This window comes from Dermacentor andersoni, chromosome 4 (genome assembly GCF_023375885.2).
Source record: "Dermacentor andersoni chromosome 4, qqDerAnde1_hic_scaffold, whole genome shotgun sequence".
In the NCBI taxonomy this organism is placed as follows: domain Eukaryota; kingdom Metazoa; phylum Arthropoda; class Arachnida; order Ixodida; family Ixodidae; genus Dermacentor; species Dermacentor andersoni.
In genome coordinates, this window is record NC_092817.1 from 183692647 (window position 1) to 183764735 (window position 72089).

At 47.1% G+C, this 72089-nt stretch overlaps 1 protein-coding gene across 1 annotated transcript; it reads right to left on the minus strand.

Moving 5' to 3' along the window:
- Positions 1-9772: 9772 nt before the first annotated feature.
- Positions 9773-17498, minus strand: LOC126531897 (prolyl 4-hydroxylase subunit alpha-2-like). The gene is made up of 2 exons (XM_050179628.2): positions 16484-17498; positions 9773-10289 (listed from the first exon to the last, which is right to left on the minus strand). Exons 1-2 carry the CDS (start codon positions 17489-17491, stop codon positions 9795-9797), a joined length of 1503 nt encoding a protein of 500 aa, XP_050035585.1. The 5' UTR covers positions 17492-17498; the 3' UTR covers positions 9773-9794.
- Between the last annotated feature and the right edge of the window lie 54591 nt (positions 17499-72089).

Consider the following 72089-nt stretch of genomic DNA (forward strand, 5'->3'; position numbering starts at 1 on the left):
CCTGCTTTCTTCACGCAACATTTTGGTGGAGGTGCGGGGTACAATCACGGAACTTCGCAGCGGACGTCATCTACCTGCCGCCACAATGGCAAATCAACCGACACAAGCGACAATGCCTCAGCAGCCCGTGCCAACGGTCATCCTCACTCACCCGCGGGACCCAGGGATATTTTGTGGCACGGACAACGCCGACGTCGAGGACTGGCTTGCGATGTACGAGCGAGTGTGCGACAACAACAGGTGGGATCCAACAATGATGCTTGCAAACGTGATATTTTATCTAAGAGGAACTGCGAAGCAATGGTACGACACACACGAAGCTGACCTAACGAGCTGGGATGTCTGCAAAGAAAAAATGCGAGACCTGTTTGGCAGACCTGTCGGTCGTCAGCTGGCAGCGAAAAAAGAACTTGCGTGCCGCGCTCAGACGTCCACAGAATCCTATGTCATGTACTACATACAGGATGTGCTGGCCCTCTGTCGCAAGGCTGATGACAACATGACCGAGGCAGACAAGATTGGTCACATACTGAAAGGTATTGCAGACGATGCCTTCAATCTCCTAATGTGTAAGGATTGTGCCACGGTGGATGCAATTATAAAGGAGTGCCGGTGCTTCGAGCAAGCGAAGGGCCGCCGCGTCGCTCGAACTTTCGACCGATTGCCCAATACCGTCGCGACATCTTGCGAAGACCCGCCGCGCTTCGTTCAGCCCACAGGACCGGAAGAAATCACGCGCATCGTTCACCGTGAGCTTGAGGCTATGGCTCCGGCTCCAGTTCGTTCTGACTGACGGGAAAGCGTGCCCGCTATCTACCTTATACAAGCGGTCGTTCGGGAGGAAATAGCAAGTTTGGGCATTCCATCTCTCTGCTCGGTCCGCCATACAAACACCTACCAGATTTCTCCGGCCGCTCGCTCCCAGACACAATGCTTTCCGCCCCCTCGTCGCAACCCAGCTGACTGGCGCACAGCGGATGATAAACCTATCTGTTTTAATTGTTCCGGTATTGGATACATCGCCCGTCATTGCCGCAACCATTGGTCGTCGCCTCCTCGGTGGTCGTCTCCGAGTCACTACCGCCAAGTGCCAGACAACCGTACTTTCTCGCCCTGTAAGCCGACTAGGAACATCAACGCCAACAGAGCTCCACCAAGATCCAGCCGCTCCCCGCCTCCGCAAGGTCGTAGGTCCCGTTCGCCTCTCGTTCACCGCTCTTCGTCCCCTTCTGCAACCGGTCGCTTCGCTTCGGGTAACTGGGCGGTGCAGCTGCCGGAGGTGACGCTGCAACTCCTACCCGGCCCACAAATCCTCTGTTGACCCTGCCTACATGTGGAAACCTACTGGACATTGAAGTTGATGGCGTTCCTGTTAGATCACTCGTCGACACAGGAGCGCAGCTTTCAGTTATGAGCGCTGCTCTCCGCCGAAGGCTCAAAAAGGTACTGACACCCGCCGTACCGCGCACTGTGCGAGTCGTCGATGGGAGTACGTCACCAGTCCTTGGAATGTGCACAGCACGTGTGACCATTCGGGGCCATTATACCGTTGTTCTATTTATCGTCCCTGAACACTGTCCGCACGACCTAATTCTCGGCCTCGACTTCCTTTCGAAACACTCTGCACAAATTCACTGCTCCGCAGGTGTCGTACAGTTGAACCTGCCGCTTCCTGCCGACGCAAGAACTTGTGCTTCACACTGCTTATGTTCTACTGAGTTTTCAAGGCTGTCTCCACAGGCGGCTACAAATGTCCTTCTGACGCCCCGTCCTCCCCTACCTGATGGCGAGTACGTCGTGTCGCCGCTTACTGACGTGGTTTCGTCGCGCAATATTGCCCTACCGAGCACCTTAATCCGGATCCGCGAAAACTGCGCTCGCGTGCCCATCCTCAATTTTGGATTTTCGTCGCATGTGCTGCCACACGGTATCGCCATGGCGCATATCACTCCTTTGGAAGAATTTCAGATTTCTTCTTTGACCTCTGGATCCTTCGTCAGTACCAACGAACCTTTGTCACCCACTCCTCCGTACTCGACGCCTGCGGACGATGTTTCTAAGATGATCGCCCCTGACCTTCCTTCCGAGCAAACAACAGCTCTTAGTCACCTCCTGTCATCTTTTCGGGACATCTTTGATTTGGACGACCGTCCACTTGGCCAGACATTTGTTGTCACGCATCGCGTCAACACCGGTGACGCCAGCCCCATTCATAGGCGGCCATATCGGGTCTGCGCAACAGAAAGGGCCATCATACAGAAAGAAGTAGACAGGATGATGGACAAGGACATCATTGAATCTTCCAGTAGCCCGTGGGCATCACCGGTTGTCTTAGTAAAGAAAAAAGACAACTCGTGGCGCTTCTGCGTTGACTACCGTCACCTCAACAGGATAACAAAGGATGTTTATCCCCTACCGCGCATTGATGATGCTCTTGACTGCCTTCACGGATCCCAATACTTTTCATCAATTGACCTCCGCCCCGGCTATTGGCAGATTAGCGTCGATGAGATGGACCGCGAGAAAACGGCCTTCGTCACACCGGACGGTCTGTACCAATTTAAAGTCATGCCGTTTGGATTATGCAATGCGCCAGCTACGTTCGAGCGCATGATAGACTCTCTCTTGCGCGGCTTGAAGTGGTCTACATGCCTCTGTTTCCTCGACGATGTGATTGTGTTTTCGCCGAACTTTGAGAGCCACCTGCGGCGCCTCACAACCATACTCTCCGTGTTCCGCAGGGCTGGCCTTCAGCTAAACTCCTCCAAGTGCCATTTCGGTCGCCGTGAAATTAACATGCTCGGCCATCTTGTAAACGCCGCCGGAATCCAACCTGATCCACAGAAAGGTCACGCTGTGCGAAATTTTCCTGCACCTTGTTCAACAAACGATGTCCGTAGTTTTCTGGGCTTATGCTCTTATTTCCGGCGATTTGTGAAAAATTTTGCCGATATCGCTCACCCTCTCGCTGACCTTGTTAAGAAAGACGTCTCTTTTGGGGACCACTGCAGGAGAAAGCCTTTTCTACCCTGATTGAGCGGCTTACAACTTCGCCAGTTATGTCACACTTTGACCCTTATGCGCCCACTGAAGTACGAACTGACGCGAGTGGTCATGGCATCGGTGCTGTCCTCGCTCCGCGTCAACAGGGCCAAGACCGTGTCATCGCTTACGCTAGCCACCTTCTTTCCACGCAAGAGCGAAATTACTCCATTACAGATAAAGAATGTCTCGCGCTCGTATGGGCGGTGGCGAAATTCCGGCCGTACCTTTTCGGTCGGAGTTTTTGCGTCGTAACCGATCATCACGCCCTCTGCTGGCTCTCTTCTTTGAAGGACCCAACTGGACGACTTGCGCGTTGGGCATTGCGTCTACAGGAATATACATATTTTATTATGTATAAGTCAGGGCGCCTGCATAAAGACGCTGACTGCCTGTCCCGCAATCCCGTGGATCAACCGGACGATACCGATGCAGACTCGGACATCAGTGTTCTATCCATCTCCGGCTTCCTCCATATTGGCGACGAGCAGCGCAAGGATCCTGTTATTCGAACACTTATGGAACGCCTAAGCTCCTCGCCCAATGACCCGTCCCTCCGGATGTTCACCTTGCACGATGGAACTTTATACCGTCGTAGCGTGCGTCCTGACGGCCCGGAGCTCCTCCTAGTCGTTCCCTAGCACCTTCGACTAGCCGTGCTCCAGCAACTTCACGACGCTCCTACTGCTGGACATCTGGGCATCATTCGTACATACGACCGCTTGCGGCGCCGCTTCTTCTGGCCCGGCATTTATCGCTCTGTGCGCCGTTATGTCGCTTCTTGCGACCTGTGTCCGCGCCGGAAGACGCCTGCTACGTCTCCCGCTGGTTTGCTTCAACCAATTGATATCCCTACAGAGCCTTTCTTCCGCGGGGGCCGAGACCTCCTTGGCCCCTTTCCAATTTCTATCAAAATAAACAAACGGATTGCTGTAGCAACTGATTATGCCACGAGATATGCCATCGCACGAGCGCTACCAACTAGCTGCGCTACAGATGTCGCCGACTTCTTACTATAAGACGTCATCCTGCACCACGGCGCCCCTCGTCAGTTGCTGACGGATCGCGGCCGCTACTTTTTATCGAAGGTCGTCAATGACCTGCTCCGCTCCTGCTCTACAGAACACCAGATTGCTACCGCGTACCACCCTCAAACGAACGGCCTGTACGTTTCGGACGATAAAAGTGACTAGGACGTCGCTTTACCATACATAACTTTCGCATACAACTCGTCCCGTCACGACACTGCCGGATTTTCACCATTTTACCTTTTGTATGGCCGCGACCCCACCTTGCCCTTTGACACGTTGCTACCTTCCGCAGTACAATCACCCAGCACTGGTTACGCTCGCGATGCTATTGACTTAGCCGCCCAGGCCCGACATGTCGCCCGTCATCGCCTCACAGTCTCGCAAGCTTCTCAAAAGTGACGCTACGACCTTCGGCACCGAGACTACCATTTTTCACCTGGTTCCCTTGTCCTTCTCTGGACGCCTTCACGTCGCGTTGGCTTGTCGAAAAAACTACTTTCCCGGTATTCTGGTCCGTACCAGATCTTACGCCAACATACGAGATCGCCCCAGTCAGTCAGCCGTCCCTGCATCGCAACGTCACCAGCGATGTTGTTCACGTCGCCAGGCTTAAGTCCTATATCTCCCCATTAAGTGAGGCTCTATAAGTTGCACCGGGACGGAGCTACTCCACCGGGAGGGTGATGTTACGGTGAAGGGAACGAAGAAGTTGAATTGGACTAGATGAAGACGAAGTCTGGCAGTTGCCTGAACGCCATATACGCCAGTTGTAAATATACGTTATTTGACCCTCGTGGGCCTGCTTTCCTCCTGCAACAATATTATTACAGCCTTCTCTGACCTTGATTCCGTAACTAATTGGTGTACGCAATGGTTCATAGAAATAAACGCTAACCAATGTAAATTTGTGTGCATGTTACATAGTACTTGAGACAGGGATAGTGAAAGATAACAACTTTATTGTTTGCCCGAGATGGGGTGAAGGGAAGGGCAAGAGGTGGAAGAGCCTCTTCTGTCTTCTTCCCCCTTTGGGCGGCAGCCAGGGGCCCTTGGGCCCCGGTAGCGTTTGCAGCCATCCGGACGAGTCGGACTTGCACTTCCGGATCGGAGCTGAGCAGCACGGTCTCCCACTGCTCCACAGACCTGATTTCTAAAGAACAGTAATCTTTCTGTCGGATGTGACTACATTTGAGGGGGCACGAGCAAACTATGTGCTGAAGGTCGGTCCTGCCTTTGCAGATTTTCCATTCGGCTGTGTACAGTCCTGGCTAACAGCAGCTGTAAGCTAGAGGGTTCGGGAAGGTGTTAGTCCGGAGCAAACGCCATGCCACCAATTGCCACTTAGCAATACACCAAACGCCTGCTGGCGCAGACGCCCCTGCGGGGTGCAGTCGTATTTGGCTTGGTCTCAGGGGCAGTGCCAATCTCTGGTTTGGTCACTTATGATTGCGAAGGCTCCAGTGTTTCTGAGAGTGGCCTCCGACGACATGGAGTTATCTGATTCTATCCAAAGTATATATAGGAGCGGGACACTGCTCGCGGTTAGCGTAGAGCCCTTATCCCGTGTCGCCGAATAATTAAATGCCCTAACGGGTTAGTGCGATGATAATGTGACCACATCAAGCCCAGTGCTCTGACACACCACATAGAAGATTCGGCGACACAGGATAAGGGCTCTACGCTTATAAGCCACGTTCTGTGGCCAGCTTTTCCAAAACGCTTCTATCCGTCCACTTCGGGGGTTCCCTCCGAAGTTTCGAAAGAAAACTGCTTGTCCGACAGCGAGTGCTCTCGACACTGTGTCCCTGTTGCAGTTGGTATGGGTTTTGTTCGCTTTTGCTTGGGGCCGAATGCGCGTGAGAGCTGTATCCATCTCATGCCCGAACATGAGTGCAACTGGCGTTTTGCCCGTTGATGTGGAGATGGGGGGTTGTAGCTTTAGCGAGAAGCGGGCCAGCCTACACGCAAATGTTCCGTCCTTGTTTTTGGCTAATGCTTCTTTCGTTTCAAAAACCATCCTTTCTGCTTGGCCATTGGTTGTCGGATGATACAGTGGCACCCTTCCTGTGCTGTAAGCTCTCTCTCCAGTTTACGGTACGATGAAATATGTTGTTTTGGCAGTTTATTAACTTCGCCGTTTGAGACAGCTTCCAGCACTTGGGAAAAAAATGAGTTCTCTTGAGTCATTCGCGAGAGTTGGCGCGCTGAAAGCTCGAAGCTGGTCGTGGTAGCCAATATGAGCACATCTAGGGGGGCATAGGGCTCATTAACTTTTGCCGGTAGCGGAAGTCTGCTGAGAGCATCCGCATTTTGGTGCAGTCGGCCAGGCCTGTGCGCCAACTTGCAATCGTATGTTGCTAGTTTAAGGCAACATTACGTCATCCTAGGTAAAAGGACCCGGTGTACTTGCTTTGTTTCACCCATGATTCCAGTGAACGGCTGGTGACCTGTTATTATGGTCACATGCCGGCCAGCGATGTACTTGTGAAAATGACTGATGCCGTAGACTACTGCTACACATTCTTTGTTGAGCTAGGAGTACCTAGTTCTTTTCGGCGATTCCGAGTGTTCACGAAGCGAATGCAACGGGTGCCTTTCGGCGAGTAGCGTCTTCCTGAGGGAGGACGGCACCGACGCCGTACGGCGATGCGTGTACGTACAAAAGAAGGGGCGTCGCCTCGTCGTAGTAAGCGAACACTGTAGATGCGCAGATCATCTATTTAAGCGCCTCGAAAGCGGCTTGATGCTTGCTCTCCCACTTCCAGGGCGTATTGGTCTTTAGGAGCCTATACAATTCCACTGCGACCGCCGCTCTGTTCTCCAATAAGCAGTCGTCAAATGAAATAAGACCCAGAAGACCCTTAGATATGTCTTGTCAGATGATTTGGGCACTTGAAGCATGGCCTGAACCTTTTTCTCGGTGGTGCCAACACCATTGGCAATAATTACATGTCCCATGACACTCAACTGACGTAATTTCAAACGTACACTTCTCTTTCCCGAGGTGTAGGCCTTTCTTACTTAGCCTTGACAGAACCTGATTCAGACGATATGCAAGCTCATTTGCACCATTCCCGTTGACAATGACTTCGTTAAGGTAAACACTCATCCCTGGAATTCCAGCCAACGTTGTATCTATCATGCACTGGAAGATAGCTGGTGTAGGGGAAATTGAGAATGGGAGGCGTTCCACCTTCAATAGTCGTCTTGCGGTGTTCGCTGTTAACAGTGCTGCTGTTTCTTCGTCAACTTCCAGTTGTTGATATGCTTGATAAATATCTAACATTGAGAAGAGCGTTCCACTATGAAGGTTTTCGAACACTTCATCTGTAGTTGGTTGCAGGTACGATGCCTTCTTCGTTGCTGCATTAACAGCACTCCTTTAGTCGCCATAGACACCGAGTGTACCGTCGTTCTACCGAACAAGTACCAATGGGGCTGCCCATTTGGTATGCTGCGTTGGTTTTAGGATGCCCTGGCGCTGTAGAGCGTGTTAATGGTGCCAATGCATGGAACCGCACGTCTTGCAAAACCTTGCCGTTGCGCCATCTTCAAGCTTTAGGCGAGCTAAAGGACCCGTATAGCAGCCAATGTCTTCCTTGAAGATATGTGGGTGTCATCTCAGGATCTCTGTAATCTCTGGTGCTGGCTCTTCAATGTCGTTGATCCCCTTCACCTGAATGTAAAGTACCGAAAACCAATGTCTTCGTAGGAGGTTGCACCGAGTGCCCTTCATAACCAACAACTGGAGCAGATAGTCATTTGATCTCAACCTCACACGAAATTGTGCGGAGAAAATCGAGTGGCTCGCTTGAAATCCACGGAGTTTTATCTTCCTCGTTCTGTAGTCCGTGTCCTCGCTTATCAAACTGGAGCGGCTTTCCGTCCACTCTCAAGTCCACGAGGAACTTGGGGTAGTGTGTACGTACACTTACTGTGTGCAGCTCGCAGCAGGACTCACTGACAGGTAGTGGGTCAACACTGTGTGCCCGTTGCTGCTTGTTGTCGGAGCATGCTTCCGCGTTTTTCCTTTTCTTCTAGATGCAGGCACGCTCGATGTGACTTTTCTTGGAGCAGAAACGGTATTCGGCTGTCTTGAATTTGCATGTTTTAGGGTCGTGCAAGCTGTCGCATCGATAGCAATGTCGTGCTGACTTAACCTTGGCTCCTGTCTTGGTTTGCGACGTCCTGTTAATTTCCCCTAAGTCTGACACTCCCTTGATTCTTCGCTGATGCCTTGACGCACTTTCCACTGATAGGGATCCAAAGCGCGTTGAAATGTCCGTTTTTTTTTTCTGCAAACAGTCTCTGCTGAAGAAGTTCATCCCAGACGCCACGGACAAACCTGTCTCAGAGCATCACATCTTAGGGCAGGTTAGTTGGGTTCGCTGCTGAAGCGGTCATTTGGGTGTCAGGCGACGTCGTCAGTACTGCAGCCGAAGGCAGCACTCCAAAGTTGCAGTCGGCTGCCAAGTTTCTGAGGGCCGCAGCGTAGCTGCTGACCGACTTGTCTGGCCATTGGTCGCGTCTTTAAACACGTACCGGCTGTAAAGTTCGGATGTCCTGGTGTCGAAGTGCCGCCTAAGAAGTGTCACTAAATCATTGAAGTTGACTCCTCCCGGGATCTTCGGCGCTATCAGCGCGCACGCAGTCTCGAAAGTGTTGGCTCCACAAAGCGTGAGGAGAAGTGCCCGCTTCTTCCCTTCGTTTCTGACGTCGTGGTTTTTGCAGGGCTTTCATTATTCGCACGACTTTCAATAGTCGTGCGATAATAGTCGAAGTGCAGGTTGATATGGGCAGGACAAGTTTTGAAGTGAGGAAAGCTCACATTAAAATTGATTATGAAGAACGACTAAGGAATCTGCAAGAAAGTAAATGGGCTGGTAGAATGTTGAGGTATTTGTACAGGAAAAACATTGATGCACCGTGGAGAAAAAGAACTAGGAAGCTTACCAGCTAGTATGCGGCCTCTGGGTGAGCAACACGGTAACAAAGAACGTCAAGCGGAAAGTCATCTAGGCTGAAATAATCTTATGGGTGGCGGCAATGGAAAAGAAAGCTGCCAAGTAACTACATAATAGGAAAGAAACAAAATCAGGAAAGAAATAATTTATGATAACTCAAAGGGAAGCTCATTACTTTTCGAAACGAGATCGGGATGCCTTAGAACACGCACCTATAAAGCGAGATATAAGAAGGAAGGAGAAGCATGTGCTTGGCTGCGGTAAAGGTAGGGAAACTGTGGAGCATGTTTTATTAGAATGTGAAGACGTCTGCCCAGCGGTCAATTTCGGCACCACTAGCACCCTTAAAACCCTTCGGTTCAGCGAGAGCATTCGTATTTCCATGTGCTCAGCGCTTGTTAATTTAGTTAGTAAGCGAATGTTTGCAGCAGTTTATACAGCTGATAAATCTACTAACCTTATGCGTATAGCTCTCTAATAATTAACTATTTCAATCAATGTTTCGCCTTTCAGGAAACCCAATCACTTTCTTCTCTCCCTTACCGGTTACTCAGTGTGTTGCATCAAGCAAGGAGCGGATCTGCTCGGCTCATTTCTCTCTTTGAGAAAATGAATTGGCACTCTATTCGATTCGGCGAGGCGGGGCTTTTCACGTACGTTGAAATCGTAATTTCGAAAAGTATGAAATGTGTATAATTTGATCGAGTCAGACCCAAAGCGAGGTTCTCGATTTTGTTAGGTGCACGTAACCGTGGCGTCAGCCGGGCGTGCTGTAGTGCACGACGAGGTTGTTTCGCTCGTGCATCCACTTGGTCACGATCCACTTGGAGCCCGACAGAACGGGACAGCCGACGTGCGTCGTGAGCTCGTCCGCCCTCCTTTTCTGGTGCCAGAAAGAAAGCTGAGTGGGAAACTCGCTCCCATCATACGGTTCCACGTCGTACCAGAAGAGGGCGTCGCCGACGCGCGGCTTCACCGCGACGCCCAGCTTGACGAACGCGGTTGCGCCCCCTGCGGCGACGTCTGTGAGGTACATGAGCATGGTGGCCAGTCGGTTGCCGTCCTTACTGTCCACGTGGTCGGCCACCTTGTCGAACCTGTGGGCGTCCATGTGGGGCGTGTAGTGTCCGCCGATGCCGTAGTTTGCCACCTGATACGCCTCGGCAGATTCCAGCGACACACCAGTAGTGACTTCAATGCGCCGAGAGAGGCGCTGCAGAAAGTTGTGCTCGGAGTCCCAGAGCCAGGACACCTGCAGGTGTATAAAATAATGAGGAAGAATGAAATAAAGTGCCAATTATCAGAGTATTATCATTTTTGTTGTGCATCTGTTGACTTGTTCTCAATAAGCCTGTGCGCCAAAGCACATAAAGGATCCATTGAAGAATAATTCGTGTTCCTAGCATAGAATCTTTAGTTCAGTTACTCGTAGTTTCGAGGCCGTGTATATATTTTTTGGCCTGATATATAGGATTTTCTCGATTCTTGTTTAGCCAGGGCACATGTAAGAGGTTCGATTCCGGTTTCATGACAACGGTTATTCATCTCTAATTGTTTTATCTGTTGTACAAATGATGTAGATGAATGTTTACGTTGTTATTGATGTTTTAAATATCGCACTACTAATCTGGAATGTAACTGTAGCTTTCTATATTGGTTCCTTGTTTCAGAGCAGAAACTGAAATAAAACGAGCCATGCTGGCGAGGCTTAAAGAGAATTGCGGCCGAACCCACTTCACCATGACTGTAAACATTAATACGATCAGCATTCAAGCAATGTAGCGACAGTTTGCATTACTGAAGGCGTCTTTATTTGCAATCTGTGGAAGCCAATCTGGGAGTGCCATTGCTTCGGCTGTGCGACACACACTGCCCGGGATCCGCCCACTCTGCTAAGATACTGGCTCGCCAGGGTCGTCCATCACCATGACGGCATCATCACGACCGCATGATGGCAGGGCAGCGACGACGACGGAACCATCAAGGCGGTATGACGACAATGGGACGAAGGACGATTATAAAATGCGTGACGATGGTGCAACTTCGACACGGTGACGGTGACCGCATGAGGACGATTGGATGAAGACGGCTGTGTGACGGTAATGGCGACGGTGTGAGAATAAACAGATCGGAAAGCTGGAAGGATGGAACGACCGCGACGGCATAACAAAGACGATGTGACAACGAGAGTACGAAGAGGAGGGAATGACGCCAATAGCATGATAAAGGCGACATCACCCCATGACGACAGTATGAATCCGAAAAAAAACGGCGCCGCTGAAACGACGAATGCAGTATGACGGCCACGGCATGGCGACAGTGGGATGACGACCATGACCCGACAATGAATAAGGAAGGAACAGCGCCAACTACGACGATCGCGAGAGGGAGAACGACACAGGACAAGCGCCATCCCGGATGTACCATCTAGCCCAAATGAATGTTGTCCTGGACCTGACAATGGCAGCACGATCACGATTGAATGACGGCTGCATAATTACGGCGACGTGATGACGCGGGATGGCACTAGCTAGTAGAAAACTTGGACCATTATGTCGGCGTATGAGACTTCAGGGAAATATCTACTCAAATTGTGTAAGATAGGCAAATAATAAGACAAGAAGGGAAAGTGAGGGAAGTGATTTGTTGTTCCCTACAACGATATAATCCAATAGATAATGAAGCAAAGGAAAGCATTTGTTGCCTTTAGTTGATGTGTAGAAATTATAAACTTAAGGGAATTGAAAGTCGACGATGGAAGAGTTTGCCGCTGGTGGTAGGAGAACTTTCATCGGCGGCAGGTTGTTGCTTGGTTCACGTTGATATTCCTTTGGCTTGTCAATTCCACGAATAACTTAGGTAATTTCCCTCATGTTTTCCTTGGTGTCATTATCTGTTGGCTTCACATGGTTGTGGCTAAAGCTTGATACAGAATGCTGTTCAGATTAAAATTTAAAGCTGCAATGACCATCGATGATTAACTATGAGATCACTTCTTTGTCACGTGTTTGGGCATGTCTGAACCCATTTGTACGAAACCTTTAGCTCCATCTATTGCTTATGGGACAGACGGCTTACAAAGAAAAGTTATAGGATTTCAAAGATAATCAATGTAGAAGAATGGAAATTCAATTTTGTATCACTTATGGCCACATGACAAACTTGGACTGCAGACACTCTTATATTCATTCTTTGTTTTCCTCATGCACGATGCGAAGCAGAGGCAGGTTATATTCAAACTTCCTTTCTTCCCAGCATCTCCTCCTCTTCCCTTTCTATCTGGTTTGCTTTCTGATGACGTCAGTGCCTCTTCAAACCCTTGGATTTCATGTTTTAAATTCTGCACTATCCTGTTCGCACTCGTTCATTTATAGGTGCGAGGCGACGAGATGTTGTCCAGAAGGTATACCCAAAGAAATGCTAGTCGATTTCATGCTGCATGAATTCTAAGAAAAGAAAATACAACGGATGCTAGTTGGAATCTATATACAGCGAAGCTCTGTGGGAGCGCACAAAGAATCGATATGCGATATGCACGTACGCCAGACACGTGCACGCAAGCACGCGCTAACACAAATTTTACCGAGCCTTTTATTCAGCGGTACTGTTGACTACAAGCGAACGCCTTGAACACATCATGTTTTCAGTTTCAGCATGCGCATTCATACGTAGCGTAATTGCAATCCTTTTTATCTGCAAGAAGAGTTTACTTCCTCATTACGTACAGCTGCGGATGCGCGAAGGCGAAGCGTTCAGCTTCATTTTCTCTTCATTTCTCCGCACGACCGGCGCCACGGCTGCGCGAATGCTTACGATGGATGGATGGATGTTATGAGGGTCCCCTTTGGAACGGGGCGGTCGGTTGCGCCACCAAGCTCTTGATATTATGCTGCCTAATGTCCTTCCAAGGTTAAATAAAGAGAAAGAAAAACCGCACAATGAATTCCCATAAGCACATTTTCTGAACCCCTAGTGCGAACTTTGGTTTTGTACGTCTCCGTTTTTTGCCGTTTCCCTAGTTTTTTCCACCAATCTTCCAATCGCCTCTTACTAATCTCTATCGCGGACACGTTATCTTTCCCCCTGTTCTCGCTAAACCCAAGGGAGTCCATTGGGGGCTAAATAAACCGCTGGGCAGATATCTTCACATTCTATTAAAACATGATCCATCGTTGCCCTAGCTTTACCGCAGCAAGCACATGCTTCTTCTTCCTTCTTATATCTCGCTTTCTAGGTTCGTGTTCTGAGGCATCCTGATCTTGCTTTGAAAAATAATGAGCTTCCTTTCGAGTGATCATAAATTGTTTCTTTCCTGATTTCGTTTTTTCCACTTAAGTAGTTACTCCTGGAAGGTTTCTTTTCCATTGCCGCCACCCATGAGCTTATTTCAGCCTCTCCGACTTTCCGGTTGACGTCAATTGTTGCTGTGTTGCTCACGTAGAGGCCGCATACTTGCTGGTGAGCTTCCTAGTTCTTTTCCCCCGCTGTGAATCAATGTTTTTTTCTGTACGAATGGCTCAACACTCCACCAGCCTATTTCCTTTCTTCCAGATTCCTCAATCGTTCTTCATAATCAATTTTAATGTAAGCTGCCCTCACTTCAAAACCTGTCCAGCCCATATGACCCTGCACACCTTCCTTTGTAGTCTTCCCGTGAGCGCCCAATGCGAGGCGTCCCACTGACTTTTGGTTTCCGTCGAGTCCTGATTGTACCCCTGATTTCAAGCAAACAACCACATTTCCAAAAGTAAGTCCTGGAACCATTACACCTTTCCACATACCCCGGATCACCTCATATCTATTGTATCCCAATTGCGTTCCGTGCTTCGTTTCTCTTCCCCTTTAATATTATTGTTTTTTCCTATGTTTACATATACCTATGGCCTTTGTTTATCCATATACCAAGATATCTATATTTTTTTACCCGTGGTATTTCTTGGCCCTGTATTGCCACTGTCTGTTCGCTGTTTTCCTTGAATAACCGAACTGATTATCTAGCGCTAGATTTAACACCTAAATTCTCGCCTTCCTGTCCATTGATATTAGCCAGAGGTTGCAAATCCCTTTGCTTCTTAGCTAGCAACACAATAAAGGGCAATAAAGGGCATAAGGGCAAGGGTATAAAGGCATAAGGGCAAGGGTATAAAGGGCACCCATGCCTCAGTGCCTTGTTGATATGAACTTTCTCCTCGCTCCTCATCCCTTCCCATTCAACGCAAACGGTATTCTCTAGGTAAAGCTCTGTCAAACTGTGGGTAATCTTCGCCGAAGTAAGCCTTCCCCTTCCTGAATATCGCACAAAATGTTGCGGTCTACGTTGACATACACTCCTGTAATATCGAAAAAGGAAACGTATAACGGTCTGCTTACTACTCTTGATATTTCAGTACACTGAGTAAGAACAAATAGGTTATCATCCAAGCGCATACATGTTGTTAAGCCATTCTGAAGTTCTCCCAAAATGCCATTATTCTCGGCCCATGCTTGCAGCTTTATTTTGATTGCCTGCATGGCTAACTTGCATATTACCGATATAATGGAGAACGGTGTATAGGAGTGAATTCTATGTTTCTACCCCTTAACTTTATTAATTACATTCATTCTACTTTTTCTCCAACTATCTGGTATTCTTCTTTCATTTAAAGTCTTTTTCCAGTGCTTTCACCAGAGCTTCCTTACTTTTTGGTCCTAGTCCAATAATCAGCCAACCGGGAACCTCGTTTAGCAGTGTAGCAGTGTGCTTAGGAATTTTATCTTCTGCCTTCTTCTAGTTGAAATTTGTGAGCACCAGCTCCTTTTCCATCTGGTTCTCTTTCATGCTCTCTTTCATTCAAATAAAACCTTGTCATTGCCTTGGAAAGATTTAGCTGTTATTTTTCGTATGTAATTTAATGTGGCTTTCCCTTTCAATTTTTTTCCACCTTCGTCTAGGATATGTTGCTGTATTGTTGTTGACTATTGCCTAATAATTTTATGTGGTTCCAAAAAATTCTAGGTGCGGCCTTCTTTTTCTCACGCATTTCTGAGAACTACCGTTCACTTTCACCTTTTATCTTTGCTTGCACCAGTATTTGAACAATAGACATTTTCTCCCGGTATATTTCCCATTTACTGGCTACTTCATCCTGCGGCAGCTGCGCTTCCTCTGCCTGCCTGTGCTCTCGGTATGCTTTCTGTCGTTCGGCGATCGCTTCTCGTATCTCAGTGTTCCACCAGCTTTTCGGTTTCTTTTTTCCTTTCCAACGAACATGTTGTTTGTCTTTCAGTATTCCTGTCGTTATTACACTTGGAAGCTCATTGTATTCCCACTCTTCATTTGGCCATTAGCCAAGTTCTTCCTCGACTCTTCATGACTATACTTGTTATTTGTTCAGCGTTCAAATTTGTACAGGTCATTTTACACTCCTTGCTCTCTTTCCCAACTACTTAAGCCATCTTCAAAATGATGCATTTATGGTCACTCCTTATGCTGCTTATGCTGCCCTTCCTCGTCAATGACCATTTCTCTCAACTCATCATGAATTCATTCTGTCATCAGACAGTAATCAATGGCCGATTGCCGGTTTGCCTTCACACTTAGGCCGTGTATTCACGATAACGAGGTTATGTTGCTCACAGAGATCCAGCATTGACTTCACATTGTTTTCGGTATAGCCATCTAGATATTCTATGTGGGCATTCATGTCACCTAATAGGATAATTTCGGCATCATTCCAGAAACCCTTAATATCAGCGCTTATGCATTCCACTAACTCTTGATTCTTCTCTGTGCAATTATTTGCTGTCCGCAAATACGTTACGCGCAGCCAAGTTTTCTTCCCACTGATTGTACCTGATAACCAAAGATGTTCTTGCCATTTTGAATTTACTCTTTCTTCCATTTGGCTCCCTGATGGATGAGCATTCCGACTCCCCCTCCCTTTCTTTCCGACTTAGTTCTGTTGCACCCTTCCCAAACATAATTCTCAATCACTGGCGACCCTTCCGAGTCTCTAAGGTGCGTTTCTGTAACAGCATACAGCCCTATTTGTTCTCTGTTTAACTGCTCCTCAGTCTCTGCCCGCTTTCTTTTCTTGCACCGCCCTGCATATTGACGTAGCCTATTTCTTGGCGAGCTCACTTTCTTCCTTTCCTCCTTTTTCTGTTATTGACGCCGATGCTATTCTGAGGTTCTCTTAGGGAACATTGTTTATTGCTACCTACTCTGGCCTCCTGAGTGCCCGTGGGCCTCGTAAAGAATACGAATGCTTGGAGGTGAGCGCCATCTGGCGCTGCTGCAAGGAATCCAGCGTAGAGCGCGACACTCGCGCTCTGGCGTAATTGTGCAGTCTATTCGGCGACTGAACAGTTGCGCAGCTCCCACGGTCAGGAATCTTGACGAGGTTCGCCAAGAAAAGCTTCGCTTTAAACCACCGCCATATGGTCCCAAAATCAACGCGCTCTTACCTTGCCGATCCGTTTCCAGCTTGTCATTCCCTCAACGGCAGTCGGGGAATAAATTCCTGCACGCTGGAATCCCTTCTGCGCCGCTGATCGGATGAAGTGCACTTCCGATGGGGAGAGGAAGTTGCTGATGACCACCACTCGTGGCTTGAGCGACAGCACCTCTAACTTGAGTGGCTGAAGAATCAAGCGTGGGTCTCCAAAGTTCGTGGACATCTTGCACACAAGTCTGCTTCCAGACGGCCTCATGAATCCTTGTTGGACACAGACATTCTTGTACTCGTTGATATCCGACTTCGGCGAGGAAGGGTAGCTTCTGCCTGCCTTTGTATAAATAGGCTTTGCCCATCGTTGCAACCGAGGCCAGCGCTCGTCGTTTGCCTGTAACCAACCGAGGCCTAATTGAAGGCTCCGCAAAGAGCCTCTTGTTGGGGACGACGACGTCTCTGAAAGCGCTGCTCGAACCCAGGCGGAGGTGTTTCCGTACTCTGCTTCAATCGAACAGCCCCTGGCCACGCAAGCGAAGTCTTCGGGTGAAGCGGCTGGCAGCAGGCGGGACTTCATGGCTGCCATCTTAGTCGCGGGGATATCGTACAGGTGCTGCAACTTGCAGATTCCAATAGCGGCTCCTGCGACATCACTGTCCGTCGGCCACCACTCCCTGAAGGAAGGCGAAAGGAAAGCGGTGGGAAGGCTACTTGGAGACGGATGCGCGGCACTCAGGGTCGCGTACGAATTGAAATTGGTGAGCTCGCTCAGGAAGAGGAACGTTCCCAAGGCGCCCTGACCGGTTCGCAGCGATTTGGCGTTCCTTAATGTTTCGTAGCGCCTTATGGCAGCGGCCAGCTTGCGCTCTTGCATCAGGATGTAGAAGTGGCCGTCTTCGAGAGCGACGTGTTCGGTGCCCACGGACTTCTGCATGTCTTCCGTTGCCGTGAATAGGTCGGAGGCGCACGAGGCGACGTGGAACGTGAAGGCGAGGGAAACGAGGCTTCGAAACGCAGGCGACATCCTTGTGCATTTGTTTGCCGCCCTGTCACTGGCTCATACCCACTATGCGGGATTGGCCAAGACGCGGGTGGAATTAGAAGTCGACTGGTGATTCCACGAAAACAACTGAGATAGTTGGGAAAGAATCAAAATAAGTGAAAATAACTACTAACTATAACTTTATTGAAGAAAACTTTTTGAAAGTATTATGAACTCTTTAATGGCTGAGATAGCATCCTTATGACATTGCCTAAGAGAGGGGGCTCTGAGAAAGAGAATTTCAGGAATTAAAAAAACTCATTCAAAAATTTTCAAATGGTCTTTTTAAAATGCTTTTCCTTCCATGTGTAAATCTTCTACGCAATAAGAAAAAAACACGGTTGTTTCTGTCATCTTTACCCCAGAACGGACACAGCGGGGAGGGAGAAAAGCCAGCTTTGTGCTGATAAAACTTAAAGGTAGGATACGACACCGTCACCGAGTGAATGTTACCTTAGTTTCACGAGTTCGACACAAATTTCTGCGTCAAGGGAATAGTAGGTGTCGACACTCAGCAAAATTTGTTATGGCTGGGAATACAACGTCATTTCATGATAGCTTATGACCTGAACCTAACTCTACTAATTATGTTGACACTGAAAGTACCAATGGAATTGGGCCACTGACGCCCGCTCTTGCCAGGATATCTGCCATTTTAATTCATAAATAATCCTTTATGCCTAGGTACCCAGACAAGCCTTATAATTTTTATTGGGCAGGCGCAAGAGAATGGAATGCATGCATCATGTGAGATACTATGTGGGCAGTGAGTTATGAACGTAAAGAGAACGAATCCGTTATTTTGGTGACTAGTGAACGTGGTGAACTAAGCTTTCTGAGCGCTAATACCACCAGGAGTTTTAAAGGAGAAAGGCCAATCCAGAGCAGGGAAGAAAATGCCAATATCCCACTTTTTCTCACATTTTGATGCATCTGTGGCAACGATAGTATCTATAGCAAGATCTGTTAAAGGGTTCTGTAGCAATCTATTCAAGATGCTGTAGGAAATATGTTCAGTGTTACGTGGATAGATATACTGAAAAATTGTGGCGCACTGCTAGTAATTCATATGTCACTGATGCGTACATTCAAATGTTCAACTAAGTTCTGTACGTAGACTAGCTGTGCAGTACGAAATCTCTGCCAAAAAATTAAAAAAAAAGTTTCGTTTTCTTTCCCTTTTATGATATCGCATGCCCGCTGAAGTTGATTTGCCAAGATTCGCATAGTATCAGAAAATCACTGTCATGACAAAGTTAGCAAAAATTTGCAGGAAGAAATGAATAAAATAACGTATGAAACGCTTCACAAAATATACCTTAAACAAATATAAATTCCTCAATGGCTGAGCAAAATATCTTTATGGCAGTTTCCAAGAGAGGAGGGTTCTGGAGAAAAAATATGTAGAATGGAAAAATGTATAACCGAGTTGTCTAATCTTTGGTTCTATAAACGTTCCTTAAAAAAACACGGCGCCAAAATAAAAAAATTACCGACGATTACGTTACTTCCTAATGCGAAATTTGAGCGCAGCAAATAAGCTGTTTCACCTTTTCGATAGATTGAGGCAAAGAAATCGAGCAACACATGTATGCGCTATCACAGAATTTTTTTTTTATTTTTCACACGTATTCCTTTAACAAAGACTCCACTAACAGTTCTTGACAGTCATGAAGGAAGCTTTGTGGTCGGAGAAATAGACTGATATATGTTCGACTTGGTACACCAATGCTTACAATTTCGGCTCGGGCGGTGCACATATACAGATCCGCCGCCACCGATCTGGCTCTCTGATTGCCACCGCACAGGGCGAACGGCAGCGGCAATTTCGGCTCGGGCGGTGCACGTATACAGATCCGCCGCCACCGATCTGGCTCTCTGATTGCCACCGCACAGGGGTTGCATTGGAGGAGGAGCGAAGAAAGGAATTAAGTTCGAGCCGGCGCTTTGACAACCGGAGACTCGCAGGAAGAGGGGGGAGGGGGGCGGCGTGTACACCCAGCGGCAAACGATGGGGGCAGAAGCGCGCGCAGCAAGCGGACAACACGATAAAGGGAGGAGGGAAGAGATAGCAGCGACTGACTGATGCCGCTGACGCCGATAGTGAGTCAACCCCAGCTGCGGAGTTGGTTTCAGGGACAACGCCGCCGATGCCGACACAAACAATATCATACCCTCGCTTCCGCAGCGCTAAGAACCAGGTCTAGCCGTGGGAAGGTGGTCACGTATTCGTCGACGTGCCGGGGCCTACGTGAAATAACCGGCGCGTCGGCAACTGAAGAGCACCCTATCCGCCACACAAGAACAGGGGGGGGGGACCCTTTCCTCCTCTTTCTGCATGGCGGCGACGGTGTTCTATGCAGTCACGTTATCTTGACTCTCTAGCGGCGTCAGCGGCATCCAGCGGTATCAGTCGGTCGCTGCTAGCGCTGGGGGGATGAAAGGGGGGCGGAGCTGGTTACGAGGCCGACGACAACGCCGACGACGACGCGAAACCCAGGAACGGACGCCAAAGAGCTGCGCTCTAAAAAGATGATATATGGCCTTAGCGTCTCCACAGATTTGGCATAAAGGGGTTGCCGGGACACCAGCCCTGCACAATTGGCTCAGAGTGGAACGAGACAAGCTCAAAGCTCTCATCCGCAAAGTAGACAAGAGGACTCTTGGGCTACCCATCAGGACCCATATCGAGGATCACCTCAAGCTGGGGGTGCATAACACCGCCGAGGAGATTGCCGAAGCCCAAGAACGCGCGCAACTCACTCGCCTGAACACCACAGCGGCAGGTAAACGCAACCTCGAAGAGCTGGGTTACCACCCTGCGGGATTCCTGATGGTCAGTACTTCGATCCCTAGGTGCATTCGAGACAAGTTCGAAGTGACCCCTGTGCCCCGAAACGTCCATCCCATCCACAACGAGGGCAGACGCAAGGCCAGAGCAGCAGCCATCCTCAAACAGATCAAGCAATTAGACATTAGAGCCAGCTTCGTCGACGCCGCGGAGCACAGCGATGGGACGACCTTTGCGCTCGTTGTGGTCGACTCCAGCGGCAAGATTTCCAATTGTGCCTCCATTCGCATTTCACACCACGAAGTCGCCGAGCAAACCGCCATCGCCCTCGCCCTGCTAGACGGTCGTGGGTCTGAGGACTACAGCGATTTGAAAAGGGCAGTTAGGGCTTTTCAAAAGGGTTGCATCGCCAAGCAAGCTGCTCGTCTTCTTAGCAGCTCGAGTCCCTATGCTCTCACGCATCATTCAATGCACTGGTTTCCCGCTCACGTAGGGTCGGTCGAGGGTGCTCCCCGAACCTCAATGAGTCTGCTCACGAGGCTGCGCGTGACCTCACCGACGGCGCTTCCTCTGTAAGGAGCGCCGACTCCCCTCCTCCCTACGGCCACAGGGACGCTGCCGCTACTTACAACGAGGTTATTAAATTCTTCTACATGTCTAGAAGGGTCTTTTTACCACCTCACCCCAAGTTGAATAGAGTGCAAGCCGTTTCGCTTAGACTCCTACAGACCAGCACATATCCGTGTCTGTCCGTTCTCCACGAGGTGTCTGTCTGTCCGTTACCCCGACGTGTATCGCGAGGACGCCTGCCCGTCCTGCGGGCAGACCTCCACTCTAGCGCACATGCTCTGGTAGTGCGGGTCGACATACCCCAAGTTCATCAAGGAGGAGTGGGACTCGCTTCTGCGTAGCCCCGCTCTAGAAAAGCAAATCCTGGCTGTCCGGCGTGCCCCACGACCGGGCCTGTGGGCTAGACCTGCCCTCACTCACTCACTCACTCACTCACTCACTCACTCACTCACTCACTCACTCACTCACTCACTCACTCACTCACTCACTCACTCACTCACTCACTCACTCACTCACTCACTCACTCACTCACTCACTCACCAGCCCTGTGACCAGGCACGTACCCAGGATTCTTTTTCGGGGGGGGGGCCCACCACGTCCACCACCACCACCACCACCACCACCACCACCACCACCACCACCACCACCATCATCATCATCATCATCATCATCATCATAATCGTCATCATCATCATCATCAGCCTGTTTTATGTCCACTGCAGCACGAAGGCCTCTCCCTGCGATCTCGAATTACCCCTGTCCTGCCCAGCTACATTTTTTCCCTCTTGATGTCAACTAGAATATAGTCTATACCCGTTCGCTCTCTGATCCAAACCGCTCTCTTTCTCTCTCTTAACGTTATGCCTAGCAATCTTCGTTCGATCGCTCTTTGCGCGGTCCTTAACTTGCTCTCAAGTCTCCGCCCCATATGTCAGCACTCGCAAAATGCGCTGATTGCACACCTTACTTTTCAATAATAATGGTAAGCTTCCAGTCAGGAGCTGGCAATGTCTGCCGTATGCGATCCAACCTATTTTTATTCTTCTGTGAGTTTCCTTCTCATGATCAGGGTTCCCTGTGATTCATTGACGTAGGTAAACGTACTCCTTCACAGTCTCTAGTGGCCAACTAGCAATCCCGATCTCTTGTTCCCTTGTCCGGCTATTTATCATTATCTTCATCTTCTGCATATTAATATTCAACCCCACTCTTACACTCTCTCTGTTAAGGTCTCCAATAATTTGTTTTAACTCGTCTGCATTGTTGTTGAATAGAACAATGTCATCGGTAAACCGAAGGTTGCTGAGATATTTGCCGTCGATCTTTACTCCTAAGCCTTCCCAGTTTAATAGCTTGAATTCTTCTAAGCACGCAGTGAATAGCTTTGGAGAAATTGTGTCTCCCTCTCTGACCCCTTTCTCTATAGGCATCTCCCTGCTTTTCTTGTGTAGAATTAAGGTAGCTGTAGAACCTCTGTCGATATTCTCACGCGAAGGACGAGTCAGTAAGACGACAAACTATTTACAGATTATATCTACAACAACGGTTGCTGCGCTGACCGGTTAGGTTCACAGCGCGAGCCCAGTTCGTTCTTCCTCCTCTTTTCTGGAGTGATGGCACCCACGCGCCTCGTTCAAACAAACAAATACCACACGCACGTAGCAATATTTTCCAAGCTTTTTACGTAAGCGCTCTGTACTCCTTGATTACGTAGTGCCTCTATGACTGCTGGTATCTCTACTGAATCAAATGCATTTTCGGAATCTATGTAAGCCACATGGAGAGGCTTATTGTACTCTGCAGATTTCGCGATAACCTGTTTGATGACATGGATGTGATCCATTGTAAAGTATCTCTTCCTGAAGCCAGCCTTGGTTCCCTTGGTTGACAAAATCCAGTGTTGCTCTTATTCTATTGGATATTATTGTGGTAAATGTGTTATATAATACTGGGAGCAAGCTAATGGTCGTATGATTTTTCAATTATTTAACGTCTCCTTTTTTGTGGATTAGTGTAATGTCTGCATGCTTCCAGTTTTCTGGGACCCTTGCAGTCGATAGACACTTCGTATAAAGAGCCGCCAGTTTTCCAAGCATTATGTCTCCTCCATCTTTGATTAAATCGACTGTTATTCCACCTTCTCCTCCCGCTCTTCATCGTTTCATGTCTTGCAAGGCCCTTCTGACCTCATCACTAGTTATAGGAGAGTTTCTGTATCCTGTTCATTACTGTTTCTGAGTGAGGTATCGTGACTCGTCTGGGTACTGTAACAGGTCAGCTTAGAATTTTTCCGCTGCTTTTACTATATCTTTGAGATTGCTGATGATATAATCCTTCTTATCGTTTAGTGCATACATCATGGTTTGTCCTATGCCAGGTTTCTTCTTTACTGATTTCAGGCCGTGTTCATTTTTTACGGCTTCTTCAGTCTTTCTTATGTTATAGTTTGGAATATCAGTTATTTTCGCCTTGTTGATCAGTTTTGACATTTCCGCGAATTGCGTAACGCTGTGCGGCCGCCAGTCCCATACAATCGCGTAGAGCGCAGGACTCTGCGGTTCTAGACGTACTGCGCTCACCGCGAAAGGTTAGAAAGACACCCACATAAGCAGAGAAGTGGCTACGTGAGGCGGTTCGACCGATAACTAAAGAAGCCTCATTCAAAACAAGTAATTGTTCTCCACTTCCGGCGGCGTTTTCTCTACTTCCTTTTTAAATAAAATGACGTTGATCCATAAATATTCTCATAAACAACGGTTAACTTTTTTATTATTCGCTTTTGCTTGCAGTTTGGTTGTCGCCTTGGCTCGCTCCCTTAGTAGATCGCTTAATTTCTCAACTCCTTGCGATTTTTGTTTCCAGTTGCCAATTTTGCACGAAAAGTGCTATACAATTAGGGAAGAACAGACGAGGTAACGGGCGACAGTCATCTTGCGCATGGGTTTAAGGGTCATTGCAGGGTTTCATGATGGACGCGCGCGCGCGCACACACACACACACACACACACACACACACACACACACACACACACACACACACACACACACACACACACACACACACACACACACACACACACACACACACACACACACACACACACACACACACACACACACACACACACACACACACACACACACACACACACACACACACACACACACACACACACACACACACACACACACACACACACACACACACACACACACACACACACACACACACACACACACACACACACACACACACACACACACACACACGCACATAATAAAGGTGGCGAGGCAGTTCTGAAGTTCTCAAGCGCCAGGTTCTTCTTGGGGGAATTTTACCGTGGCTGTTAGATCTTCCCTGAGGACTCGGCAGAAGCGGCACTTTCTTAGCACTTTCTGTTTTTCCAGGTTGTTTGGCTCAATATGAGCACGGGTGGGGAATTTTACTGGCTTCACGAGCAGCTGAGACTGTATTTCGAACACCTTTTTCATGCAGACCCTTCGATTAGCTGATCCCCGTCTAACAGTGCTCTTTCTAGAAAATTGTCATGAGATTCTTCATGAGATGGTTCTGATCAAAAGAAAGAAAGAGCGGATCGCCTCCACGAAAGCGTGCCGCAATCAGAAAGACTCTTAAACGGCGAGATATTGGCTTGGTGGATGTCAGTCACAACACACACAACACGGAATCTCGAGAGAGAGAAGCGTCACTTGATGGGCTGCCGGTCAACAAACGCATGGAAATCGCAGAACCGAATCTGACCCACGAGTTTTAGCTGCCTTGTTCGGGTGTCGGTGCTGGTGGTACGTACCACTTGCGCATTCCACGCTCCACTCAATTTGAGGTATCTGTAAACGTTGTGTTCGGCGACCAGCGTCATTTTCCAAAACAATCTGCGAAATAGCTTACGGGCTTAATTTAGACGAAAAATCGTGGCGATCGCATCCGCGCGAAACAGGCTGTAGGCGGCGCGGCGAACGCTCACAGCAGTTGCTAAGGGGCGCCACGGCGTCGCGCGCATAGAGTCATAACTCTAGAGGAAAAGCTGGGCCGAAACAGGGGGAACCGCTAGTGCGCCGCCCTGTTGCTACTCGTCAATGTGGCCAGCGCCATTGCTGCTGAAAGAGCTGAAAACAAGTACAGGTCGCCTTATGCGTTGTCATTAAAAAACGCATGCCTGAAGGGTTTATGAAGGCCATGTGTATATAGTAAGTTTTCAGAAAGCGCTGGCTAAGTGCGTGACTTGTACGCATTCATTCAATAAAGCATGGCGCAGATTTCGGTTTCGAATCTCTGTTTTTCGATGCCTAATGGTTTCGTAGAGTTTAGGTTTGACATGTGATCGCGCGACGACATCAGACGCTATGGCGCCTTTGTGGCTTTTCTGCCACACCCAAGTCCCGTAGGGCTCTGAATGAATGTGTGGTTTTTATTGGCGCAAGGGCCAGGTATGGCCTTAGAGCGCCACGCCAGTGTTAGTGATTTCGCAGTGGAGTATGGATTCTATGAAGTTGATGTGACGTGGCTGTAAAGGGGCTTAAAAATAGTCACTGTAAGGTGTGCAAAATCTACGTGTGATAAGATTATGGCGATGACTAATGACGTGTACTAGGAGCCTTAAGGTACATAACGATAGTAATATGATATACAAAACATGTCAGAATCAAAAATTCGCCTCAGCACTACGGCCTCACCAGAACCCTTGAGACACAAAGGCCTGGAGGCATGTACTATACAATACTGCTATCGCAGCCGCATCCTCTAAAGAGAGGAAACGCTACGAATGTATGGGACTAATAACATATAGGACAACATCATTCAAGAAACCGAGGAATGCTTTGGCGTTAAAAAGCGGTTCCTTGCCAAGAAACATAGCCGTGTGAAGTGGGGTACTATAGCGCTATGCCAGAGGAAAATGTTTGTTTCTCTGAGCTTCGGCTTCCCGACACTCCAGTAGGACATGGAGCACGGTCAGTCTCTCCCCGCATCTACCACAGTTTGGAGGTTCATTTCCAGAAAGTGAAGAATTATGGTTCCCAAATGTGTGTCCTATTCTTATACGACAGAATAGGACATCTGTTCGCCGTGATTTTGTTACGGGGGGCCGAAAACCTAACTGTGGATTTATCAAGTGCAGCTTATTATTTGTTTCCGCGTCCCACAAGCGTTGCCAGTGGGTTCGCAGGTTCCTTCGTAAGAAAGGCCTCATATCTGTTGTAGGGACAGCAACGGTAGGTTTAACAGCTTGCAATTCAGTTGACGTGGCCATCTCGTCTGCCAGAACATTATCCTCGATGCCCCATGGCCAGGCGCCCAGCATATAATGACATGCTGGTTAGATATATAAGCTTTACACAGGATGGAATAGAGTTCATTGAGTACTGGATTGTTGTGATTACAGAATGACATCAAGGCCTTCATGACACTTAGAGAGTCTGTATATATAACTGCTTTTTGAAGTTTTGATTTCCTTATATGCTTCACAGTCGACAATAGTGCGTAGGCCTCGGCCGTAAATATACTTGTTTCCGGATGCAGTACATCAGATTCCGCGAAGGATGGACTGACGGCTGCATAGGGCACCCCGGCATGTGACTTGGAAGCGTATGTGTAGAACTCTGTGCACGAGTACTTGTACTGTAGTTCGCGGCCGGATTTCGACCTCTGGAGCGTGCTTTGTAACTTCTAGAAAGGATATGTCATGTTCCACCACCTGCCACTGCCAAGGAGGTAACAGTTTGGTTGAATGCATTAGGCGATGCTCAAGGAGTGGGACATGTATTTCATCGCTAAGCTCCCTCACACGCAGCGGGAAAGGCTGTCTTACAGAGGGGCGATTACGGTGAAGTGTAGCACACGTCGCATCGTTAACGGTGTTAAAACATGGATGTTGGGGATTGGAGTGTATTTTCAGGAAATATGTGAGGCTGATGTAAGTTATTTGTAGATTGAGTGACCATTCATTTGATTCTGCATATAAGTTTTCAATAGGGCTTGTCCTGAAAGCGCCAATGGCTAAGCGGATACCTACATCTTGGACAGGGTCTAGCATCTTTAGCGCGCTGGGAGCGGGCGAGTTATATACGACGGCAGCCTAGTCCAATCGTCATCGAACTGGGCTTTTGTAAGGATTCATCAAACGCTACCTGTCGTTACCCCATGTTGTGTGGGATAGAATCTTCATCAAGTGCATTGTGTTTAGGTATTTTGCTTTAATATGTTTAATGTGTGGAATGAATGTAAGCCTGCAGTCAAGTATAATACCTAGAAATTTATGCTCTTTGTTGACAGGAATTTGCTATCCAAAGAGTTCCACACAAGGATCTGGAACCAGGCCTCTCTTTCTTGTAAAAAGAAAAAAAGAACTTTTGTGGGGTTGATTTTAAATACATTTTTGTCTGCCCTCTTCGATACCTTGTTCAAGCCCTGCTGTACCTGTCGCTCGCATACTGCGAGGTTACGGGATTTGAAGTCTATTTAATGTCGTCTACGTAGACGGAATAAAGAATGGCTGGTGGTAAGGAAGCACGAAGCGTGTTCATCTTCACGATAAAGAGCGTGCAGCTAAGCACGCCTCCCTGTGGTACACCCTTTTCTTGCATACAAGTTCGCGACAATACGTTGCCGACTTTCACGCGGAAGATATGATTCGATTCTATTATGTTTAGCATATTTCCACAAATGCCCATTCCCGACAAGTGTCGCAAGATCACGTAACGCCATGCTTTGTCATACGCCTTCTCCATGTCGAGGAATATCGATAAGAAAAACTGTTTATGTACAGATGCAGCACGAATATATCCTTCAATGAGCACAAGATGATCAGTTGGGGACCGCCCTTTTCTGAAGCCACACTGACAAGGATCAAGTATATTGCCGAGTTCAAGGAAATGTATGAGAGTACGGTTAATCATTTTTTTAAAAAGCTTACACAGGCAACTTGTAAGTGACATCAGGCGATCACTTGCCGCCAAGGAAGGGTCTTTACCTTGCTTCAAAACAGGGACCACAGTCGCTTCTTTCCATGCGGATGGAGGGTATTCGGCAGCCCAAAAAGTGTTGAAAACTGCTTGTAGTCTGACTTGTGTCTCAGTGTGTAAGTTTTTGATCATGTCATACATGACTCTGTTAGGTCCCGGTGCAGTGCTTTTGCATGTGTTCAAGGCAGCTCTCAACTCGGCAATACTGAAAGGCCGGTTGTACGGTTCGTTCTGTCTGAATTTACCTAAGACTGGTTTAAGGTCTTCTATTTGTTTGTATTTAAGGCATGCTTCAGAATAATGGATTGAGCTCGACAGACGCTCAAATTGCTCCCCAAGAGAGTCTGCCTGGTCTTGCAGGGTATTCCCTTGGTCGTTCACCAGAGGCAACGGATGGATTTGTTGCCTTTTTAGCGATCTTAAGCCATTCCACGATTTCGCCTGCTGCATGTAAGAATTTATACCTGAGAGGAACCTTGCCCAGCTTTCTCTCTTTGCCTGGCATCGTGTCTGCCTTCCCTGTGATTTAATTTGTTTAGATTGAGCTAGATTTTCGGCATTTGGCGATCTGCGCAATACGCCGGATGCCTTGTTCTGTCTCTTTCGTGCCTTTCTACGGTCTTCGTTCCACAAGGGAACATGTTTTTTAAGTGAACCGCCATTCGTTTGCGGGATAAACTTTTCAGAAGCATCAATAACAAAAGCGGTAAAATATGCAACAGCATCATCTATACTAAAATTGATAAATGAGTTGATTCTTTAAAATGCTCCCAGTCAGCCCATGCTAAATTTGAAATGGGAACACGGGGAGGGTTGTCATGCTGCGTTATTTAGTTTAAAGTTATAGGGAAGTGGTCATTTCCAAAAGGATTATTCATCACATTCCATTCCAGATTAGGCAGAAGAGAAGCAGAGAATATTGCTAGGTCTATGGATAAATATGAATTGTGTTGGACGCTGTATTATGTTGGTTCCTACTTAATAAACAGGCATGCACCCGATGTAAGCAGAAAATGCTCGATAAGTCGACCTCTTGCATCGCATCGCGCGTCTCCCACTAGCGTGTAGGGTTCCGGGAGGTGATTTATGAGGTTATAGAAATCTGTTTTTTTTTTTGGAGGGGATAGTTTGGGGGTATATATATGGAATGGACAGGTTACTAACTTATATAGAACGCCGCTAACTGACACTGCTTCAAGGGGTGTCTTTAAGGCTACGTGGTGACAAACTACAGACTTGTTTACAAGGATTGCTACACCACCTCACGAGGTGTTAGCCTTGTCACGGTCCTTTCGGAAGATGGCGGACTGACGAAGAAACTTTGTTTGTGTGCGTTTTAGATGTCTCTTGAACACACAGCAACTAGGGATTGTGTATGTGTAGGAGCTTTTCAATATTGTCAAGGTTATGAAGGAGACTTCTAACACTCCATTGTAGTATTTGTGTATCTATTATGATACATGTATTTAGTGCTGTGTGTTTAAGAGACGAAGATTATTTCACGGGCCCTTTCCAGACGTCGCGACGCGATTTTTGTCTCTTTAGAAGCGATCGAGAGAGGCTCGTTGCTCCTTAGGCGCTGGTGGCGCCGTCTGGCTGGTGGTTGTGGCCATTGCCTCTTGCGAGGCGCTGGACACGCGCTCTTCCGAGCGCTATGTTTGCCGTGAAGGCCTCGGAACGTTGGACGAGACCTTTGAGGCCACCTGCCCGGAGGTCGATGGTCCCTTCTTCTGGTGTGGCGGAACAGCACAAGCTGTAGCCGCCGGTGGGTCAGATGGCGTCACATCCGGCTCACTGCGTGTGGGTCGGACGGCCGCCGGAAGCCGTTGTGTCACCGCCCCCTGACGGGTCACATCGGCGAATGTGTTCTTAGGCAGGCAGGATAACCGCCTACGTACCTCCTTGAAACTTATGTTTTCCTTTGCTTTTATGGTCACAATTTCTTTTTCTTTTTTCCAGGATGGGCACGACTGCGAGTAATCGGCATGCTCCCCATCACAGTTTACACAGTGGAGAGTGTTCTCGCAAGCTTCAGAGGTATGTTCATGGGCACTGCATTTCGCACAGGTTTGACGGTCTCGGCAGCTCTGCGAACTGTAGCCAAAACGTTGGCAATTGAAACATGTAAGGAGATTCGGCACGTATGGCCTAACACGAAGCTTGATGAACCCTGCCTTGATTGACTTGATGTACCCTGCAGGACACTTAAACCGAATGTGATTATCAAGTGCTTGGTTAGGATTTCTTTGCCGTCCCGCCTCATCTTAATTCCATTGACATTGATAACATTCTGTTCACTGAAGCCCTCCAAGAGTTCAGCCTCATTGAGCTCCAGCAAATCATCGTCCTAGACAACGCCGTGGGTGGTGTTCATAGTGCGGTGCGGGGTTACTAATAGTTGAGTTTCCCCAAATGTTACTAGTTTAGGCAGTTTCTCAAATTGCTTCTGATCGCGGTCTTCCAAGAAGAAGTCACCGCTTGCCATCCTCGACGCCTTATAACATGGACCAAAAACTTCGGTAAGAGACTTCGAAACAAGGAATGGTGAGATTTTTCGCGCTGGTTTATCTTGTTTTTCAGAATAAACGACGTGGATACGACGGACAGATTCTTTTTGCCTGGAACTGGAACACTTCATAGGTGCGGCCTCTTTTCTGAGGGTGATCAGGGAGGGGCGGGGGAAGGAACTAGCCATAAGGATATGTGGAGATTTCGGCAGCAACGCCAGCCACTCCCCATGGAGTCCTACAAGGGGACGCTGCATGAAATGTGAAGCAGGTCCTGCAAACGCCAGTGGTACGTTACTACTATAACCGAATATGACGTAGCCTAGGTAGGCTAACCACAACCTTTGCAGCCAGGAAACTTGGGAGTAAGAAGTGAAAAAAAAGAGGAAAGATGTAAAGGCTAGAGAGAAAGACGAAGAGTGGAGAGGAGGATAGGAAAAGGCAACTGCCGATTTCCCCCGGGTGGGTCAGTCCGGGGGTGCCGTCTAAGTGAAGCCCACGGCAAAGGGGTGTGCTGCCGCCGCCGAGGGGCCGTAAAGGTCTAAACACGCGGCACTGGCTCAACCCCCAGGACCCCCTTTTCCCTGGACACGGCTAAGCCGCGCACTGTTTGACGCGGGAGGGTCCCACCCTCGTGTGCTGGGCTACGGGGTGGCGTAAAACACCAAACGCCTGCTTACGCAGACGCCCCTGCGGGTCCCGTAGGGCTCTGGCATTTGCCTTCGTTTGTATTCAAACGCATGTGTCTTTTTGTTCAGTATATCACGCGACTAGACAGCTCTCGTGATGCATCGCAATCAATTGAGAAGCGTCACAGTAGATCACCTTTTTACATGAGGAGCGGTGTTTTTGTTTGCAGGTTTCCTTTCAGTAATAGAAAATTGCTGGACAGGTGGATCAGCGCAACCGGAATTGTAGTGGTAAATTATAAGCAAGTAATCAAATCTGTTTAATTGTTGTACTTTGAACAATCATGCTTCTACAACGAACACAGCAGAAACAGAGCCTGAAGGTGTGCCGAGTATTTTTGTGCCAGGAAGCAAGAGGCGAGTGCCTAATAAGGATGAAATCGAGTGCATGAACCTAGATGTTAATAGCGTAGGCGTCTTATTAATTGCGGAATCTTTTCAACACTTCCTTGCATGCCATTTCATGTGACATATATTTTCTGGTCACAAATGTGTGCAGCGAATCTATTTGCATGGTCGACTCCGGGCCTGTGGGACCGTTGACTTGCACTTGATGCTGTCTTCTACATGTATCGATAAACTGCTGATATGCACATCAAATCCCTACGAGCATTTCCAAAATTCAATTGTTTTAGACAGCACGCACATATGCTATACTGATATAATCTCAACTACCACTAAGCAGGTGGGACGCACGTTTTTGTTGAGTATATTCGCAGGTAAAATAACCAGGTCATGTGGACACCTCAAGGTCATTTTCCTTAAATAAGTGTCCACAAGGAGCATGCAAATATAATTTTTTTCGCGTGCCGAATATATTGCTGTATGCGCAAGAGAACCCACCACATGAGTCTGACTAATATTTGCTTTAAGTTATGAATGAATGAAGGGTTATCTTGACAGAAAAAATAGAAAGTATCTCTGTAAAGAGACTAAGTGTCAGTCCCCTTCCTCGACCCGTTCCCAGTGCAGAAAACACTTAAGCACACAGTGCAAGCATGTTACACAAAGTCTTTACATATGCAAAAAATAAAAAGTACGTGAAATACGTAACAGAAATATTGAATGCGATTTGAGTACAAAAGAATTAACAGTCATACCTGAAGCGACAGCAAATACATTTTCACTTTATTTTACAAAGTGCTTAGGGGTTGGTGGTTCATTTATTGTAGTGAGTATGCTAGGGTGATGATTAAGAAAATCTGCAACTATGAATGCCTGCTTTTCATACCGTAATTTGTACGGTCCTTGCCCTTGTCGTAGGTTAATGGTCTTGTGTTGTATTTATGTACATTCTGGAGGTATGTTTTAAAAAAGGCGCTTTCATTGAGTCTTACCTCTTTCAATTGCAATGGCGGTTTTTTCGTTAATAAGGTTGTCTGTTGTTAAAATACAATTGTTCTTGAAAAGCGGAGCGGAGTGGCTTCTATAGGACGCATTTTCAATTACCCGAGTCATGCGTTTTGCAAGGTTAGTAAACTATGGATGTTGATTTTCGTCGTTGTACATCAGACAGATAAACAATATTTGAGGCGCGAATGCACTAGGCTATAGTATAATTGTTTTTTAATCTAGAAGGTACTAGACGCTTTAATTTATTAGTAACACTGAAGGATCTTGCAATGCTGGTTTTAATGTTGCCGACATGACTGTACCAGTTTAAATTTTCTTCAATCGTAACATCAAGGAACATCTGGGACGTAGAACGTATAATGACTTCTTCACGGAATTGTAATACTAAGCTATCATGAATACTCTTGTTACTAGGCCGAAAAATGATGTGTTTTGCTTTTTTAATGTTTAATTACAACTTATTTGATCTAAGCCAGTCTGAAAGAATACTGAGCCAAATATTTGCTTCTTGCTCAAGAGTAAGCAAGTTTCCACGAGAAAAGAAGATATTAGTGTCATCGGCATACATGATTATGTCAGCTGTTAGAGAGGAACGTTTGTTGTGCCATTATTGTAAAATAAAAAAAAAGTGGCCCTAGGATGGACCCCTGAGGAACACCGTATTTGATTTCACCCATTGCTGATTTGGAATGACAAATGTATGTGTACTGTAGTCGGTTGGTTAAAATTTTTTTAATTAGTTTAAGAGCATTTCCCTTAATGCCGTGCTCATTTAATTTTTGCAACAAGATATCGTGTTTAATGGAATCGAATGCCTTTTTAAAGTCAAGGAATATTCGTATTGTGTACAGCTTGTCCTCAAAGTTGCTTATTATTTTTTCTTTGATCTTTAGCAACGCCATTTCAGTACATTGGTGTTTTCGGAAACCGTATTGCTTTTCTGTTATATTATTTTGGGTACAGAAATTTAAACTTCTTTCGTTAATGATCTGCTCTACTATGTTGGAAAAGATTGGGAGAACTGAAATTGGTCTGGTAGTTGTCCACGTCCATTCCTGTCTCCCCCTTTAAAAACTACCGATACCCGTGCAATCTTTAATTAATCGAGGAATGCGCCAGTACAAAAAATTAAATTGCATATGTGTGACATTGCTTTACAAATAAGCAGCGCACAGATTTTATTGGTCCTGCCATTATGCCATACACACCACATGCTGTGGAATTCTTTAACTTTAGAAATAAGTCACTTATTTCAGCCTCAACTGTTCGTGCGAGAAATAGCGACCTGCTCATACTACATGGAATATAAGACCTGTAAATTGGGCTATCAGTATCAAACACATCAGACGTGCCACATTGTAAGAAATACTGATTAAACTTATCAGCCAGTGCAGTCCCTGTAAAAGATACGCCTTTATCCATCAAAAACAGGATTTCGGTCACTGTTCGGAAGGAGATGGTTCAATGTTTTCAAAACTTTCTTTGGGTCATTAAGAATATATGTGAACTTATTCTCATAATACCTCTTCCTTCCCAGCTTCAAAGCACGGCCTAATTTATTCCTTACCTGTTCCTATTTCATTAAGTACCCTGGTTGCCTTGTCTTTATAAAAGTAGCGGAAATTCTATCGCGTTCCTTTATTCGTTTTCGAAGTGCGGTGTCAATCCACAGTTTCCTGCATTTCTTGCTTCTTCTAGCTTTTCTTGGAGGGATGCTTTGTAATAAAGGTTATAAAGATTATGCTGAGAAAGCGATTGAATGCCTTGACAGGATCCGTCAATGCGTATATTTCGACCATTCCGCCTTGCTGACTGAAGCTTCAAAATCAGCAATCTTCTTCTTGGTTATCAATCTGTACTGTAAGCGCGTGTCACTTTTGCGCTGTCGGCACACTTTCGTCTCACGTGTAAAGAACAGGAAAAATAGGCACGTGATCACTTACATCGGAGATGAGGACGGCCGACTCTAATCCAGGTAATCGCGTTGTAAAACACAAGTCAAGTAGGCTTTCAGAATTGTTCCTCACCCTGGTTGGAACATTAATAACATTTTCGTAGCCAGACAAAAAGAAAACATCCAGAAACGCTTAATTGGATCGGTCTATTGAAAGCAGGTTAATAGTTTAGGAAAATATGGAATATTAAAATGTAAGACTCTTTAGTGGAGTTCAAGCAAATCAATTACGTAGACTACTATGCAAAATTATGCGAGTAATGGGATAGCAAACAGTGGGTCAAGAAATGTGTTGTTTTTCTGCAAAGCCAAAGCTAATGATTGTAAATACATGAGTCAGTTCAGCATCGTGAGTCTGTTGCTTGATAAATTTATTTATTTATTTACAAAATACTGCAGGCCCAAGCTAGGGCCCATGCAGGAGGGGTATCAAAAAGGTTTACACAAGCACTGGTAAAAACATCAAACAGAAATCATCATGAATCATGAAGAGAGAAAAAAAAAATAATATATACATAAAGATGACACATAAATGAGCACCTTATGGCCGTGAAAACAATTATGAACATTGCAACTTTAGGAAAAACAGTTCTTTGCAAGAAAAAAAAAAACAAACAAGAAAAGCGCTTGACATTATGACGTCACTGCGTCGAATGAGTCACTGTTTTGAAGCATACATAGCGGCATAGCGTTCTACTCTGCAATCGTTCGTCGAAAAAAATGAAAACTTGAATGTGTTAGTACTAAATGGTGCTATCGATTCAGCATGACGATTTCGAGTCAGTCGTGGCATCAGAGGTTGTATGTACGGAGCAGGGTCTAATGCGAGATGGTTGTTTTTCAAGTGAAAAAGAAACTTTAATCTCAGAATTTTGCGACGTAGCTTAAGTTCCTGAATATTAATTTCTTGCATGATAAAGGTTGGGAAGTCCGTCATGCGGTATCGAGAAAAGATAAACCGAATAGATTTACGTTGAATCATTTCTAGAGCATCAATGTTTTTCTTAGTGTGTGGGTCCCAAATAACACATGCGTATTCGAGGGCAGGTGTAATGATTGAATTATAGGCCAACAGCTTGACGGATGGAGGGGCTTGTCGAAGTTTATATCTGAGGAAGCATAACTTACGGAAGGCGGATGCGCATATGTTAGATGCGTGGTTATTCCAACTGAGATTCTTTGGTATTGTTGCGCCAAGGTACTTATATTCGCTGACTTCTTTGAGTGGGTGAAATGATAGCGTGTATGGAAAAGAGAAGTGATTTTTCTTTCTAGTTATATTCATGTACACTGTTCTTTCGGAGTTTATCTTCATACCCCATTGGTTGCACCACTTATAAACATTATTCATGCGATTATTTAAAAGCACCTTATCGTCTACGCTATCAATTTACTTAAACTTACGCAATCGTCAGCGAATAGCCTTATTTCGACAGGTTCAGGGATAACATCAGCAATGTCATTAATATATATTAAAAAAACAGAGGTCCTAAAACACTTCCCTGAGGAACACCTGATGTAACCGTAAGTTTGGATGAGCAGTAATCGTTTATATTAACGAACTGTGTGCGATTAAATAACTAATCGGAAACCCAATCGACAATAAGGTTTGGAAGGCCAATATTTTTAAGTTTGAAAATGAGTTTAGCGTGAGGAACTAAATCAAAGGCTTTCTTGAAGTCCAAGAAATAACACCAATTTGTCCGGATTTACTTAGAATAGTTGCGAAAGTATGTACGACTGAGACCAATTGAGTAACAGTGGAAAAACCCTTCCTGAAACCATGTTGAAAGGGGGTTAATATATTCCTGTTGTTTAGAAAATTAGTGATATAGTTGGCTATGATATGCTAAAAAATTTTACAACAGGAAGAAGTGAGAGATATGGGACGATAATTTGAGACCAATGACTTATCCCCTGTTTTGAATACTGGCACGATTCGCGCTGTTTTGCAATCGCCGGGAATGCTAGATGGACGCAGGGAAGCACGGAAGATGATTACAAGATAGCTGGCAACCATCTCGGCATATCGACGCAGAAGTGCATTTTGGATATTATCAGGGCCAGGTGAAGTTTTAGTCTTTAAATTGAGGAGCATAGACATCACGCCTGATAATGATACGATGTCGGAGTCAAGATGACATGACGTGGTATCGACGCATGCGTCATCGCAAGACTTTCGGAAAACGCTCTGAAAGTAAACGCTAAAATGCCAAGCGATTCTTTGTTTATCTGTAACAAGGGTGTCGTTAAGCATTATTTGATTAACGCCCTCTTTGTTCCGGCACAAGTGGGACCAGAATTCTTCAGGGGCGGTCTGGATAAAGTTTGGCAGCGTATGTTGAAAATAGTTTTGCTTTGCACGGCTTACAGCTTGGTTGAATAGTGTCTGATTCGTTCGGATAACGCTGTGGGTGGCACCGCACCGTCTTAACCGTTTTAGTTTTCTTTTCCTGTGCAAGACGTCGCGCGTTATCCATGGGTTCTTTTTCTTCATCTTTTTTGTTTAATTTAGCCCAAACTTATCTATGCAGTACAAACATAACTGTTTAAATTTATCCCATAGCTTTGAAACATCAGACCCACCAAAACTGCTGAGGTTAAGATCAAAGTAGTCTAAAATACTTTCATCTTCAGCACGAAAAAGTTTTTAATAGTCGCTGTTTTTATAGGAGAACTATTTCGTGCGTTTAGAGGGCATGAGAACTTCACCATGTAGTGATCTGAAAGACCTGGTTCGACTGACACAGAAAAAGTTTCCATACATCGGCTTACAGAAACAAGATCCAATATTGAGGACGAACTGCCTTGAATACGAGTAGGTTGCTTAACCACTTGCTGCAGGTTCCTACGCAACATTAAGTCTAGTACACCCTGAACATGCACGCTATGCTCATGAGAAGCAAAAGGATTGTTCCAATCAACACCAGGAAGGTTGAAATCGCCACCAATAATGATTTTCTCCTGCGGGAAATTCGACATGTATTTGTATAGATTATGTAAAAACTGCGGGGGTGCATCGGGAGGACGGTACACTGCGAATAGTAATAAAGAAAAGCCCCAGCACGACAGTTTTAATGAAATACTTTCATGATTGTCGATTTGTCTTAGAAGAGCTGCTGGAATGTTATGTTTAACTAAGACGGCGACGCCGCCCTCTCTTGTGTTCCTATCCCGCCTAAAAATTTGGTAGGAAGGTGGGAAAATGCCGGGCGAACGCTCCTTGGCACGCACCGGCCTCGGCGGCCCCAACTTACGGACCACCCTGCTTCGAGATTTGATCCCCCCACAGCCCCTTGGGTGCCCTGGAGATCCTGCGCCGCCTGCTTTATTATAATTTCAGGTGCTGTCCTGAGACCGTCGTTTATCGGTTACATGAGCCCTCCAGCTGAATCAGTACTTATAAAGAACCATCTATCGTCGCGACGAGAAAAGCACCCGCAACGGAAAGAGGGCCCCGCGACTTCTGCAACATACCGCGCCCGTGCGAGGAGAATTACGGAACGCTAGCTATGAATCTGCCGACCATAGCTTTGAGCTCTTAAGTCGTGACCTCGTCGAGTGACACTTGCAACCGCAAACAGTGTGTGACCGCTGAAAAGCGCATACCGCCGGAAACTTTAACAGGATCATCCTTCGGTTGCTTAACTGCCACATGCACGGCCAACATCGACCACACCCACACCATAGAATGAAGAACCACCTTATAAAGCCCACACATACGGCTGCACGCACACCACATCACACCACTAAACGGGAGACGCTGCTACCATAGGTATTCTGTGCTGCTGCCACTGCTAGAAGCTATTGGCTGCCAGATTGAAACTGGCTACTATTTCCAAGTCTAGCAAGGGTTTCAGGAGCTGGCAACGTCAGCGTAGCAACATGACGGTACTCTTGCAGTTCCCGATATCAATGTATGGGCCCTATGGGTTGCTTGTCCTTTAGAGTGATTATAGTAAATCTATGGCAGCGCGAGCATCGATCGGCTGGCGTTTCAGCCAATCGCATTCAAGAAAAGGTGTTCCGACGGAACCATGTGGCACGTCTCACTAATGTTTGGACGCCGCTAGAAGGCGCGCTCGACGAGGGGGCTGTAAAACCCCTCAATTTTCCAAAAGTAGCGGCATTCTTAGGTCTTTCCGCCACCCCACTCTCCCAGGCGTTTCATCCTCCAGGTCTCCTGTCGCCCCAACCTCCTCCGCTCCCCCATTGGCCAATCTGTGTCACGTGGAAGCAGGCGTCGCGCATTTGTGTACTTTTTCTTTCCAGGGTGCTCCGACCGCCATTGCTGGTCCAGCGCGACGACCAGTGATGCCACGGCTGCTTATTTATCAGTAGATCAACTGAATATTAACATTTTCTGCTGATTCAGTGATAAAGCACTTGAATCTACTGATTTTCTTGCTTTTCTACTGAATCGAAAGCAAAAGCTGCTACTTTTTCAGTACAGAGTTTATAATAATGAGATGCCACCATGCGAGCGAAAAAAAAAACGCGGTTGGCTCCGAGGTTAACATACATCCTTGCGTTTTCAGACTCTCAAACGTGGCGCTACCTGTGTCTTTGAGCAAATTGGGGAAAAGGTGAGGAGGTGAATTTGTGAAAGTGGGTGCACTACCGTGCCCCACAACTATGAAACCACAACAATGTAACCAAAACTATCGAACCAGAACCAATGACTTTTCATGCCGCGCTTCGAGCGCCTATGCTGTGCTACAGGATAATAGGACCCCACTTACTTACTAGTTCTGAACGGCGCAGTCAAGTGGTCGGTTGCTGCTTGTGTACTGCAGTACATAACGCATGTGGCAGATTACGTCACCCATTGCGTTGCATCAAGTTCAGTGTTCGCGCTTCATAACGAGCTCACCAGGTAAGTAATATCTGTATGTCACGAGTTCTCGATCATCATCATCATCATTATCATCATCACCATCATCATCATCAGCCTGGTTACGCCCGCTGCAGGGCAAAGGCCTCTCCCATACTTCTTCAACAACCCGGGTCATGTACTAATTGTGGCCATGTCGTCCCTGCAAACTTCTTAATCTCATCCGCCCACCTAACTTTCTGCCGCCCCGTGCTACGCTTCCCTTCCCTTGGAATCCAGTCCGCAACCCTTAATGAGCATCGGTTACCTTCCCTCCTTATTACATGTCCTGCCCCTGCCCATTTATTTTTCTTGGTTTCAACTAAGATGTCATTAACTCGCGTTTGTTCCCTCACCCAATCTGCTCTTTTCTTATCCCTTAACGTTACACCCATCATTCTTCTTTCCATAGCTCGTTGCGTCGTCCTCAATTTAAGTAGAACCCTTTTCTAAAGCCTCCAGGTTTCTGCCCCGTAGGTGAGTACTGGTAAGACACAGCTATTATCCACTTTTCTCTTGAGGGATAATGGCAACCTGCTGTTCATGATCTGAGAATGCCTGCCAAACGCACCCCAGTCCATTCTTATTCTTCTGATTATTCCCGCCTCATGATCCGGATCCGCCGTCACTACCTGCCCTAAGTAAATGTATTCCCTTACCACTTCCAGTGCCTCGCTACCTATTGTAAATTGCTGTTCTCTTCCGAGACTGTTAAACATTACTTTAGTTTTCTGCAGATTAATTTTTAGAACCACTCTTCTGCTTTGCCTCTCCAGAGAGTTCCCTATATGTTAGTACTGTCGCGAAGCACTTTGAGCAGTAAGCGTTCGCGACTAGAACGTTGGAGCAGCGAGAGGTAGTGTAGCCGACCGAGCACCGAAACAAGGTTGTTCTTTCTCGTCGTCGTTGTCTCTCTCCTAGCCACAGCCCCACTGCTCCATATTTTACAGTACAGTTATCTCCCCCGCGGAAAAGGAAGCCGTCCCGGCGACCTACAGGTAGGACAGCACAGGCGGATACTTGCGATACTCTTCTGCGTGTGCAGCAGCTTCGGATAGGGTAGTTGTTTCCGTGGAGTCTGGGCGGTACGGAAGGATAGTATTCATTGTGGAAAAAGGTTCGCGTCCGTACAGGAGAAAGAAGGGTGAAAATCCCGGGGTAGTCTGCGTGGCGGTGTTGTAAGCGTAGGTCAGAAAAGGTAGAACATGGTCCCATTTGGTTTGGTCGGTGCAACGTAGATGGCCAGCATGTCACCAAGAGCGCGATTAAAGCGCTCGGTCATGCCATTACTCTGCGGATGATACGCAGTAGTGGTGCGATGAATGATGCGGCATTCTTTGAGGAGAGCCTCGATGACGCCGGAGAGGAAGACGCGGCCTCTGTCACTTGGTAATTCCCTGGGAGCTCCGTGGTGAAGGATGTTGTGGCGCTGGAGAAACCAGGCGACGTCAGGTGCAGAAGCGCTGGACAAAGGGGAAGTTTCCGCATAGCGCGTAAGATGGTCAATGGCCACGCTTACCCAGTGATTGCCATCTGATGTGGTTGGCAGAGGTCCATAAATGTCGATGCCTACTCGATCAAAAGCACGTGCTGGGCAAGGCAAAGGCTGCAATGGGGTGGTTGAACGACGAGGGGGATCTTTACGGCGTTGGCAAACCAGACAGGAGCGGACATAATGATGGATGAATCGATACATCCCCCGCCAGTAGTAACGAAGGCGTAGACGCGCATATGTCTTCAGTACCCCTGCATGCGGGCACTGGGGATTGTCGTGGAACGCTGCGCAAATATCCGAACGCAGGTGTCGCGGGATGACAAGCAACCATTTGCGGCCGTCCGGGAGGTAGTTGCAACGGTACAAGAGCCCGTCGCGAATGAAGAAGTGATGTGCTTGGCGACGTAATGCGCGATTGGTAGTGGGTGTCGATGGGCTGGACAAAAAACGCAGCATGGTCACAATCCATGGGTCTTTCTTCTGCTCCAGAAGAATGTCCGTGGCAGCGAGGGAATACTTGGACAATGAGGCCTTCGGGAAGCTAGCCTCGTCTGTTAGTGGCGAACGAGACAAGGCATCCGCATCTGAATGTTTTCGGCCAGAACGATACAGCACGCGAATGTCGTACTCCTGCAGTCGAAGGGCCCATCGAGCAAGACGACCGGACGGTTCTTTTAAGGACGACAGCCAGCACAGCGAATGGTGATCAGTTATGACGTCAAACAGGCGGCCATAAAGATACGGACGGAATTTGGTTATGGCCCAAATTATAGCCAGGCATTCCTTTTCTGTGACAGAATAGTTCGATTCAGGTTTAGTGAGTACACGACTGGCGAAGGCAACGACGTAATCATCGAAGCCAGCCTTTCTCTGAGCGAGATCGGCCCCAAGGCCAACGCCACTGGCATCCGTGTGTGTTTCAGTTGGAGCACTTGGGTCGAAATGGCCCAGGATTGGTGGTGACGTCAAGAGACGACGCAGCTTTGTGAAGGTGGCATCGCAATCCGGTGACCAATTTGAAAGGTTGTGGCCACCATGAAGAAGCTGCGTTAAAGGTGCTATTATAGTGGCAAAATTGCGGATGAAACGGCGAAAGTATGACGCTAATCCAATGAAGCTGCCCAGTTCTTTCAAAGTGGTTGGTCGGGGAAACTGGGCAACAGCTTGTAGTTTCGCCGGATCAGGGAGTACACCTTCTTTCGACACGACATGGCCGAGCATGACCAGCTGCCGGGCAGCGAAGTGACACTTCTTCAAGTTAAGCTGGAGGCCAGCATCGGCGATGCGCTTTAGAACGCGTTCAAGTTCAAGTAAGTGGGAAGGAAAGTCCGGTGAAAAGGTAACGATGTCGTCCAGATAACACAGGCATATCTGCCATTTGAGGCCGCGTAAGATGTTGTCCATCATTCTTTCAGATGTGGCAGGCGCATTACACAGGCCAAATGGCATCACGGTGAATTCAAATAAACCGTCAGATGTGATGAAGGCCGTTTTCGGACGGTCTGACTATGCCACTGGCACTTGCCAGTACCCGGATCGTAAGTCTAAGGACGAGTAGAATTCGGCGCCTTGGAGGCAGTCTAGCGCGTCGTCAATACGGGGTAGCCGATAAACGTCCTTGCGTGTGATCTTGTTAAGTCGCCGGTAGTCCACGCAAAAGCGAATTGTGCCATCTTTATTTTTTACCAGCACTACAAGAGAAGCCAAGGGACTGTGCGAAGGTTGTAAGACGCCGCGTTAGAGCATGTCTGCAACTTGCTCAGCGATCACGCTACGCTCCGTGGCGGATACACGATACGGCCTGTGGCGTAAAGGCGCATGGTTGCCGGTGTCGATGTGATGGACAACAGTGGAAGTACGGCCTAAGCGAGATTGTTGTAGGTCGAATGACGTGCGAAAGCGGTCTAGAAGATGGACTATCTGGGCGTGCTGTGCTGGAGTGAGGTTGGGATCAATACTCTGGTAAAATGTTAGGTCACACGGCGACGTGGGAGGAGAAACTTGAAGGGCCAGAGCGTCAACCGGAGGAGAAGCCGGGTCGTCAGGCACATTGTAAAGGAACCTTGGTTAGATTTCGTCGGCATAACCAAGACACTCATTGTGGAGCAGCCTAGCAGGGCAAGGAAACAGGTTCGATACATAAAGTGCGCTCGAACCTTGTCGAATGGCAAGAAGGGCAAAAGGAAGAAAGAAAGGATGGCGGCGAGCAACAAGCTTAGACGGCGTGAAAAGAACTGTGGAGTCGGAAAACCCAACGCAGGAAACGGGTACAAGTGCGGCAGAGTATGGAGGAATCTCGGTGTCGGCGGTGACGAACACACGACTGGAAGTGCCATCAGTATCTTCAAAAACGTTGGTGCCGAATGGCGACAGCGCGAGTTCAGCACGGGCACAATCTATAACGGCATGATGAGAGGACAGAAAGTCTTGTCCTAAAATCATGGCATGAGAGCAGCGAGGCAGAACAACGAACCCTATATGGTATAAAGCGCCGCTTACAACAACACGCACGGTACACTTCCCTAAGGGTTCAATCAGCGCAGCGCTTGCTGTACGTAATGAAATGGCTGAATAAGTCGTCGCGACTTTTCTAAGGGTAAGACGAAGCTGGTCCGAAATCACTGATATTGCTGCTCCCGTGTCTACAAGCGCATGAACGGCAATGTCTTCTGCATAAGCTTCAAGGATGTTCGCAGGAAATAAATGAGGTCTTGAGGAGTTCGCTGAGATCGTAGTTCTTGGCTCCGGAACTGCGGTCCTTAGTTTTCCTCTCGGATGGCTTCAGGACGACGGATAAGCGGCGACAGAGAACGCCGACGGGGAGACGGAGACCGACGGGTATTGAAGGGTCGGGAAAGAGGAGACGAGACTTCGAAGGGCTGAGCGGCAGTAGCAGAACGGGGCGGAGAGTCGAAACCGCTACTTTGTGCCCTCGGAGAATCCGAAGGATACCATCCACGCCGGCGGTAACGCCGTGCTACATGCCCAGGTAGGCCGCACGAATAACAGATAGGCCGATTGTCATGGGTGCGCCATGGATTGAGAACAGCGGGCGGAGACTGTTGGAAATATTGGCGAGGTGGGCGCACGGGCTGCTGTGGCGGCCAGTAGCTGCTTGGGGGGGCAGGAGAATATGTTGCAGCTGCTTGCGGAGGTGAGGGAAAGGCGCTGGTAAGTCTGGATTGATTACCTGCAGAAGGAGGTTTTGGATTAGCGACAACGGCAGCGTACGTAAGTGGCACAGGCGTCGGAGGCGGTTGATGCGGAAGTGGTACTGCGTTAGCGACTTGTTCTTGTATCATGTGACGGAGATCTGGAGGCAAGCGCTGCTCTGAGGCTGGAGCGACTGGCAGAAGAGAGAGCTGGCGCGCCACTTCCTCTAGTACAAATTGCTTGATTCTGTCGAAAATTTCTGAACTGCAAGGGGTAGAAGTGACACCATCACTCAGAGCTGAAAGAGCGACGTCCGGAGCGAGTGCTTGGTGCGTAGAAATCCGTTGTTTGCGCAGCTCCTCATAGCTCTGGCAAAGCGTTATGAGGTCGTTGACCGTCTGAGGATTCCTTGCCAAGAGCATTTGGAAGGCGTCATCTTCTATGCCTTTCAAGATGTTCTTGACCTTGTAATCTTCGGTCATATCTGGGTCAATACGCCGGCAGATGTCAACTACATCTTCAATGTAGCTCGTAAAGGTTTCGCCCTTTTGTTGGGCACGACAGCGAAGCTGTTGTTCCGCCCGAAGTTTGCGCACAGCAGGGCGACCGAATACTTCTGGAAGTGCCGTTCGGAATGGTGTCCAGGTGGAAAAGTCAGCCTCATGATTGCGGAACCAAAGATGGGCGACCCCGGAAAGGTAGAATGGCACGTTACCAAGCTTTCTTTCTTTCTTTCTTTCTTTCTTTATTGTTTCCTCAGACACAGTCTAAGAGGGGGCCGAGGCTAAAGGCGACAGAGCGCCTGACGAGGGCCCCGGCCCCCTTGCACAATATACACAGACAAAATACATCAACAAAGTTCAGCCAGACAGACATCATAGGTTCAGACAGTGGGCAATTTAAAAAAGGGAGACTAGTCACTGCTCGAATATAAAGTCAGCAAATAATTGGAACAAAATATTTACATGCGCAACCTAATGTCTGCAACGTAAATACAGAACACAGCAATTCAGTTATCAGTCAGCACGTTCAGCAACATCATTCATAGCCATGGCACTCATCACAAAAACCAAGACACAGAAACCAAGCACAATTTCACAGCCGTGTATCAAAATTGCAGTAGTTGAGAGGAGCATGGCAAGGGAGAACAAATCGCACTTTTTGAGGTAATTTACACAAATGAAAACATAATGTCACTGTTCACAAGAAACTTCCTACAGTATTTCTTAAATGTATGTACACCTTTATTAAAGTCGACTTGCATATCTCTTCTGTTTAGAGCATTGGTTATTTGAAAAGATAATGCTTGCCTTCCATAGTTGGTTCTAACTTGCGGCATTTGTCGTTTTGGGTTTCGGGTACTGTATGAACTTGAGCTGGGCACTGCGGAAATATGTAACTTGTACTTATTGATCCATTGCAATAGCTTAAAGTAGTACACCTGGTCAGCCTTCAACATGTTATATTTGATAAATAACGGCTGTGTTCTCAATAACTGCTTGTTGCCTTTAAAATTTTCCAGTATGCGCAAAATTTGCTTTTGTAGTACATTAAGTTTGTAGTAGTTAATAGCTGTTGTTGTTCCCCAAGTCAAGATTCCATAGCTCATTCTAGAGTAAACCAGTGAATAGTATAGTGCCTGCTTTAAACGTTTGGGTATTAGATGTTGTACTTTGTAAATGCACCCAATGGTGCGAGAAAGGCTTGATTTTAGTTGAATAACGTGAGTATTCCATGAGAGGTTGTGGTTAAACCAGACACCTAAAAACTTTTGTTCAGTAACCTGCTCCAGCAAGCGTCCTTCAAATCGAATGTTAACCGGGTAGCAGTCATGTTTATTAATTGGCTTAAAAATGACGTACTTTGTTTTACTTATATTTAGACTCAAGCGATTTCTTTGAAGCCATGCAGATAACTGTAATAAGTAGTCATTAACAGACGTCTCTAAACATTGCATGGCTTCTCCGGTGAAAAAAACATTAGTATCGTCTGCATACATTATTAATTACGGGGATCCATGTATTGCTATAATATCATTTATGTAGATAAGAAAAAGTAGGGGTCCCAGAATAGAGCCCTGGGGAACGCCCTGTTGTACTTCGAGTTTGCTGGAGGACCAATTGTTAACACGTACATATTGATAACGTTTCTCTAGATAACTCCGGATTAGTTTTATTGCTACTCCTCTAATACCATATTTTTCTAATTTTCTTAACAATATATTATGTTGAACAGTGTCGAAGGCTTTGCTGAAATCTATAAATAAGCCAAGAGTGAGCAATTTTTTTTCTATATTTTCGATTATCTTATCCTTTGTATCAAGAAGAGCAATCTCTGCTGATTTGTTTGCTTGAAAGCCGTACTGAGCTTCTGTTATTACTCGGTGTTTATTAAAGAAACCGCTTAGCCTGTGATTGATGACGTATTCAAATACCTTTGAAAACACTGTCAGAACTGAAATGGGCCTATAATTATTAATGTTGGTCTCACCACCGCCTTTGTAGACAGGTGTAACTTTTGCGATCTTCAAATCGTCTGGAAAATCTCCACTAAGAAGCATCTGATTTATTATATGCGATAATATGGGGCTTATCAAGCATACCACATGCTTAATAGGCAAAACTTTTATCCCGTCGTCTCCACAAGCGACTTGATTTTTTAGATTTCCTATTATTGTTTCAATTTCATGAGACGTTGTAGGGGCAAGCATTATTGACTCCATCAAGCTATTTATATGTACGCAGTCACTGGAAGTGCCATGCCGTACTGAATAAACACCTACTCTGACGAAATGCAGATTCATTGCTTCTACTAAATTGTTCCCAGTTAGAAGCACATTGTCAATGCAGATTTCCTTCACACCACAGTCAGCTTGATTTCTTGCTAATATGTTATTTAGTAGCTCCCATGTCTTTTTGCTGTCATTTTGAACGTCCTGGAATTTAGTTTGGAAATAATTGGACTTTGCGTATTTTAGATCCGAGTTCAATTTGTTTCTCAGTTGTTTGAATTCATACAGTACGCATGGATCTCGGGTTTTAAGAAACTGTTGAAATTTTCGGTTTTTCTCTTTTATTCTTCTGTACAGCTCCCTAGTAACCCATGGTTTTCTAATCCGTTTACTTTTCTGGGCACTTTCTCGGAGCGGAAAGGCCAAATCGTAGGAATGCTGAAATTTCATCAAAAAGACCTGGTAAGCCAGTGTGGCGTTGCGTTGCTTGAACACATCATCCCAGTTCTCTTCTGCTATATAGTTATGAAACGTCATCAAGGTTTCATTAGTTATTGCTCGATACAACATTTTTTCTTGGGGAAAAACATAATTTTTCTCGGAAGGAAAGCCCAAGCAGAACACTGGCAAATGATCGCTGATGTCATATGTGAGAACACCAGCCGTAACATTTGCATCATCTATGTTGGTAACACACACATCAAGACACGTGGCAGTATCTACTGTGACCCTGGTTGGCAGTGATATCAGATTAGAACAGGCATAGGAATTTAGTATGTCATGAAAATCTCTTGCTAAAGGACTATCTGATATGGTGTCTATATTGACGTCACCAAGAAGCATAAATGATTTTGTTATAGTCTGTAAAGTGCGAAGAGCATTGTCAATGAAGTCGATAAATTCCATCGATTTGCCTGCTGGCGGTCTGTAGATCGCGCCAACAGTGACGTTCGACAATTTGACAAACAGGCTTTCAATAACTTGATCGCATCTAGTCAGGTCGCTCAGCATTTCATACTGTACACTCTCCTTTATAAAAATTGCTATACCACCGCCCCTTTTTATATCCCTACTAAGGCTTACGCACTTGTAACCAGGAAGGTGCGGTGCCGTGTCAGTGTGTGTTAGCCAAGTTTCTGTTAATACTATTGCAGAAAACTTAATGAGTAGGGACTGAAGAAGTATTTCAAGACTATCCACTTTGTTTTTTAGGCTTCGCATGTTTATATGTATAACTGAAAATTGTCTTTTCTTTGACCTGTGCTTTTGATTAAAAGTTTGGCAATCGTAGTACTGGCAATCATTTTGACCTGCCATAATTTTTCTGAAGTGTGTCGAACAGGTGGGTGCACCATTATCCTTAGTTTATGTTCTCCAGATCAGACTGTTTAGCAATTCTGATAGCAACGGAGCCCTCGTCTTTTCGAGCAAGAATTTTCCCTCCAGAGCACCACACGAATTTCCATCCCGCGGACTTTTTCTTGGCGATCGCAGCCCCCAGAAGCCTTTTGTTTAAGACGGTCAAATGTTCATTTACATATACCGGAGAAGCTTCTCCTCCGTAGTCAAGGTCTTTCGTAGTTATCCTTTGTTTTTTGCTTTTTTGCAGGATTACATTTCGCTTCGTACGCTGTACAAAACGAACCACTATGTTTTTCTCCTCCGAGTTGTGTACAGGGACGCGATGACAAACGTCAATATCTGTGTCAACGATTGGCTCGCCTAAGAAGACGCCAATTTTCTTAACGACCTCTGTAGCAGCTCCTTCTGTTGGCACACCCTTGATTTCCAGATTGTTAGATCTCTGATGCTGTTCCAGTTCTTCTACTCTGTTGCTTAATTTGCGGTTCTCGGCTGCAAGTTCTTCATTTCTTTTCACTAACCCTTGAAATTCTTTTCGCAATTCCTTCAACTCTTGCTTGATATCATTTACACCATCACATGTGTCACTGCAGAATTTCACACTTTCTTTCAAAGCCCTTAGGTCAGCCCGAAGTTCGCGCTTCAAGTCATCAAGGGCCTTAAAAAAATCTTTGGCGTCCTTAGTCATAACTAGGTCGAAAGCGGGCAGCTAAGAGAAGTAGGGTAAGGATACAAGAACAGCTTCAGACCACTGTCAGCTTCAGACCACTTGTTGTGGGCACTCACTCGGTTGTATAATGATAGCCAGTCCTCTACGTCATGATCGTCAGTGCCATTGAATATGGGAGGATCCCGTTGGCGTGGCGCACCAGGACAGACGACTGGAGGCGGTGCCATGGGTGGCGCGGTAGGACTAGTCTCCTCAGGCATGGGAGATGTGACAGGGATCGTCCGGCTTCCGAGTTCCAGGTTTGCAAAAAGTCCAGCGCCTTCCACCAAATGTCGCGAAGCACTTTGAGCAGTAAGCGTTTGCGACTAGAATGTTGGAGCAGCGAGAGGTAGTGTAGCCGACCGAGCACCGAAACAAGGCTGTTCTTCCTCGTCGTCGTTGTCTCTCTCCTAGCCACAGCCCCACTGCTCCCTATTTTACAGTACAGTACTAATAATTTAGTGATTCAGCCGTCGTGGTTACTAAGTGGATTTGGCGTTGCACTGCAAAGTGCGTGATTTCGAAACCATATCCCGGCCGCGGCGGCCGCATTTCGATGAGGGCGAAATGAAAAAATGCTTGTGTACCGTGCATTTGGCGCACGTTAAAGAACTGCAGGTGGTCGAAATTAACCCAGAGTCCCCCACTACGGCATGCCTTATAATCATATCGTGGTTTGGACATGCAAAACTTCAGAATTGTTACTGTAGTGCTTTATTCCCGGTTATCTCGGCGCCAGATTTTGGGCCGACACGGAAAGGAAGGCGGCACGCATTTAAGCGTCGACCAGCTGCATAGGACTGGTACTGCTTGCGTATTGCTGATGAGTGACGTGCTGCGCTTTCAATTATCAAGCTTCAACCGTAAAGAAAGCATATGTATGTAAGAATAAGAAATTATGTTGCTTACTCGGCCGACATTGTTTTAGCTTCTATGAAGTGCGGTGACGCCAGTCGACATAGTGGAATGGCGCAGCCGGGGAATGAATTCGACGATCGCGCTTGCTGTGCCGCCAAGCTCTCTTCACTTTTTTCTTCGTAGCACAAGTTAAATTGCTTACAGTTTATTGTCCAAGTTCGTCAACCTGTCTGATTGCCTTCATACCATCACAGAACATTTCTTGTTGTCGGCAGTAGGCAGACATACTTATGTCATTTATCTGCCCCTCATTAAGTGCATTGGTACTTGCATTACAGGTGTATTGGAAGCTTCAGCATAATGACAAGTGGCAGTGACACTGGTTCAGAGTCTTCAGACTGAAAGAAGAGCAATCCAAAACCGAAAAAAGAAAATACCAGCAATAGTACAAGCAAGCTTGGGAGCATGAGAAAGCGTTTAAAAGTTGGCTGCAGACAAGCAAGAAGGCCAACCGTTATGCGTACTGCAAAACATGCGATATGAACCTAATTAACGGCAAGAAACTTTTGGAACGTCACATGAAATCTGCGAAAGATGAAGAAAATACAGGAAAGCTTATGTCCCAGCCAACGCTGATGCAAGCAATGCCTAGCATTGCTATCTCTTCACAAGTAAAAGAAGCTGAAGTAAGAATGGCTATGTTTGTCGCCGAGCACAACCTGCCCTTTACAGACATGGACCATCTGCCAAATCTCGTGAAAAAAAATTTGCCCGGACTCCAATATTGCAAAGCAGATTGCCTGCAGCAGAACAAAAACATCAGTGATAACAAAAGATGTGACAGGCGAGGAGAGCAAATCGCGGCTATGGAGGCCACTTCCAGAAAAGAAATTTTCCGTCATGGACAGGCCACTGATAAGGACAATGGACGACTGACACAAGGATAAGCATGAGTGCATTTAATGCGGCTTTGCCGGCACAGCCGCTTGCGCAATTTCACAGCATATCTAGTCATATACATGGCCATTTTGAAGTTGCCTGTTCCCGCGCAATAAAGTTTATTTGCGTAAGCTATAAGGGACTAATTTTCATTATTATTATTATTACTCATTATTTCTGGATCACCATCACCATCATGATCAACTTATTTTTATGTCCACTGAAGCACAGAGGCCTCTCCCAGCGATCTCCAATTACCCCTGTCTGGAAGGTACTATACTCTAGAGCTTTCAGGTTCTGACTACCATCTGACGCCTTTGAATAGGCCATCGGAGGGCTTTTCAATTCGTGCGTGACAATGGCTCTCTGGATCCCCGGTTTTTCAAAAGTATCGCCAAGAATCTCGAGGTCAATTTTTTGTACTATTTCTGAGAAGCTACAATACTACAACAGAGTACTAATATAAGCGCTGAATTCGTGGGCTCATAAAGTGAGTGCAAAAATTGAAATAAATAAATCTACTGATTTCTACTGATTTTTCGCGAAAAGAATTCACTACTATTTTTGCATGTGTCGTGGCAACATTGGCGACGACAGTACGCGCAGATGGATTGGTCGCGGGATCAAGTCGCTGCCACGGCGGCCGAATTTCGATGGGGGCGATGTGCAAAGACGCCAGTGTCCCGTCCATTGGGAGCGCGTTAATGAACCCCAGCTGATCAAAGTTAATTCGGAGTCCCCTATTACGGCGTGCCTGTAATGAGATCGTGCGGCACAATGCGTTGGCGGGCTAGTTGGTCCGGATCCATAAATACTTTGTTTAGCGCAATACAGCGGACACAAGAAAGGTGACAGGACAAGGCGCTACTCTTGAGAGTTGAGAGTAGCGCCTTGTCCTGGTCACCTTTCTTGGGTACGTTGTATTGCGCTAAACAAAGTATTCAACGAGATCGTGGGTTTGGCACGTAAAACCCAAAAACTATTTTTTTTCTCTTCTCGTGTGCCTTGAGCGTTCCAGTTAAAGCAACACTGCTTCCCTGCGAAAACTTACAACGCAAAAGAATACATACGCACGTAGCATACAGATATAAAATAAGCACTTCAACAAAAGTGTTACTGGTGCTAATGAGAGGGGGGGGATAATTATTTTCGGAACCTCTGTCCAGTTGTTCCAAGTTTGTTCTTGCTATCAAATTCCAATCACTTGCACTGCAATAAATAAATAAAAATAGATTTCATGTTCTGGTACGTGTTCAAGTTGTCGGTACTGTCTACGTGTGAAAACGCTGTTCATGGCAGCCACAACCCGTGCATGAGCTACACACATAAGGCACGGAGCAGAAGCAGCCCTGTTGCTAGGCGTTGCTGACCCCAGACTGTTGGAATCTCTCACGCGCCGGCCGAACAAAAGTATCCTGCAGGTACCGTAAAGGAACCTACGAAACACGTACACATACTTTCACGCAGTCAAAACCTGAAACTGAGGTAATTACGCGCGTTTGAGCACATCGTGTGCATGCGTCGTGTTTCAGCAACACTTTAATTTCAACCTGTGGGCGCTTAACGTCTTAAATAATGGTCCTTTTCTCTATTTCTCGCGCAATATTAACATGACATTATAAAGGCCAGTTACCGACTGACGAAGCAAAATCTCGCCTCAAAAACTGCTCCGTAGGGCTCGAACGAACTTTTCCGCGGATTTCCTCCGTTAGCGCGTTAGCCGTCGTCTGCTACGGCAGGACCAGCATAGGCGGCGCCATGGTCGAGGCCTCGCCAAGCGCGGGAGTAGAGCGCAGGAGGAGGGAAAGGATTGATGCTACTTTTGGAGATTAAGGGGTTTTATATGGCTGTAAAACCCCTTGATAATTAGAAAGTAGCGACTCTCTTCCCCGCGACGCTTACCTCCTCGATTCTCCTCGCCCGCGGGCCGCACGGGCTGCGCACGGCAGGCTTTTTCTCCTGGGCTCCCGCGGACGGGCCGCAGGATTCTATGTATCCAGTTGCGCGGCCCAGTAGTGTTGACATTTTTTAGAAATGCTGATAACAGCATCCATAATGCTGAAGGCAACGTTTATGAGGAGGTTGGTTTTTCTGAAAGCCGTTGAAAAGGGTATACTGATGTAAAAGGAGCTTTTAGGCGAGTTCTACCCTCCAGACAATTCTCCTGCCACATTGCGCCTACCTATCTCCGTCAAGTCGATTTGGTCGCAAAAGACTGCGAGACATCCTATCCTCAACTCTCGGTCCCTGGGTCATTATTGGAGATTTCAATGCCCATCATACATTCTGGGGAAGTTCGAAGGTCAACGCGAGAGGCAGAGCACTGGTGTCTTTCGCCTCCAGCAATGAACTTTTGCTGCTGAATGATGGAAGCCATACGTTTCTACGTGGCTACACATGCAGCAGCTGTCTTCACTTGCCTTTTGTCTCACGAAACCTTGTCAGACGTGTTGGGTGGTTTGCGGACATAGAGACGCACGGGAGTGACCATATCCCCACGTACGTCAAGATCAGAGGGTTGCCCCCTTCCAAAATACGAGATACGATCCAAACAGTGGACTGGTCTAAATTTCAGTCTGTGATGGAAGAACACTGCGACGCCAATCAATCTTTCGACTTGGAAGAGGCAATCAAGAGCGCGGAACAAGACACTATGCGCACTCTCACATGCTCTTCGAAACTTACGGAATTTGATGTGGGACTAGAACGACTTCGAGCAATCCGACGACGTGCTGAACGAAGATACCGACGTGCGAAGACAATGGACGATCTACGGACCGCCAGACGCACGCAAAAGAAGATCCAGTGCCACTTACACAAGCTCGAATCGCAACGTTGGACTGCCTTCTGTGAGTCGCTGGATCCACGCAAGCCTTTATCCCAACTATGGAGAACGGTGCGCGGTCTCCGGACACTCCCCGTGCAGCGGTTCCCATTCAAGGCTCTTGCCCTCTCTCAAAAGAGGCCGGAGATTGACGTGGCAGAGGATTTCTGCGCCAGATTATCAGGCCAACTCACACCTCCCAACATTCCAACACCTTCGAATCCGCCACCAGGTGATCACCGCATGGATCTATCATTCTCAATCCATGAACTCAAGACAGCATTAGCTTTGTGTGGCCGCGCATCAGCGCCAGGACCTGATGGAATTTTCTACCGAGCTCTGTGTCATCTGGGTGAGCGAGCGAGAGGTGCTCTCCTTGAGCTGTACAATGAATTTTTTAGAGATGGTGCGCGACCAACAAGCTGGAAGACATGTCGCCTTGTTCCACTGCTGAAGCCTGGCAAGTCGCCGTTGGAACTCTCGTCATATCGCCCGATCGCTTTGGCAAGCTGTGTGGGCAAAGTAATGGATAGGATGGCCCTAGGACGCCTGGAGTGGTACTGGGAGTACCGGAACACCTACCCAGATGCCATGGCGGGCTTTCGACGTGGTCGATCATCGATCGATAACGTCGTCGACGTGGTCACCTACATTCAACATGAGAAATGCCGTAAGCGTCTCTGCACTTTGTTCATCGACGTCAAAGGAGCATATGACAACGTTACGCATGAAGACATCCTCTCTGCTCTCACAGACGTAGGAGTGGGCGGTCGGAGGTTTCAATGTTTACGGAGCTATCTCTCCATGCGATCCTTTTTTGTGAGCACCAAGGAAGGCCATACTTCTCTACATTATAGCTGCCGCGGCATCCCCCAAGGCTGTGTACTTAGCCCTGTGTTATTTAATCTAACTCTAATTGCTATCCTTGAGCACGTGTCAAGTACAGTCAGGTTATCAATATCAATGTCATCCGCGTATGACATCTGCCTATGGACGTCTGCAGTAACACGCCTACAGTTGCGAGCGAGAATTCAGAGAGCCGCCACCCAAACTGCTATCTACCTCCGTAATCAAGGCCTGGAAATTGCCTCCGAGAAATGCGCACTAGTGCCATTTACGCGCAAACCCATGTCAAACTACGGCGTAATGATAAATGGCCAAATAATACCACATGTCCGATCGCACACGTTTCTAGGCGTCATAATCGACAGGGACTTATCATGGAGCCCTCATGTATCATACGTGAAAAACGGTTGACAGGCATCTGCCACCTGTTCAAGTTTTTCACTGGCAAGACTTGGGGAATGTCGACAAATGACATGTTACAACTTTATAGGGTGTTTTTTCTAGGCTTTCTGCGATACAGCTTGCCAGCAATAACCAACACAAGTAAAACGAATTCACGCGCAATACAAAGTGTTCAAGCTCAAGCGCCCCGGATCTGTCTATAGGCCTGCCTCAGAGTGCATCAACAGCGGCTACGACAGCAAAATTTCAATGGGCTTTGTGAATACTCACATTGAAATTGAAGTGCTCAGGGCTCATATAAGCTTTATAACCAGACTCCTCGCCACAACTTAGCCTCTCTACCAGCGCACAGACCTCGCACATCTTTCAGCCAAACAATTATCGCACATGATGAATCATTGCCAACTAGTTTCACTCCGGTTGCGAGACCCTCGGTTCCTTCATGGTGCCTCGCTCAGTCAAAAATCAATCTCAAAATACCTGGTATCACGAAAAAAGCTGATCTATCATCACCAGCCTTTAAACAGCTCGCGCTACTATTTCTGTACGAGAAGTACCGTGATTCTACACATATCTACACTGATGGATCCGTCTTGCCAAACAGCTCTGCGGCGGCAATGGTGATACCAGCGACAGTCACAACAATCAAATTTAAGACGACTCATGCGACGTCTACGGCAGCAGAGCTCGCAGCGATCTTTAGTGCCCTTGACTACATTGGTAATGAACAGCCACACAAGTGGACGATATTCTGTGATTCTAAGGCGGCACTGCAGTCTCTACTGTCACCTTTACGACGCGGACCGCACGAACAACTAATATTTCCCATTACAGAGACGTTACACCATATAAGTGATGCAGGCCATAAAATGACTTTCAATGGCTTCCAAGTCACTGCGGGATAGTCGGCAATGATCGGGCCGATAAAGCTGCCCGTTCGGCCCATACTGAGGAGCACCACGTACCAATTCCACTTTCCAGAACTGACGCAGGACGAAAGCTCCGCCTGCTTGCTCGGCAATACACCATGTCACAATGGAATGACCCTCTTTTAAGAAATACGCGACTGTACTCACTTGATCCAACATTAAGTCTTCGAGCGCCATCACAGCTTCGCCGTGGAGACGCCACGCTTTTGCATCAACTGTGGTTGGGCGTTGCTTTTACCAAAGCCTATTCGTTCCGCATAGGGATGACCGACACCCCAACCTGTGACCACGGCGGCCATGAAGAATCTATTGGCCATATCTTGTGCGCCTGCCCGCAGTACGGTCCACAGAGGGAATGCCTTCGCCACGAACTTGACCAACTGGACGACCAACCGCTATCCGAAAAAAGAATTATACAACATTGAAGGGAACTAACGTCACAGAAGAAGGCCGTGCAAGCGCTAGTGCGCTTTTTGCAATCTACCGGCCTTTGCGAACGCCTTTAACTGGAACGCCTTTTGTGTGTGTGTGTCTCCATGTGTGCGTGTTTCTTTCTTTTTTCTTTCTTTAGCGTTTTCCTCCCTGTCATCTTTCTTACCCCTATCCCCCATCCCCAGTGTAGGGAAGCAAACCGGAGACTCATATCTGGTTAACCTCCCTGCCTTTCTTCTTCGTTCTCTCTCTCTGCCACATGATGAGATGCTTTACTTTGTGCGTTTGATCTAGTATTGCTTGTGGCACATCCCTCGGCGTGTGGCTTATTAAGCCAAGACCTTAGATCTCTGTTTCAAGGTGGCCTGTGAAGTGTAGAAACTATCACGTGAACCAAGGAAGGTAGGAAGGGAACTAGAGCATGTCCAGCCGTGTATAAGAGATGATTACCGATTAGCAAACTTAATTAATCATCGATTAGTGAATGTATTAAGATGGATTAAGGTGGACTAACGTCGTTGATGGTGAGCTAGGGTGGATTAAGGTGCATTAAGGAGGATTGTGGTGGATTAGGGTGGATGAAGGAATATTAAGGTCGATGAAGGTGAATGAACGGGTAGCTTAGAGTGAAATACATTGCAGTGCTTAACATTATTGCCGGCAGAATATTCTCTGCATTACTACATCATGACCACAATCATGATTGGTTACTCAACTTTCGTAATGAAAGCGCATTGATGCAATGATTTCGGCTCGTGTAAATCAATGGAAAATGTTTCCCCACAGAACAAAACTACAGAAAGGTGGTTTTAAAACATTTATTATTAAAGCGAAGATTCCGGGCTTCCACCTAGATGCCGATATCAATAGCAAGCGTGCGCGATCATGTGACCACGCCTTGCACATTACCTTTGTCAATGAGAAAACCAAATCGTCGCCCACTCATGCGCGCGTACAAGTGCAGTTCAAAGCAAATTCTAAAAATCGAAGGTGTCCTTAGGTATCGCCTAAGAGACGCGAATGAGAAAGCCTTATAAAGCCTACTGTAATTCACCTTAATCCACCTTCACCAACCCCAATCCAACTTAATTCACCCTAGCGGTCTTAATCCTTCATCAACCATAATTCACCTTAATCCACTCTAATTGAGCTTAATCCTCCTTCATCCACCTTGATTCTTCTTAATTATTGTTCGTGCACCTTGATCCTCATTTATACACCCTAATCCACCTTAATCCGCCCCAATCGATCTTAGTACTCCTTTATTAGCCCTAATCCACCTTAATCCGCCCGAATTCACCTTAATCTTCATTCATCCACCTTAGTCCACCCTAACCCTCCTTAATCCTTGTTCATGCACCTTATTCCACCTTAATCTTCCTTAATTCAATCACTAATGAATCATTAATTAACCTCGGTAATCATTAATCTCTTATACACGGCTGGACATGCTTTGGGTCACCTCTGGCCTTCCTTAGGTCCCGTGATATTTTCTGTTAACAACGCCACCTTGAAGCATAGAGATCTAAATACTGTAATGAAGCAGACGCGCTCCTGTGTATGTGCCGACTGTCGAGGAAGACGAAGGACCGTGCCTTGATCGCGAGTGAGCTTAACTGGCAGACACACATAGAATACATCGCATCTAAAGGAGCACGCGCTGTTGGTTTATTATGAAGAGTCTGCAGCAGTCGTATTGGAATGCGCAGGGAGACCTTGTGGATGATTTATTGTATGTATGTCCGCCCCATTCTAGAGTTTGGATGCGTGTTATTTTCAGGAGGTCCCACGTATAAGTTACGTCCTCTGGTTCTTTTAGAACGCGAATCACTACGTCTGTGTCTCGGCCTTCCAAAATTTGTAGCCAATAATATTTTGTATCATGAAACTCACCTGCCTTCTCTTCAAACTCGATTTCATATACTGACAGTCCAAACATTTCTAAACATCTATGCTTCTCCCTAGAGACGCCCCTACTATATTTTTATTCGAGAACCAACTGCATTCTTTAAGAATCAATGGTCCAGACTGCATTGTCCCCAGGTAGTTTTTGTGCAGAAGCGATTAGAGCCATTACGAATATCAATCCGTGATGTGGCTTTTCAATATTTACCTACTACGACAGTAAGTGTTGAATTTGACGATATATTTCCCAATAACGCTAAGCTCCTACCTATACGATACCTAAAAGGTTTATTAGATGACCACCTTGAATACTTCCAAATAAATACACTAATAGCCACAGATGCTTCTGTCAGGGAAGAGAAGGTCGGAGTGGGCATTTTTTCGACATCATTAAATTGGTCTTTCTCTCTTCGACTACCCGACATTACGCCAATATTTCAAGCAGAGTTATTGGCCATCATCCTAGCTCTACCGACACTTCCCACATCTATTTCTTCAGCCGTAATCTTAACCGACTCCTTGTCTGTTTCTCCACTTTATCTGTGCCCAATTCAAGTATCATTCTCCGATAATTTCATTAATTAATTCCCCAACATTTACGCCTCATCCACCTGGTATGGGTGCTAGGGCACGTGGGGCTCACTTTAAACGAGTCAGCAGACGCACTAGCAGCGGCGTCTCTTAAAGGCCCGGTACTGAGGAACCTAAAACCTTCGGCATACGTCACTTCTGCAAGATTTAAATAAATTTTCAATTCAAGAACATGCCAAATCATGTGTATTAGATAACACCGATTTTAGCATCTTAGATTTCCTTGGCAGAGCTTATGGTGTGCAACAAGAAAATTTGAAGTTTCATTTAGGCGTATGCGTTGCCGAATACCAAGGCTTAATTTCTATTCCCATAGGTCTGGTTTGGCACCTTATCCTAAATGTTTCTATTGCAATGAACCCGAAACTATGGATCATTTCTTTATAGCGTGTCGTAGGTTCAACGTGCATAGAAAACAACTTTTAGAAGGTCGCTTCCGCCAACTTGGATTAACCATTACGCTACCTATCATTCTGTCTCTGGGAGCGTCGGCACTAGGACACTGTAATAGAAACGTATGTGATGCCATATATAATTTTGTAATGGAAACAAGGAGACTTCCATGCTAATTTTACTGTTTTATTTTGCACAACAAGAAACGAAAGGTATTAACTTGTAATTTTGAGAAACTATAGCATGGAAATTATTATTAACGATTAGAATTAATTTAATTTCTCATTTTCAGTAAAAAAATCCTTTTTAGGTATTTATTCTTTTTCCACCCACTGCCGCCCGATTCATGGCCAATCCCCCGTAGGGGGTCGTGCTATATCTACAGGCACCAAACCAAGCCTTGTACTACGGACAGCCCTTGCAGTGCCTTTACCTAGTGGTCCACAACGTTGTCAACGACAATACACCTCGTCGCATTTGGTGGAGGTTGCTGAGATCCTTCGCCTCGTCCTGGAGCTGCGCACTCTAACCCTGCCTACAAGATCGCCCTGTATTCTGCCTGATCCCGGCACCTCGTTGCCTGCCCCACCGGCTGCCACTGTCATCTGCGCCGGCGTCCCTCGTCAGCGCGACCCACCCATCTTCAGCGGGACCGCCGAACATGACGTTGAAGACTGGCTGTCATCGTACGAACGTGTAAGTGCCCATAACAACGGGGATGACCAGTCTAAGTTGACCCACGTGCCCTTCTACCTCGCCGACGTAGCCAAACTTTAGTTCTTCAACCACGAATCCGACTTTACAAGTTGGTCCGCGTTTAAAACTCTTTTTGCCGAAGTGTTTGATCGCCCCGCTGTGCGTAAGCTACGCGCTGAACAGCGCCTACGCCAGCGCGCACAGCAGCCCGGAGAGACATTCCCCAGATACATCGAGGATGTTCTCGATTTATGCAAGCGGGTAAATCCCAGTATGTCAGAGGATGACAAGCTCAAACATATCCTCAAGGGCATCGAGGACGGCGCATTCCAGATGTTGCTGGCCAAAAGGCCAACTAGCGTATCCGTCCTCATTAACCTCTGCCATAGCTTTGACGAGCTGCGCCGCCAACGTTCCATCGCCCGCCGGAACATTCAGAACGCCGATTCCGTCTCGAGCATCGCGCTTTCCCCCGACATGACCGACTCGACCCTCTCACAGCATATCAAAAGATTTTATTCGTGAAGAGGTGGCCAGGCAGCTCTCGCTGCTGCCTCACAGCGACGCACCTACGGCAGCTTGGCCTCCAATGCTGCAGCACGCCATCCGGACTCAGATATCTGAAGCGCTTCCTGCAGCTCCTACGACCCCCCCCCCCTCCCCCCCACCCAATCCTATGAGTGCGCGCCGCTGTCCCATACCGACTTTGCCACTCATACTACGTCGCTCCCGCTCAGTTATGCAACCGTGGTTGCACGGCCACCTGCGCCGACAGCTCCCTTTTCATCTTCCGTGCATCCGGCTTCATTTCCAGTGGCCCGACCGTCACCACAGCATTGTTCTTCGGTTTGCCGTGCTTACTACATCTGGGTCAACTGTGATTCTTCCAGGCGGTCGACTACGTTGACGATCTCGATGTTCCTACCGACTCCCTCCGTCACGTTGTCGCCATCGCTCCGGTCTCAGGCTTATCACCTTCAGTAGGTTTTGACAACGCCATCGTCCCTACTCTTTCCCCATCTCATCGCCGCCAACTTCTCACTCTCCTTCACAAGTTTCGCTCTTCTTTCGACTGTCATCAGACGTCATTGGGCCGGAGCCATCGTTGTTTCTCACACCATCGACACCGGTTCCCACTCCACCTTGCGACAGCACCCGTATCGTGTCTCCGCTGAAGAGCACCGAATCATCACAGAGCAAGTGGACGATATGCTCAAACGTAGAGTCATCCGTCCCACTCAAAGTCCTTGGTCTTCACCTGTCGTATTGGTAAGAAAAAAAAGATGGCTCCATTCGCTTTTGTGTCGACTACAGACGCCTAAACAAGATAGCGGGAAAAGACGTTTATCCACTGCCTCGGATCGATGACGCTCTCGACTGTTTACAAGGCGCAGAATATTTCATTTCCTTGGATCTGTGCTCTGGGTACTGACAAGTTCCTATGGCCGAACCTGACCGTCCGAAAACTGTATTCGTCACACCCGATGGCCTCTACGAATTTAACGTCATGACCTTCGGGCTGTGTAACGTACCTGCTACTTTTGAGCGTATGATCGACACCATCCTTCGCGGCCACAACAGGAAGACCTGTTTATGTTACCTCGACGACATCGTCGTCTTCTCAACCGATTTTCCGACACACCTCGCTCGCCTGCATGAGATTCTGACCTGTCTCGCATCTGCCGGACTACAGCTTAACCTCAAAAAGTGCCGTTTTGCTGCGAGCAAGCTAACCATCTTGGGTCACGTGATCTCAAAAGACGGCGTCCTCCCGGACCCAGACAAGCTCCGCGCTGTTGCAGACTTCCCAAAGCCCACGTCTATCAAAACCCTTAGGAGTTTTATTGGCTTATGTTCCTATTTTCGTCGCTTTGTACGTAATTTCGCATCCATCATGGCGCCCTTGACAAGTTTACTTTACGCCAGTAACGGCATAGCAGCGTGGTCACCTGAATGTGATGCAGCATTTCAGCAGTTGCGCCACGTGTTGACCTCACCACCGATTCTTCGCCACTACGATCCTGATGCTCCCACGGAAGTTCATACTGACGCTAGCGGAGCTGGCCTTGTCGCGGTCTTAGCGCAACGGAAAGCTGGCTATGATGAATACGTCGTCGCTTATGCGAGCCGTACTCTAAAGAAAGCAGAATTATATTACTCAATCACAGAAAAGGAGTGCCTAGCGATCATCTGGGCGCTAAGCAAGTTTCGCCCATACCTTTACGGCCGTTCTTTCGCCGTATTTACTGACCACCATGCCTTTTGTTGGCTTTCTTCCTTGAAAGACTCGTCGGGACGCTTGAGACGTTGGGCGCTTCGCTTGCAAGAGTACAACATCCACCTCACGTACCGCTCCGGTCGCAAGCACTCCGACGCTGATGCGCTCTCTCGCTCCCCACTGACGCCTGATATGGCGTCTTTGTCACCTTCCTCGTCCACACTGTCACCGTTGGCCATCACAGACATAATCACAGAGCTGCGCAAGGACCCAACACTTGTAATGTTACTTGACTACCTTGCCGCTCCGTCTGACGCCCCTTCGACACGAGCACTGCGTCGCCAAGCAACCTACTTTTCCGTGCGGGACAACATTCTATATCGCCGCAACTACATGCCCGACGGTCGGAAATGGCTCCTTGTTATACCTCGTCATATGCGCTCTGGCATCTGCGCGTCTTTTCACGCTGATCCCCTGAGCGCTCACGCCGGCGTCCTCAAAACTTGTACACGGTTGCGTCAGCGCTATTATTGGCGAGGCACGTACAACTTTGTGCAAAAGTACATTCAGTCTGGTACGACATGCGAACAGGGCAAGACACCTACCCAGCGTTTAACAGGACCGTTGCATCCGCTACCGTGCCCATCTAGTCCGTTCGACCGCGTCGGCATCGACCTCTACGGCCCGCTTCCATGTAGCGGGTGTGGAAATCGGTGGATTATTGTCGGCGTAGACCACCTTACTCGCTACGATGAGACTGCAGCTCTGCCGGCATGGACCGTCCGTGACGTTGGTTTCTTCATCCTTCGCAATTTTGTTCTTCGCCACGGTGCTCCCTGAGAACTACTGAGTGATAGAGGCCGTGTCTTCCTGTCGGAGGGCGTCCAAGCCCTCCTCGCTGAGTGCAGGATAATTCACCGCAAATCAACCGCGTACCATCCCCAAACCAGCGGTTTGACCGAGCGGTTCAATCGCACTCTTGGCGACATGTTGCGGATGTACACGGTCGTCCACTTCCAATTTGAACACGGCTCCGGGCGGCCGGCGAGGCCGGCGCTCCGCGGAGCGCCACTCGTGGGCGCCGGGGTAACTAACGCGCCGGCGCACTGGCAGCCACAAGCGTGGCCGCAGCCGCGTCGTCTGCTACAGCGAGCCTGCACTAGTGTGTGCTGGCGGCTGAGGCCACGCCTGTGGCTGCCAGTGCGCCGGCGCGTTAGTTACCCCGGCGCCCACGAGCGGCGCTCCGCGGAGCGCCGGCCTCGCCGGCCGCCCGGAGCCGTGTTCAAATTGGAAGTGGACGACCGTGTACATTTCATCCGATCACTCCAACTGGGACACCGTACTCCCTTTTGTTACGTTCTCATACAACAGCGCGACGCAAGCGACCACCGGCTTCTCCCCCTCTTCCCTTGTGTATGGCCGTGAGCGTTCACGCCTATTGGACACCATACTGCCGTACCAACCTGACGCTACGGAGTATACTCCGCTTCCCGAAGTCGCCAAATATGCTGAAGATTGCCGTCAGCTGGCACGTGCCCTGACTAGTGAGACACAAGCACGTCAAAAGACAAGACATGGCCATGCTCATCAACCACCGCACAACTTTGCTCCTGGTTCGCTTGTGTGGCTTTGGATACCAGCCCCCGTTCCTGGACTTTCTTCTAAACTCCTGGCGCGTTATCACGGGCCGTACCGTATCATCGAGGACACTTCATCGGTCAACTACATTGTCGAGCCGCTCACAGTGGCACCAGACCTGCGTCGTCGTGGCCGAGAGACAGTACATGTCAACCGCCTGAAACCCTATTACGACCCACTCATCTCCGCGCCCTGAGTCGCCAGGATGGCTACGCTTCGATACCGGGGCATTCTAATGAAGCAGACACGCCCCTGTGTATGTGCCGACTGACCAGGAAGACGAAGGACCGTGCCTTGATCGCGAGTGAGCCCCGTACTACGGACAGCCCTTGCAGTGCCTTGAGCTAACGTTCCACAACGTTGTGAACGACAATACACCTCGTCGCAATACTTTCGTCTTCAAACCTAAAAAAAAAAAAAAAACGCAATGTGGGCTAGCTAGCGCTCATCACCTGCAATACCACGGGTATACTTGCCACTAATGTTTTCAGGGCTTGCATTCATTGTATCTTACTGACGCACAGATCGACGTGAGCTAGAAATAACAGCTCCACTACAAGCCGCTATTTAAATTTTCAGTAAACAGGCAGTTGATCCTAACAATCGCGAAAAGTGCGATCGAGAGGCTGTATCTTCGCACATATTTGTTCACAGCGGAAAGCAGAATCTATAGTGCTGCGTTTTCGACTGAGTAACAACAGTTGACGACGTGCGAAGTGATGGAGCCGCCGCAGAATATTAAGCTTACTGAGGACAACCGCATTTTTATGCAACGTACAAATTGCCGTAACAAGAACGCTGGTGAGAAGGCCGGAAGAGTGAAAAAAAAATGCGGTATTACGGGATGTTTTGCTACGAGCAGTAAGAAATATGCCTCAGCTCACAAACAACGCTGTTCTTTGTCGGAACAAAGTTGTTTCGGCCAATGTTACACAGCCACTGCTTCATGCGCAAGCCGTCACACTTTCCTTGTGGTATCATAAAAACAGCATAACCATCTGCAGGCTTCTTGCTGCAGTTATATGCGCAACAGCACGGCATAGCGCTAGCACATAGAGCTGGAAACATAGCGTACAGCGTTCGCTACGCCGACCTAAAGCCCCGAGGAAAAATGGCGCGAACGAAAAACACAACCAAAACACAAGCAAAGCGCAAGATCCGCGAGTTTCCAAGGGCAACGGCAGGGAGACCAATCGTCGTGCAGAAAAACGGCGGCATAACTGGTTGCCGCGGGGGGGGGGGGGGAGGCAGCGGGCAAGGAGGCGAGGAGGTCGCGCGGCGGCAGCAGAGTTCAAAGAGGGGCGGCACTTTCAAATTATCAAGGGACTTTATGTGAGCCGGCTGGGGCGCCGGGGTCCACACGTTCCCAGGCCACCGTTCTAGGAGCACGCTTTGCAGCCTGTGTTTTTTAGAGTGCCTGCTCCTGTGTTTAGCGACAAACCTTAAGCCACTGTTTTTATGTTGCGAAATCTTAAAATGTGATTTATAATTGCTGAGGCGCTTTGCTAGCTTTTCTAAACAGAAGCGCATGTATTTCTCTCAGTGCGGCAGCCACAGTTCGCCTATTGCTGAATCTACTAGTAACCTAATTTATTTTCGTTACTTCTTCAACAAACCATCGCTACTATTTGTCACAATACGCAGGGTTCGCGCTTTCATTTCACGCGAAGCAGGGTTCTGAGGTGTGCTGCATATTTCCCTTTGCGTGTCTGAATATATAGAGACACCTTCAACTAATAAAGTAAGTTAACGTTCCTATATTGAACTGTTTATACGCAAAAAAAAAGGGTACATAGCGCGTTTCGCTTACAGACTCTATGCGGAAGTTCCAAATTATAGAAGCCACGAATTGAGAGGCAGGTAATTCCTTGTAAACCATGCTGCCGTGGAATCCGCTATCAATATGCGTACTCTTGAATGAATTATTCTAGACGTCGAAAGTATAAATTCAGGGCTTTTGGTTGCCATCACAACACTCTGATTAAGATGTACACCGTAGTGGGTGAGGGGTATTATTTATGTCCAATTGGGCTTCTTTGATGTGCCTCTAAGCTTAGCCATATTCCTCCAATTTGCGCTTCCAGACGTGCTGATGATAACAAACTTATTGTGCACTGCTTCATTGCGGGCAAGCAGCACAAAAAAAAAAAAAAAAAGCGACAAAGGAAGGACAAGCAGGACCACACCTGTCCTGTCCGTCTTTCTTGCCTTATTTTTTTCGCGCTGTTTCCCCGTAACGAATGAATCAATGTACTTTATTCCCCTTTTAAGAGAAGGGAGGGGCCGGGGGGAGAGAGGGAGGTCTAAGTACTCCAGTCTCAGCAGGCGTCCATCAATATAGAGATTTTAGTATAGCGTAAAATCCTTGCGTTAGCGTTAGCGTGCGACGCAACGCTAACGCAAAGAAAGACTGCACTGCGCGGCACAAGGTAGTGTTTTAAAATAGCGGAACGGAGAAAAGCGTTAACGTTAACGCAAACAAATACAGCGCCATCTAGATGTAAAAACACAAAGTACTGGAAAGCCAAATCCACACGAAATGTCGAGCTTATCCAATGCCGAATCCGCAAGTGTGTCCCTAAGTCAAGTTTATCGAAAGCCACAGTCGCTGCGTTAATTACGCATGTAGGTATTTGGTTTGAGCGTTGTTTTGTCGAGAGTCGCGAAACACACCGATTAATCTTGGCATGCCGCGATCGAGTGTTCTGTGGGACCCATATTACGTGTCCTTTTTATGTTGGGATGACATAGACGCCCTCATGCTTCGGGAATGAGAGCGACCGCGCAGGTTATACGTGTCCTCAAGATCCACTCAACGTCGAAGCTATACCGGAGGGTACGTATTCGCCGGCAATTTCGCTTCCAGAAAGCGGATTTCCCACTTTTTTCCAATTTTTTGCAACGGACGCCCACCTTGACGTCCATCCGAATGGGTTCAAGGCGAAAACTTCCTTCACGAGGTTCATATCGTCGTCGTTGGTAAAACGCACACGCATTGTGACCACAGCACCAACCACACTACTGTGTATACTGCCGCGGAAAACATGACATGCATCGGCTTCACATGCGGCTTTACACCAAGCGAACGAGCGAAATACACTTGGGCGCCATCTCGAGGCGGATACAGCAAACATGAGCAAACATTAGCAGGCCCTCTAGTTAAGCCTACTGCCCGGCTAATCGAGGACGTATATCGCAAACAACGCCCATTTGTCACCTGTGCGCAGCTGCCGAAGCATCATCACACAAATCTAAGGCGAACACGACCATTATTGGGGAAGGATAGAGCCTAGCAGTGCAGGCAGACGACTCGATAGATCCGAAGCGGGCTGCTCTCACTTCGACTGGCGCCGCCATCTTGCCGTACGTAATGCCCCAACCGCTGGAAGCGTGCGTCTATTTGTCGTACAAAAATCCCTCACGTGACCTGATCCTAGGTGCCTAGGGACAGCATCATTTAGGGATTTTTGAGAAGGCGCGATGCTGGCGCCGAGTGACGCCGTGGCGAGTTCGTCCTCGGCGTGATCGTTCTCTGGACCGCGCGTTGTTCAACATTGCTCATGTAATCGTGCGTGCGTTGCTTGTGTGTTGGTTGTAGGTTCTGTGTTACTTGGCGGAAAGCCGTGAGTAGTGGCGGTGCGGCAGTGCGGCTTTGGCCTCGGTGAGCTCTGGCACTACAGAATCTGCGTTGTGTGACCCGTGCTTTCTTGAGAACCCGGCGGTGGTGACAATTGAAATATCGAAGTGGCCTAGCGCCTCGGCAGCGAAGTTCTGCGAACCGCGATGTGGCGTCGCCATGTCCGACTTTGCTTAACGGATATCGAGGGATTTGCTGCTCGCTGCAAGTCATGTAAATGCAACTGCGTCGACCGCCCACTGTTCAGCGCTGAATGTGTGTTTGGTGTGCTGTGCTTGAAACGAGTGGTGCAGCCGTGCAGCGGGGGTGGTGGTGGAGCAGAGTGGCTTAGGGGCTCCGTTGGCGCGTTCACAGACATGTCCCGTCTTGGTCTCATTAGCGGCTGTCGCGGGACTGTGGTGTGCTAGCTCCTTGCCTAGTATGAAGTTTACGACGCTAACACACAGCATGTTCACGTTTTTCCGCGCTATATGTCATTTGCATGACGGCCGAGTTGAAAACGAGACATATAGTGTTCTTTGCGTTTGTGTGTTGTAAATTACTTCTATTGTGGAACTTCTGGGAGTCTTATTACGCAAGGAGTGCGAACGTAAACGTAAACACATATGTGTGTCTGAAATTTTGAATTACCCATAATGCCCTTTACGACTGATAAGTGGCCTACACGGCCTGTGTGAATCAGCTACCGTATGTTGCGACGCTCTTTCGTGTGGTAGAATGATGCATGGTGCGCGTTTATTTCTGTACTGTTGTAAAAACCATTTGTTTATTCACTCAATACAAATGTACGGCTTCTTCGCCGCAGTACAGCTTAGTTGTGCGGTGAAGCATACTAAAAGTGGGAGGGGGGCGCTATCAGCCAGCATAGTATGTCCACTTAGGCGACCTGAGAGGCGGCGGGTTCGCGAGTGTATGATTAAAGAACTCTTATTATGTCCAGTGACAGTGGAGATCATTAACTGTAGCACCAAAGTAGTGCACCACTACCAGAACAAAGGCATGTAGTATGCCCATCTCAATTCTCGTGCTTATGCCAGTCTTATTTTTTACAGCAATAGCTGCTATGGGCTAACTCCCCTGGTTGTTCTGATGTCTACTGGTGTTGTCGCTGGAATTCCCGAATTTCTTGCTAGAATATTTCAAATAAAGTTCTCATTGTGGTGTGAGGATTCAAACATACGATCAAAAGAGTGGCAGCCCACAATTCTACATTTCAGCCACTCTGCTGAAGGTACAGTCGTGGTGAATACTGATACCGGAGAGCGTGATCTAGCCAACAGGTGCCTAGATTGGCTAACACCTGCTCAATGTCTGCGTACTGTATATAGAGCTGGCATCCACACCTTCAAGTTCTTACACATGACCTTCCCACTTGTGAAGGCAGTCCTATGTTAAGTTTTCTTCTTGCATGTGATGACAATGATTGAGTGCATCTGCTTCATTAATCTTCTTCTAGTGCTTGGCTTCTCAGATTTACTGGATGGAGCTGTTGGTGTCTTGTTTTCCTCAAGCAAAGCGAGAGGCCTAGCAATGGGTAGCCCAAGTATAGATTTGAGAAAACCAAAACGAATTAAGCAGTAAGAAGCTAAAGGGTTGTTTTGGTGTGGATCAGTGGCGAAGTCCGGATATGAAAGAGGAGAAAGAAAAGCCGAGTATTTCCACTTCAACACTGAGGCACAACTCCCACAAATAAATACGACTCTTACTTATTTTAATTTTTTAAGGAGATTACCAACTTGCATTTGCAAGTGTTCACTTCAACAAACACTGCATGAAGTAAGCTTCCTGCGCATATTTCACCAGCTACTGCATCATTGTTTCACATTATGAGTGAAACTGCAATTTTCTTTATGCCACAACTTGCCCAATTTTGTGTTTTGCAGTAGGATGTTAGCAGTGCTATTAAGGCACTTAAATACTCGTGAATAGTAGTACAGAGAAAATAAAGTAAGAAAGCAGTGGCTTTTTGTGCGTAGACTATGCATACACCTGGTGTTCTTATGGTCATTTTTTCCCTATCCGCTAAACCATTCTAAACAAGAAAAGTTTATACACAGACCACAACTAAACCACAGGTATCGTTGGTAAACAAAGTATATTTATTCGGTGACATTTTCTGCAGCCCTGCTATTGGGCTTTCCTTCCTTCCTTTTCAGCTGTGCAGGTTCATTAAGAAGTGATGATAGAGTTTGACAATTTTAATCGTTGAAAGACTTAGCGAAACCTTTTTCGGGTTGTTTTTTCTTGGTTTCAGACTCTTCACATTGCATTTTAAGGCGTGCTTTCTGTGTTTGTTGCTTTTTCTTTACGGGTAGGGCATGTCAACATTTTTTACACCATTTCAAGTATGTGGTACCATAGACTGTTCTTAGATGGAGTCTCGCCCTTTCATTCTGTACAAAATGATGTCGGTTTTTTTGTGTACAAGGCCGTTTTACAGCGTGATTGTAGCATTTTGCTAAGTTTTGCCTCTGTCACCCAAGCTTGAAAGATTGCTACCCACTGGTGGTGGCATGACACATGTCGCGTTTCTTCTTCAATAAAAGGAAGTCTATCACTTATCCTGTGCACTGGTTGTCTTTTGTGTCTTTGAATTGCAATTTCTTGCCTATATTTGCTCTTTTGTTGCATTTCAGATTAGGAATGGCTATCATAATTGACATTTAACCATACTGCACACAATGTGGATGATATGTAATTGCAATATATGGCCACCATAAATATCATAGAAGTTAATAATTCAAGAACAGTGCCTTTGCATGGTGGTGCAGCCATGAATTGTGGCTATAAGGTACCAGCGCTGCAGATAGTACTGCTTGTGCAGAATGTAGTTCAACTCTACTACTTTCAAACATCATTGTGTTTATCTGCATTTGTATAGCTCCAGTTTCTGTGAACAACACACATATGGTGGAACAGTGGCTTGCACCTGCAGTTGGGTCCAATGAATAGCCAAATTTCTGCCTGTTTTCATGGTATTAGCATATTAGTAAAGGCAGTCGTCTTTACAGTAGCCTGTTTGCCCAGTGTAGAAGCCGCTGCAGGGTGTCAGGATCTCATACACATCTTCAGCTTTGCAGGGGACACAGCATCTGGCACCTAGTTTGTCACAGGCCATGCATTCGGGGCAAGTTGAGTTCACTCACTAGCAAAGGGAGAACCAAGCTTGTCGGATATGAAGTAAACCGCCTGTATACTCAGTGGCCTTCATTTCGTGTAACATATGTGGTTATAGCGACCCTCGTTTTAAGCACTTCTTGTCCAGCAGCGGTCGTTTGCTTTTTGAAACACTCGGGATAGCTTTCAGCAAGCTGGACAGGACTAACACTGAAAAACCAGCAGATGTTAATTGTCGCACTTATCATGCGAAGCTTCGTACAGTATGATGAGGGCGTAAATAAATGAGGGTGTTCCTCAAGGCCTTGTAGCACATGTCACGAGTTTGGAGCAACATGATGTATAGCACTTTTTTGATCGCATGCTATAGGTTTAGCAGGTGTGGCCATGGTTGAAGTGCAGTGCAAGGTCAAGAAAACAGATATCTATGAGCAGCACCCTGGTAAAGGAGACTCTGGGAAAACTAGTGGGAAGCCTGTTGAACATCTGGTTGACCCACTTGCTGGCTCCATCAGGCAAAGTATGATAAAGAAAAGGGAGTCATCAACACATCAGAAGGTTTTTACATATAAACACTGCTAAGGTCATAACATGCCAACAAGTCTTAGTGCGCAGGCTATGCATGACCAACTACATATGCCTTCTGTTCGGACATTGCTCATTGTAACTAACAAGGATGGAGTGGACAAAAAAAAGAACAGCAGCTCCATTAATTTGGTTTCACTGGTATCAACAGTGTTTTGTAAGTGTACATTGCCATACTCCCCAATGCCTTCTTGGGTGACATCAGCAAGGACCAGCTTGAGGCAAGGGATTAATAGACGTCTTTACAAGCTAAAAATGCATGCATGCATGGAGAGCACATTGTGTCCAAAAAGTAGGCACTTCACAGGGGCACTGGAGAAGGAACAGGTTATTAACAGTGGGTAAAGACAAGCTACTAAACACCCAACACTGTTGCCATGTAACAACCTCTGAAACAATCCCTCTTAAAGAGGAAATCATCTTTGTGTATCCATAAAGAGGGCAGATGGGCAAAGCCCCTTCAGTAATGCTGCCAGCTTCAAAAGCCCATTTTGCACATCCTGAATGCTTCCTTCTTAAGACTTTGCTGGGTGCAAGCATTCTACTGTCCAAAAGCTCTGATTGAGAGCACTGTTGGTTTGGTGGCAATAAAGTTCAGAAGCAATTGCAACAAACCTCCCTTCCTACTTGGCCTGGATGCTCACGGTGCTTATGAAGCAGCACCATGAGGCAAGCAAGGTGAACCGATGCCTCCAAGCCCTTGTTCGTTTATCACACTGTTCTGTTAGTAACAACCATGAGACTTGAAACCAACAAGCTCAAGCTCAGCACTCGCATGGTTACTGTGGAGGATCCATAAAAAGCACAAAAACAGAAAGAAAACTCAAGGGAAAGGATAAAGCACCATTTAACACTTAGTATTGCTACAGCCCACCCCCTTCTTTCATTTTGTCTGGTCGTGCTACATCTTTTTACTATATATAGGCATGAACTTAGGTGATATTCCGAATCAGTGTCCAATTTTTATATACAATATGTGCTGGTTCAAAGAGGTTCGAAACACTGCAATGGAAGCTTCAAGTAGAAAAGGTGCCTGGAAGAAAAAAAAAGCTGTGCTGCAACCATCTCGGCAACATCTTGTCCCTTTAATAAAAATTGTGCTTCCATATTAACTTGAGCCCTCCAGTTTAGAGTAAAGTACCAGTGCACTTATGAACAATGAATCAATTCTCAATGAGCATGTGCAGTCCAGCCAAAAGCAGGGGCAAGAATGCGCATTGTGCTCCTGCATTGAAGGTGAATAACACGTACCATAATGGTGAATGTGCTTTAGTAAGCTTCCCTGCAATATGAATTTGTAATGTACAAAGAATTGTCAATGAAGCTTACCACGAGCACAGATGCACTTGCAAATTAGGTCACAATTAAAAATAATGAGCACAGTGTAAACCTATGTGCCCTT

Coding starts and splice junctions, on each gene's coding strand:
- LOC126531897 (XM_050179628.2), bottom strand. CDS start 17,491: ATGTCGCCTGCGTTTCGAAGCCTCGTTTCCCTCGCCTTCACGTTCCAC. Junction 10,290..16,483: donor GCTGGAAACGGATCGGCAAG/GTAAGAGCGCGT, acceptor ATACACCTGCAG/GTGTCCTGGCTCTGGGACTC.